Source organism: Strongylocentrotus purpuratus, unplaced genomic scaffold (genome assembly GCF_000002235.5).
Source record: "Strongylocentrotus purpuratus isolate Spur 01 unplaced genomic scaffold, Spur_5.0 spur5_contig_812, whole genome shotgun sequence".
NCBI lineage: Eukaryota > Metazoa > Echinodermata > Echinoidea > Camarodonta > Strongylocentrotidae > Strongylocentrotus > Strongylocentrotus purpuratus.
This window is the reverse complement of record NW_022145516.1, coordinates 66,191-138,279: the sequence shown is the minus strand read 5'-3', so window position 1 is coordinate 138,279 and position 72,089 is coordinate 66,191. Positions and strand designations below refer to the sequence as shown.

Genomic DNA, 72,089 nt, shown 5'->3' with positions numbered 1-72,089 from the left:
TTTCTTAACTAAAATATAGTAAAGTAAACTAAGACAACACATATTATTACGCTACATTGAAATAATTAAATAGCACTGTTTAGAAAGAGATGGGTTTTGAGAGCAACTTTGAAGTCATGGAGGGCGGTTAAGTTACGAATATTAAGTGGCAGCTTATTCCAAAGGGACGGACCAGATGAGAAAAGGCTCTGTCCCCCTAAGAACTGCGCGTCTTAGGGACACCTAATAAGGAGGATTGAGATGAACGAAGATGTCTTGTAGGCTTATACTTAACAATCGACTTGATATTGTAGGAAGGAGCAGAGTCATATAAGGAATGGAAAATTAGCAACAACAACTTTAAAATGACTCGGTCACATACCGGGAGCCAGTGAAGAGTTTTGAGGGGTAATGTGAGTTCTACAAGAAGAAAGTGTGACAATGCGTGCAGCAGTATTTTGTAGTTTCTGGAGTCGAACAAGTTGTGTGTTAGGGAGCAGATAGAGAATAGAATTACAGAAATCTAAGCGTGATGAAATAAGAGCATGTACAAGTTTCTCTGTGGTTGAACGACTTAAGTATTTCCTAATAAAACCTAGATTTCTCAGTTGATATCTGACTGACTTACAAATACTAGAAACATGAGTTGACAATGACATAGACGAGTTTAAAATGACACCAAGGTTACGACAATGCGAGGAAGGACTGATAACAAGATTTGATTTCGAACCAAATAAATTAGTTCAGTTTTACTATCATTCAGTTTGAGTGAGTTCGAGTTCATCCAAGTTTGCACATCTTTGACGCAAGCTTCGAGTAGTTTGACAGTCCGACTTGCGTCATTTTGATTGGGAAGGAACGATGCGTAGATCTGGATGTCATCTGCATAGCAGTGATACTTGACATCATGCTGTTGTAAAACTTGCTTGAGCCTAGTGGTGTACACGGAAAACAGCGATGGCCCAAAGAACTTAGAATTAATTCTTTGGAACTTCCAATGTCCGAACTAAGGCATATTAAAGTTCAATTACAAATAAATTGGTTATGTAAAACTGCAGGAAATGTATGACTAAAAGACACCCTCAAAGCCTGGACATGAATTGAACGAGAAAACTCTAGACTAATTAATTGAACTACAACATATCCAGAACAGAATCATTGGTGAAAAAATATATAATATTAGATCTATGACTTGTAGTGAGCAGAGGGCCAACGTCAGATAAGAGGAGCAGTTGCCTACCACTCCATGCACACCTCGTTTATTTGAAAGACTTTATCATAATAAACAAAATATTTCATAGGTTTAAACGAAAAAAATAATTTGTTTTTGATTGCTTTGTTCCCTTCCTCCACAAACTTTAGTCATTTGTATCACATAAAAAGGTATTAATAATAATAATAACAATCCATTGTGTTATATAGCGCTCAATACACCGATCCAACGATGTGCCTAAGCGCTTTACAGATATAGTATTACCTGGTCATCGGATTCAGGCTTACCCGCACACAATGTGTGCACATTTTCCAAAACCAAAATTTGAATGAAATATTTTATCTAAAATCTCTTGGCCTTGTTCTTGGAAGAAAAGCAGGATTAATTGTATAACCTTTCAAGTTGGAAAAGCATCTGAAAATATCCATACCCATTTAGTCCAAATTGAATTGAATTCATGGATTTTGAAGATGTCTAATGTTCTGAAAATCATAAGAGGCAACAATCTTTGTGTTATGCTCAACCCACAGTTTGTGTGTACAATATATGAGAAGCCAAGTTATGACCTTTACCGATGGACATAAATGCTTAAAATCTTTTACATACTTGTGAATAAGGTTGAAAGGACATAACATTATAATGTAAATGTGCTTTAATTTCTTTTCAGTTGATAGAGCAGGAAAGAGGAAAGAGGTCTGATGATTCAACTACAGAATTGGCTTCCCTATCCAACTTTTGTGTGCTTGAGATTTTCAATTCCATTTCCTACCTCAGATCCAAGTGTATAAGACATGACTTTTTTCTATAAGAACAGACAATGTATTTTTTGTGTCATAAGTATGATATAAAAGCTAATCAACTTCATTCAAGTAGCTGTGATAGCTATAAATTAAGAACTCAAAGACCTTGGGTAATCCACCTTTGTACGAGAAATCAGTCTGCCCCATTAAAAACCTCCCCCTTTGTTGTCACTATGTCCTGTTTAGATGACATGCTTTATAAATGCTTTTAAATCTCCCCTCAACTCATTTCAGATATTCAAGCAAGGGTTGTTCGATTACAAAGCAGCAGAATCAGAGAGAACACGCAAGGTATATATGCATTTCGGCCATTCAATCCATTGCTGCCAGTCCATGTATTTGATATCAAAAATGTTTTGTTTCTTCCTAAGTCTGAACTATGAGGCAAATTAAAACACCTCCAAACAAGAACAAACTGGATTTTGATTAGTTTTGTAATGCTTTGTTCCCTCCCTCCACAAGCTTTAGTCATTTGTATCACATTTAAGGGTATTAGGGTATGGCCAAAATTTGAATGAAATCTTTTATCTAAACTCTCTTTGCTTTGCTCATAGAAGAAAGGCAGGATTTATTGTACAACCTTTAAGGTTGGAAAAGCATCTGAAAATATCCAAACCAAATTATTGCAAAATTGAAATTGAATTCATGGATTTTGAAGATGTCTGAAGTTCTAAATATTGTAAGAGGCAATGATCTTTGAGTTATGACCTCTACCAATGGACATAATTGCTTAAAATCTTGTACATATTTGTAAAAAATTGTTTACTTTTTTAAACATGGATTCTTATGTAAATTTTACCTAAAAACAATGGTGCCGACTGAATTACAAAAAAAAAAAAATGTGCCCAAACGGCCCCAATGTGTTTTAAAGGCCAATCATTGTTTTTATGAATTTTAGAACAAATTTCAGCTGAAAATATTTGTTTGGTTTAGGAAACCAATATAAACAATAAATTGAAATATGGTAAGGGTTAAAACTCACAGAAGACCGTACAGGCCGGGAGTTGCTCCCAAAGGGCTATAAGGATCAGCTACTCACAAAAGTAGTAGACTGTTTGAAACTATTTTCTGAGGTAATGGGAACAAAGTAAATCTCTGTTTCCATATCAAAATGCAATGGTACATTGATGGATGAGGTTGCAATGGCCAAATATGTCTCAGGTACCCAGAATTTGATTGTAAAGGCCCAAATGTAACATAAAATCTTAAGAACAGCAGACTTTAGTCAGATGAATTTCTTTCTAAAGACATTTTAGAAGCGTGTTACACTAAAGATATTTGTCAAGTCAACCAATATTAAATTATTTTGGGGCACCTGAAGGCCCCCCGGGAGCCCTGAAGTTATTTATAAAATACCAATAGGAAATGTTTCTCCTAATAGAAATAGGAAATGCATTTGTGTGAAAATTCATGTATTCTACCTACTCCTATATTAAAACATACCGGGGTATGCCATATGCGATGAACCTATTGAGGAAAGTCATGGATAATAAATTGCACACGGCGGGCATCTACGCCTTACATTAACATTATTGAGGTCCTGTTCTCCATTTTGCTTTTATTTTGGTTGAAAAACGCTGTTCTAGCCCATCTGCCTTGGAATAATCCAAGAGAAAGTTGACTAAATAATGTTGATGTTATAATGTATATTCACATCAATTGCTCTTTGTAGAGTAAGAAATATCTTAGAAGACCTTTTCATGCTTTTCTATTACATTTCATAGTCGAAGGAGTTAGAAGGAGTTCTACTTCACACTCGAAGACTGAGTGTGTATGATTGGCAAACTGATCCATCTTTCATGCAGAGAAGAGAAGGTATGTGAAAAGATATCAGATAAGATTCAAAATCATGCTGTTGAAAAGCATTACATGTACCATTTATTGTTTTATGTAAAGGTCACAGTTGAACATACAAGTCAGGCACCACATGAATAAATGAAGACTCTAAGCAGGGTACGAGAATGCCTTTCAAGCCGGGGAGGAAGACCTTCCCATCCTCCAAAGAAATAAATGTACCATGTATTGCATTGTTATGGCTTTAAAATCATCTAATAAAAGTTTCTATTTCAAGCTATAAACCAAATTAATAAAAATGCATTTATCAAACAGACATACTGCATGACCATGTAGGTATTTTTCCCTTTTCGCCCAATTAGGTTTACAAAATGTTCTTAAAAAATGAAATACAAATGACAGGGATTTCTTCTTAGAACACGCGAACAATAACGTATTTTGCCTGAAAATATCTTATGTGCCTTGTCAAGAATTGTATAAAGAATTCATCCACTGAAGGAGTACATGTGAGTTAAATGTTGAATTAGTTCATGTAAAGACGGCTAAACTTAAGGATGAATGTGTACTCAAAGGTACAGGTAAGCACTAGCTAGGACATTTGGAATAAAAATACGCCAGCCTTTGTGTACCTGTAGCAATTAAAAATGTTCAATATGAGGACATACATCTGTACATGTTTGGGTGATCATCATAGTAGTGGACTAGAGATGTTGTGCTCGAATAGATATGGTTCGCATGGTTGAGGGATCAAAAATTCCTGTCGGGCAGTAATGTCCTTTGAAAAGAAATTAATCTAAAATTTGCCACTCTCCACTTGTGGTAAATGGAAACTCTACAGAAACTTATTCTTTGCTCCAGTGCTTTAAAGCCAGGGTACTGATAGGACTTTCTAGGCGCTTTGAGCATCCCCTGGCATATACGTATGTATATATGGTCATTGCTATTTTTATGATGATGATTTGTATTATTATTATTATCATTATTATTATCATTATTATTAATATTGTTATTGTTGTTATTTTTATACTTATAGTTATTAGACTGTATAACATGACTAAAGCTACCATGATGCCTGCATGCATGAAGTCACAAATTAATTTGTATTACTCCCTATGTCGCATTTACATGTACACACAAAGTACATGTAGTGTTAATCTACAACATTCAGTAATTCAGTAAAATATCTGGATAGATTTTATAAAGTCTTTTAAAATTACCACATGTGCTTGATGGAGCCATAGTTGAGATCAGTATGAAAAGAAAAATGAAAATATTTGTAGGGGTCTTTTAACTCCAGTACCGATGTAGACACCACGCACTCCCCCCCCCCCCCCCCATTTTAGATTAAATTTCTCATAGTGCTTGTTGAAAAAGTTTTTCCAAGTTACCTTTAAAAATGAAGGTTACCATTTTTAAAACATTTTATGTGGAATGAAGGGTGTTTATCAACTAAAAAGGATATGCTAGATAGAGTATATAGTTGTGTTATTAAATATTCAATTTGATATCAATACCTCACCGCAAGATTTGTATCAGTTATGATATAATGCTATCTAATGTATTTTTCTGTGAATTGGGAAGCCAAAAAATGGGTTGTGTAATTGTCTTTTTTTCAGGCGAGAAATCTGAGCAGGACACTGTTTTGAGGGGTGATGCTGGACTGGAGCTACATGTAGTCAAGTGGAAGAGCACCGACGATGAGACTCGTATTGTTCTATGGGGTGCCGATTTCCTCCGAGATGCCATCTCCATACTGGCTCCATTGTGTCCGACAGCGAAGCATATCTCCTTTGATTTCTTCATGATACATCCACATCAATTTACCCACATGAAAATGCTTATGCCTAAGCCTATGCCTATGAGATCTGTGATCACAGTTTGCTTTAAGTCCAAGCATTGTAATGAAATATTCCTTGAGATATTATTGACTCTAAGTAATTTGTTTCCAAATGCAGAGAGTCTAGATATGCAAATAGGGAGTCTTAGTTCTCCATCCAATCAAGCATACTTTCCAGAGGTCAATTCATCATCATCTTTAAGGAAGCTTACATTAAGGTGTAAGGACAGGTATTCATATCAAGTCACTACAGACAACCTGTTCATTTATATTTCTACCTGCTGTCCAAATATTGTATCACTGGTGTTATCAGGCTTTGGAAAATGTATATCGAACAAGTCCGGCAAAGACATTACATCATGGAAGATGCCACATCTGACCAACATCCATCTTGAACCGTTTGGGATGGATGATTGCTACAGATTTGAGACATTAATGAATGTATTACATGTAGGTCATTGGTCACGTTTGAGGTTTGTTGAGGCAAAGAAGGTGCAGCTAGGAGGTGCAGAACTTGCCTCTGTTAAGTGGTCCCGAACACCGTCAGGTTGTGAGCTACAACTTGAAGGTGCATCAGCAGTTGTACCCATTGCTGACCTAATACATCTTGTGTCCAATGAGCTCAAAGGAGTTACTATCCTGACATTTGACAGGTGCAAGGTTGGCTTTCACCAGAGTACCAGTCATCCGCCTCAGAGCACAGGGGAAGAGAGTTCCCTTCGAGAACTCAAGTTCTTAAATGTGAAATACCTGTTGCCTCAAACCGACATCAACAAACTTTCAGAGATGTATCCTGATGTAAAGGTTACAGTTGAACATAACAGGCAGGCACCACATGATGACTCTAAGCAGGGTACGGGGATGCCTTTCAATTCGGAGAGGAAGACCTTCCCATCCTCCCCATCCTCCCTGACTTCTTCAATAGGTGAGTTTTAATAGATTACATGTATATATCTGTACTCACGGAGCAAAAATGAATAAAGGCTTGTTCACATAAACCGGGGTACACAGCAGCAGTTTATCATATTTGTGTTCCTTTTATCTGCACTTCACAGTTTTGTGCCGGGAACACATACTATAAATCAGTTGCACAAGCTACTGTTCCATCCACACTCGCTATAATTAGTAGGATTGGGGGAGGGGGGGGGGGTAATGTTCAGATACTTAAAGGGCAATCGGATCCTTGTAATAAGTTCATTTGTATGAAAGCGGGAAAATGAAATAAACAGAATACGAAAGTTTGAAATAATTCGGACAAATAATAAGAAAATTATGAATATTAAACATATGAGGTCACTAAAGTCTATGCGAATTTCTAATTGGTAGTTCAGTCAGTGGATTGTGATGAAGGGTGAATATATGGTCTAAGGCCAAATATTAAAAAAAAAACATGTTTAGCATCCTGCTTCTTTGAAAAATAGGAAGGAGAATGCCTTTTTATTTTTTTTCAAAATGGCCGCTCAGTACATTTTTCTCTTTATTTTATAGTCAGGCTATTTTTTCAAGATGGCCGCCGGCATTAAAAAAAAAAAAATCCTAAATAGATCCATTTTAGCAGTGTTTTTCATGTTTTTTTTTCTTTATTTTATTTTTTTAAATGAGGCGGCCCCCAAAAAGGAAGCGGGCGGGGCCGCTAGACATGTTTTTTTAATGACCTAATAATCATTAAATCATTAGTAATTATAATTCTGAAATGATTATTAGACCTTATGGAAATTAGGTGGCGCGATAGCTCAGTCGATAGAGCAGTGGTCTCGTAATCCGGTGACCCGGGTTCGAATCCAAGTCGATGCGCTAGGGCCGTCGGAGAGGACCTTAAGCCGTCGGCCCTCTGGTTGCTTATTTACAAGCATTTATGCTTTCTTAGCAGTGAGGTAAAGTAACCACCATCACAGCCAAAAATGGGCACTTGACAAACTGACCTACTGGAAATTAGACTAAACTAGCAATAGACCAAATGGGTTGTAGATTTATTTGAGATTTGACCAATTGGCTATTAGCCTAGATTGTCATATTGAATGATGAGTGGACGAAATGATAACTAGACCATGTGGATAGTAGACGGGCTAGGTTGAGACCATATGGGAATAGACTTATTGGGTGCTAAACGAACTGGTTGTTGACCAAACGGCAATAAACAGTGACATAGTCGCGGATAACACTCGATTGGTGGTAATTGTCCGCCACTACATCACATAGACTTTACTGATGCACCTAATTTGAAGAGCCTTTAATTACAACTTTAACAAATTATAATTTTGTTATTTGTTGTCCGATTTCTTTCAAACTTTCACCAGTTTGCTTCTCTGATTTGTCTGCTTTCTATTAGAGTTGTTTGCTTTTAATGTTAGATTTTCCTTTAACAAAGATGAAGCTGTCGCATTTGGATTGAATTCACGAAAAGCAAGCCTTAAGTAACTCATGGGTCTGGGAATATTTGCCAATAAGAATATTGTCAACGTACGTTTTAAATGAATAATGGAATATTGTAAGAAAAAGTATTTTATTTTCTCTTTGAACATAAGAAAACAAAATCACATTACCCAAAACGGCCAAAAGTCGGTTTGGAGTTCCTGTGGGTTCGGTCTCTGTGGTGTAGCTAAGGTGTTAGCTGCAAAGTGATACAGTTATATCAAAACCCCAACTTTAATTTTTACCATGATGGTTGTCCTTGCTTTTCTCATGTGTTCTTTTGTGTTTCAAAAGTTTTTGCTTTCTGTGGCAGGCCAAATTTGTGTCTTTATCCTGACGTATTTGTTGTGTTATTCTTGATTTTCATTATTAAAGATGATACTGATAATAATGAGGGAAACTACGGCCAACTAATATCTCTCCAACATGACTCAGGGAGCAATCAGGATGATATTTCCTTCGGTGGTCTTTCGGCACCCCCCGAGATCCTGGCTCGGGGGCCGAGAGCACAACAAGCATATGTCGAAGCAGCTAAAGCTGGCACAAAGAAAGTATTCCGAACCCGCCTGATGCTTGTGGGACAAGAACGTGTTGGAAAGACAAGTCTAAAGAAAACTCTTACAGGACAAGGGTAATATCTTTATTATCCATTATCTCGTTAAATTCTTCTCTCTCTCTCGCATGCGCTGTCTTTCTCTCTCTCTCAATTTATTGTTCATTTTTTGTCTCTGTATTATGTATTTCTTCCATTTATCTGAAAATATATACAACTTTATTATCAGTCATGTTGACTTAACATTTTCCGTTTGGAAAATTTATATCTGGTTTATTCGGTCTTATCGATTATGAAAATAATTATCTTTGTGATTAATTACTTTTCCTTTTTTAAATCACATTTATCTCTTATTTTCTCTTTTGTTGGTAATAGAATCATTTCTATTCAGTGAACATGTACATTTATGTTTCACTGTGGTCGTTTATGATCAAATTGGTGAATGTGAAAAAAAAATTCTACAATAATATAATAACTATGATGTGTATACCATGTATAAAATGTTTATAATCGTGCGGTGATGTTTATATTCATATCACTTGTTAGTCATTTAAAGAAAAAGTGAGGTGACACATCAAAAAATTGCTCACGATAATTAACGGTTGGAATCTAAATGTTAAACTTTCAGTTTTCTAATTGAATAGAAATGAATTTAGTAAACATTGTTGACATATGTATCAATATTTTGTTTTAACGAGACAAGAATAAGAAAATAAAGAATAACAACTTGTAAATATTTAAAACATTTGACACATTTGTAATCTTGTATTCTACCACTCAGACTTGATAATGGATATCCATGTTAGGATTTATGTTTGTTTCTTGGAGGACATCACTCCATAATGAAAAGACGTCATAATGTTGTTTTTTCTGTTTTGAAGGAACCAAAGATTTACTTTAAAAATAAATCTTCTAAAATGTAAACAAATAATGATTTGATTTTCTAAATGATTTACATGTGTCCCTTCTGAGGGGCTATCCGATCTTCATAGCAAGTTGCTTTGAAGAGAAGGAGAACAATTGACAAACAGATTAGTGAAAGTTTTAACCGAATCCGGTAGAGATTTAGAGAGGTATATAAAGTTTTGAAAGTCTTAATATTTTGTGGTGTCGCGTACTGTAACTTCCCCATTGTGGTACAAAATAAATGTGATATAATTTGCCATTAGGACATTTCATTCAATTAAAAATTGGTTTATTAGATAACACGTTTCACGACAATAAGCTGTGTATACACATAATAAAAAATAAAAAAAATAATAAACATTAGTAAAATCTTATCTTTAATATATAGATGATAATTGTTGCTGAATACAGATGAAATACATTATCAAAGTTACAGATATAAAGGTGCATATGATTAAAATGAGTATCAATAAAATAAAGCATTATACTTGAAAAAGATCACAATAGTATAGATGTACATGTATCCTGGATAGGATCTCTCTCTCCTTCTGTTTTACTTGGATCACAACCCCATGGGACAAGGTGCTATGGATAGAACTGAAATTCGAAGAAGATAGATACATGTGTCATGCAGCTCTCGCAACCTACACTCATCTTATGAAAAGACGCGATGATCAAACCTGTGAGCGAAATACGCAGTATGAAGAATGGTGTTTTAAATGAAATTTCTGGGTCTACAAACCAAAAATCACCAATTTCAGATTGAAATAGATTTGGTGATTTTAACATCGGAACATTTATAACTTATCATTTATTTACCGGATTTTAATAGTTGTAGTCAGATTTGTCTGATTTTACCCAATTTACTTTTTTATCGATTTTACTTTTGTGGTTCAGAATATTAGTGTGTATATATCATTATCATAAATATAATTATTTTTCTTATGCCTATTAGTATTTTTACTCTAATCTCATTATTTGCTTCAGATTTGATGAAAATGAGGTAATAACGGACGGTGTAGAAACAACAAACGTATGTGAGATTAACATCGAGGTTGCAAAGGCTGGTGAGAAAATGTGGTCAATTCACAAGAAAGGAGATGGGAATGAAGATAAAAGAGGTAAATAGAACTTGAACAAAGATTTTGCCTTCATGCTACGTTTACACTATGTTCCCGGCGGCCACTGCGATCACGTTTCTGGCCACCGTGGACCAAACGGGATGGAGGTCACACAACGCGGGGGGTGGAATATGGGCTAACGTGACAGGCCGTTATTGTAGTGGATGCCGGGTCAGATTTTTAAACTGTCACAAAATTTGCCACGGCAGTCACGGTGCGGATGAGAAACCTAGTAGGCCGTAGTAAAACGGGGTGAACGCAACAAAACGTGACAGTACGTAATCGGCCGTAACAAAACTTGCAGGCGGTCCGTAGTGGGACGGTTTACGGGCCCGGCATGCTAAGGTGCGTTGCGTTCTACTACGGTCTGACTATTTACGGGCCCGCTGCGCTAATGCTACGTTTACACTATGTTCCCGGCGGCCACGGCAACCACGTTTTAGGCCACCGTAGACGAAATGGGATTGACGTGACACAACGCGGGGGACCGTATGGGCAAACGTGACAGGCCGTGATTGCCGTGGATACCGTGTCAGATTTTTAAACTGTCAAAAAATTTGCCACGGCAGTCACGGTGCGGATGAGAAACCTAGTAGGCCGTAATAAACCGGGGTGAACGTAACAAAACGTGACAGTCCGTAATAGGCCGTAACAAAACTTTGGGGTGGTCCGTAGTGGGACGGGTTAAGCGCCCGGCACGCTACGGCGCGTTGCGTTCTACTACTGTCTGACACAACGCGAGGTCTCAGAACACCATGATTGCTATTGCTTGGGAAACCTTCTTTTTATACCGCCGGCACAAACGTGCTCCAAAGCTGCCCTGCGTCCACGTTTCATCCGTACAAAGCCTTGACAGAACGTGGAAAACGTGTCAGACCTTGATCAGAACGTGGGATACGTGAGGGACCCCATCAGAACGTGACGGGCCGGGAGGGAACGTTCTGGCATCCGTGGTAGAACGTGGGCCGATCCGTAGTGCGCCTTGGAGCCTCCGGGACTCAGCATCCCCTTCCTCCAACTGCCCGTCACGGATACCGTGGTAGACCGTGGGAAAACTTGACAAGACGTAACAAAACTTGAATCCAGAGATAAAATTAGTCTAAATCCCACGGCGCACTACGTTTCGGGCAAACGGGGCTGCCATGGCCGCCGTGAACATAGTGTAAACGTAGCATTAGGCGCGTTGTGTTCTACTACAGTCTGACACGACGGGCTAGTCAGGATACAATGATTGCTATTTCTTGGGAGGCCTTTTTTATACCAAGGACACAAACGTACTTCAAAGCTGCCCGGCGTCCACGTTGCATCCTAAGAAAGCCTTAGCAAAACGTGTAAAATGTGTCAAACCTTGATCAGTACCTGAGAAAAGCCCCAGCTCTAATGTAGTGTGCCTTGGAGCCTTAGGGACAGCATCCCCTTTCCTTCCTATGCCCCATCACGGAAATCGTGATAGACCGTGAGAAAACTTGAATACAGAGAACAGCACACTACGTTTGGGGCAAACGGGGCTGATATGCCGTGGCGGCCGGGAACATAGTGTAAACGTAGCATAAATATATGATTGTATTATTTTATTATAGTGGCTCCAATTTAAACATGTCTTTTATTCTTATTTTTATTATTATTGTCATTTTTATTGTAACCAATCATCGATATTATGTTATTTTCATTATTATTATCATTGTTGTTTTTATTAATATTATTGTCATTATTATTATAATTTAGACCGTCTGAAACGTTTCCTGACATAGCAATCACTAAGTTATAGTTCTTGCAGTAGTAATATGAACTGAATTGTCCTTTTGATATGATAGCAATATCACTGTTTTTGAACTGCTATGTAAACATAAAATTGTAGAACTGAATAGACAAAGTATTTTGGAACAACTAACCATTCCTGTACCATCAGATATTTAAAAAAAAATATCCATTTCTTTTCGTAAGCATGTTAATACCAAAAGCATATCCTTTTCAGCCTTTATTTTTGAAGACAACCATATTTTAGTCAAGATGTGAATTATTACAATTGAAGGAATTGCATGGCATGACATCATATTTCTAGCTATCTGGTAATGCTTAACTTGCTATAAAGGCAGGATTGCACATCAAATTGTTCATTAAAATCATATATATATATATATATATACATGTAATCTAAATAACTCTGGAGTCATACAATCTTACATAAGTTTACTATGATTTACTTTCAAAGAGGATCAATATAGTAAAGCCCTTGCGGATGAAATAGCAAAGCGGCTGATCGTGACCCCACCACAGGTAATTTTTTTATTTTTTATCTCCATACAGGTATTGTTTTTATATGTTGAGTTCAACCAGTAAGAGAGAATGAAATGGCTATCGTACTTGTTAATCCAAATACAAATCTATATGAAAGTCAATGTAGTAGTGAGTTATGATTATGATGGAGAAGTGAAATTCAGGCAGTTTAAAAAAAAAATTACGATGATCATCCAAATAAATAAATGATATAGGAAATTGTGCTCAATCAATTTGATATTAATATACCAGAGTAGTAAATAAAGAACGATGATTATATTGTCTGTCTAAGACTCCAACACACTACATTATATTCCTTTGCATATGAATTTCATTCTTGACGATATATTTTGATTATTTTCATTAGTGCAACACAAGTTTACATTTAACCTGATATAAGCCATTCAAGTATTCATAAACCCTAGTACATGTTTTAGCTGTTTGCATCTGGAATGTCAAATATATATTCAATCATGCAATGACACAATAATTGGTCTAGATTAGTATAGAATATACAGTGTATACGAATAAGGAGTAGCATCATCTCATCAACCACATAAAAAAGTAGATCTAGTTGCTAATTGTGATGCCGCTAATGCAAGCTGACCGATGACAATCTTAATACTGGTTTATTTTGTGTACAGGATCAAGAAAGTTTAGAACCGATCAGCGATACTACTCTCATCAGAGGCCTGAGTCCTGAAGAAGCAGGTTTGTATATATTTGTTTTATTTTTTGTTAGCTTTAATGTGTTTGTGGTGTTTGTTTTTTTTCTTTTTTTTCTTAATAATCCTGGCATCATCAGACACAACTACATCAATTACAATGCGATGTCTTCGGGCCTGGAAATCTCGATCTGTCAGGATATTAAAATCCCAGAGCAATTTCACCTCAGCATTTCTAAGACCTTGTGATGTCTAGCCTATGATCATATCACTTGTCTGTAGCTTGAAGTCCATTGTTTACAATGATCAGGTGTAATATTCTGGTTGTTGTTTCGTTGGAGGTACGTAACTTGCGCTATTTTACTGCATTTGTTCTACACATTCTGCCGAGTGGACACATCTTGTTTCTCAACTGTCACCCTGAATGCATTTGTCCTCAGTGCTTAATCTTGAGCTGCAGTTATACGACCTTCTGTCCCTTTCTTCAGGTCTCCCTTCTTCATCCAGTCCCAGGACCTATCATCCTAGACCTGCTCTGTCTGTTGAGGCAACTGGCCATGCAGCGGCATAGCCTTCCAATTCTTAAGCTTCCATTGTCTCTTCCTCCTTCTTATTTGCTTAGGATCTTCCACATGCTCCTTCCTCAATACTCCTTCATGTTCAACCACATTAAGTAGTGGTTCTGTATTGTTCTGGACGTAGTAGTAGGCTAAACGAATCTCATCCTCGTGCGCACAGTCTTCCAGGCTAATCAGCCCCCGAAACCCAGATCGTCCTGGCAGATAAAGACGGCGAACATTGTGGTTGCAATATTCCGATAGATAGCCATCTGCTTCCTTCTCTTTCTGTACATGGTCTCAGGTTCAGTCTTGCTCCAGTAGAGTATCTCTCTACATTACAACTTGCACGGTGCAGCCCATTGATTTATTGCCAGTACTTTGTTTTTACCATTGAGCTTTGAATTTCATGACATTATAGGTAAATCATACTCCAGGACCCCAATATACTTGAAGCCATCTTCTTCCACTGATTTCATCTTGTGTCCATCGGGCAAGGTGATACCCTCAATCTTCTCAACCTTCCCTCTCCTAATTAGAATGAGAATACCACACATCTTGAGGTCAAACTCCATCCCAATGTCATTACTGGACACACAGACTGAAAATCCTGAAACATAGAAAGTCTGTACCTTATCTGTTTCTTTGTGTTTCTGCTGTCAATTCCTTCGTTAAATTTCACCAATTTTTCCACATTTAACAGGTGAAAACAGGGATAGTTGGCAGCCAATTTGTCGAACTGTATTTTTTCCAGCTGCTTTTCTTAACGCGCTATCATACGCGCACGCCGCGCCACAACTCTCCCGATGGCTTTGCACACCATACCGGCTGCATTGAAGAAACTTCATGCTGGGGACTTTATAGCTTGCGCGCTCCGTACTTGCTCTCCCAAAATTAAAAATTTAGATATCGATCCCAGAAATATCGGTGATCAGTGGAAAGATTGGATTCCGGAATTACTATACCACTCCAAATAGTAAATGTTCTCACCCTCTCAAAATTATAGTGAAACTATACCTTTTGCGTGCTCTGTACAATCGCAATGCAAAAAAACTATACATGAGGGATATAATAAGTGATATCGTCCTTTGGATTTTCGTAGGACTATCAACAAAGGTATCAAGTAGATGACAAATAGCAATGGTGACAAGCTGTTACCCTGGAGAAAACCTCGCCGAATTTTAATCTCTCCTAGAGTACATCTTTTACATGTCCGCTTCGTTTTCAGTTTGACATACACTCATGGATGATGCGCTGAGTGTTGGGAGCAGGGCTCAAATTAATGTTTTGTCCACGGGGGCTCTTCCCCCGAAAAAAGAGCCCCCGTGAGCCTTCTCACGGGGGCTCTTGTATTACTGACGGGGGCTCTAAATACAAATATCCATTGAATTGGTACCTATGATACTCCTCAATTATTTGCTATTTCATCATTATCATTTCAATCAGCATTTTCCCTTTTACAAATTTACAAGCTACATAGCTGTTACTGGCCTGTGTATATAATATATACGCATACAACACTGATCTTTATGATGTCTTTAACGTGACATATCTTCTTCTCCCCTTGTAAACGAAAAAGAAAACATGGTCATTAAAAGGGATTAAGCGACAAATAATGATTGTGATTCAAATTGATGCGAAATATTTGTTTGAATAAGCACTATTATTCACCCAAATCATTTTTGTAAAAACAACTTTTACAAATCTCAGCCATGCTTACTGAGTTGAGACGTTCCATTCAATTTAAAATACCCATTACATAATACACTTCTCCTAATCTCAAAGTGATCTTACAGCACAGTGGCAGAATTGCATGGCTGAGATTTGTAAAAGTCGTTTTTACAAAGAAGATTCTGGTGAAAAGCATTGCATATTCAAAAAAAATCCTTGCATCAATTTGAATCACAATGATTATTTGTCGCATGGTCCTTTTATTAAATAACCTTGTTTTCTGTTTAGTTTGCAGAGGGAGAAGAAACTATGTCACGTTAAGAAATCATAAAGATCAGTTGTATTATGCGTATATACATATGATACCAGAACAAATGTTGATTATCAGAATGTCATTTGGGAACACCTCTATACAAATACCACATTGTCTTTAGCCCGTATTAGTATTAGTATGATCCAATATAAAGCTATTATTCTTTATTTAATTCAGTATAATGCTTTTCCTCAAAAATAGTTTTGCTATTTGTTTAGGATTGAGACGCTAAGAAATGGTTTCAAATGTACATTACACGAACCCTGAACCATTGCAAAATGATGGTGGTTCTCTCTCTCTCTCTTTATTTTAATCATGCATTATCAACTACATATAAAGCAGCAACCAAAAACTTAGGGTTATCTGAGATAGGTGAAAGTAAGAGTTAAAAAGAAAGACATGTTAAACCGGCGCTTCACTCCCCCCCCCCCGCCCCCTGAACAAAGTAAAATAGATTAGTAGTCCTCCTCTCCAGAATCCCCCTCCCCCTCCCACCCCCCCCCGCTTTAATATCACACTTTCACTTGGCAGCCCAAGGGGGCCGGGGGGGGGGGGTGGGAGGAGGTTAAACCCCCTACCCCCTCCGCCGTAGATCTGCCCATGTTATCATATCATTCCACGCAGGGGCGGCGATCCCGGGGGGGGGGGGGGGGACGGGGGGACACGTCCCCCCCCCCCCCCCCCACCTGGAAATTTGAAAAAGTGCAAAACAAATTGTATAGCATATACTGAATAATGACTGCAACACACTTTTAGGCTCTGGAAGGCCCAAGAGTGCAGCGTTTAGACTAATAAAATTGCAAAAAAAATCTCGCTCGGTCGCTACGCTCCCTCGCATAACATCCTCGTAAAAAAGAAATTCGCATTTCGTCCCCCAGTCATTAACAGAAATCGCCGCCCCTGATTCCACGACATTTTGGTCTTCCTCTTCTCCTCAAAAGGGACTTTTAGATTTGCGTGGACGTGGACGTGTTATGTCCTTTTAAGGCACTGGCAATCACATGTGACGTCCTTTTAAGCACTGGCAGTGCCTTAAAAGGAGGTCACACCCTGGAGTCCACGTTCTCATCGTACAAATCTAAAAGTCCCTAATATTGATTTACTGGTCGAGGTTCATTATTTGCTGACAACGAAAAACTTCTCCAGGCCATGACCATGTTTCTGCCCTTGCCCGATCGCCTCCAGCTCCAGCAGACATGGCGCGGCAGCGTGCACACGCACCGCTACTAACGGCGCAGTAGGCCTATAACCACTGCTGACGGCGGCACTGCACTGCGAGCTGAATCGGTAATAATAGGCCTACTCATAAAACGAGAAATCTTGCACGCTAATCTTAGTTCCATTTCATTGGTTTAAGGTTTGAAAATTGAAACTCAATATTGTGTTGAAGTTATAACAGAAAAGATTATCTTTATTTTATAATTCCACCGGGGCGATTTTTAATTTTGCAATCGCCCCCGTGAGCAACCTGACGGGGGCGATTTTGTAGCTCACGGGGGCGAATCGCCCACCGCCCCCGTGTATTTTGAGCGCTGGTTGGGAGCCATTCATAAGTGTCCCAATAATCAAGGAATATTTCATTTAATTTCATTTCATTTCTTTATTGTCTTCATATAGGATAATTGTTTATATTTACATGAACAATCTTGCTTCAACATATGAAAATAGGAACAACATATAATTGACATTCATAGGGCCCTGTTTTAATATACATTTGATATAATATACACGATCATGACGAATATACATTTAAATACTCCTTCTTTTGGCACCATATCATACGCCTTGCGGTAGTCTATCCAGGCAATTGCCAATTTCTTGATAAGGAGTTGATCCTTTGTACCTCGGGAACCTTTCCGGGCTTAGCCAAGGTGGTCATATATATTTTCTGCTAACATTTCACTTAACAGTTTCCACGTAAGTGGAAGACATGTTATGGGCCTGAAGTTATCCACAGCGTTTGCCAACTCAAGGATGAATTCTTTACACACTGTATTGTTCTTCCATGATTCATCCACTCAGGCACACTACCTGTTTCAAGTATGTTCTTGAGCTGCTGTGCAATTTATCTGTGCAGATTGGGGAAGTACTTCGGCCAATATCCTCTTAGTTGATCCTTGTTTTCTTAAATTCTTCTTTACCAAAGAGGCTCTTTCCTCTACTTTAGGTTCTTTTGTGAAATACCCATGTTACGGAAGGCAACCACTGCTGCAGCTCGTTTAAGCATATTGGTTTTGGTGATATAAGTTGTCTCAATATGCCACAGGAATTCATTCATCTCCTTAGCAGTCTCATGTAGCCTCTTCCCGTCAACCTGCTTTAGTGATCTTAGCTGGTGCTTGTCAATTTCTTCTAGAACTTTTTATAATAATTTGCAAGAAGGCTTTTTGCCTCTCTGCCAGCCTTTCAGTATCTTGGAAGTTGATTTCATGACCGCCATTGCCCTGCCTTTCCTAATGGGGAGCAACGCTGTCTTTGCTCATCTGTACGGCATTAGTGCCATAATAACCTTGGGTTGCCTCTTCTGCAGCAGGATCATACCTATCATTTCTTCCTTCCACAATTCCACCTCTCTGTTTACTTTCCGTTTAATTTCTTCTAATTCAATTTCTGAGAGCCACTGTTTGGTTGTAATTGCCCAACCCTGTTCTGTCAGGTTCTGCTCTGTTACCCTGAACATTCCTCTCTCTTGCCAGCTATTCAACATTCTCCTTGTATATCCCCTGGTCCCTGGTTTACTCTCGAGGTAATGCTCCATTACCACTCAAAGGCTTGGTTCCATTTTCGTGGTCAGTCACTTGATGAAGATCCTGAGGTACCTGCCTGTGAACACATATAGTGCCGGACAAGAGCTTGTAACGATCAAGACTAGGCCTGCCATGTGCGTTCTCCTTTAAGTCGTTATCTTCATTTTTGTTTATGTGTATTGTTATTATTATTGTCACTGTTATTGTTATCATCATCATCATCATCATCATCATCATCATTATTCCTGTCTAAAAAGATTATTGACATAGCAATCAATAAGTTATAGTTCTTGCAGCGGTAATATAGATATAAGAAGTGAACTGAATTGTCCTTTTGATGTCATATCAATATCACTGCTATGTCAATGTCAAATTAGCGATTTGGTTACTAGACTGCAGAGTATTTTGGAACAATTTATAATTTGCTGTACCATTAGACATTTTTTTTTAAATTAATTTTTTTCACAACCTTCCTTTCCCATCAAAATCTTTTTATTTTTAATCATGGATAGCATGCTGTTAAAAGTCACCAAAAGCCTATCCTTTTTAGCCTCAAGTTTTGAAGAAAATCGTATTTTAGTCAAGATGGGTATTGGAACAATTGAAGGAGTTGCATGACATCACATCATATGTGTAGCTATCAGGTAATGTTTAATTTCCTATAAAGGCAGGATTGGACATCAAATTATTAATTACAATCATATACATGTAATATAAATGTCACTGGAGTCATACAATCTTATTTTACAATGTTTTATATGATTTCACAGTATTATGTCATATGGTGATTTAATTTCACAGAGGATGAATACAGAAAAGCTCTTGTGGATGAACAAACAGAGAGGCTGACGGTGACTCCAACACATGTAACCATTATCTCAATACAGGTATTGTTTTTTCTGATTTAAGGTAAAGCAGTAAGAAAGAATGAAATGGCTCCTTTACTTGTTAATACAAATAAAAATCTCTATAAAAGTAAATAAATAGTAGTGAGTTATGATTTTGATTGAGAAGTGAAATTCAGCCACAACAAATTATTTATATATGTATATAATATACACACACATATATATATATATATGCGTATATATATATATATATATAATGTATTTATGATGACAATCCAAACAAATGTCCGAAATTGTGCTCAATGAATTTGAAAGCAATATATAATGATAATTACATGGGCTGTCTGAGACTACAATGCAAAAATAGAGCAGCATTTTTAAACTGTAATGCCGGGTACTCCGGAATGCAGCAAGAGATATTAGTTTATATTTGTTTGTATACATTATGAAATATACGTCACTGTTGTGAGAACAAAATACTAGAAACTGTTATGTATGGAAAAAACGTTTTCGAGTCAAGATACCCTTTTTCCTCCCTCGCTTCACTCGCTCTTAATATTTAGAAACAGTGTGATTTTAGACAGTAAAGTGCCGGAATAGCTAAATTATTAGTCAATGAGGTGCCAGAATATCTCTTTTGACAGCGAGGTTGCATTTGTACCACAATTGTTCGCTTCACTCGCCCAGAACATTTTTAAAAAAAATGGATGATTCTGGACAACCAGATGCCCGAATATCCTTATATTCGTGCTCAGAGGGAACCAAATATATGACTTTGGATTCATGTATTGGACAGTGAGGTGCAAGCATACATGATACCATAGTTTATGTTGTGTTTTTCGTTTACAAAATAAAGATATTACCACACTAAAAATGACATTGTTTTTGTTCGCTCACTTCGCTCACTCCAAAATCTTAGACCCTAAATGTGTCAGTAAATGTGTATATGGCACTTGACATGTACCAGAGTGATGGAAAATTAAACTTCTATTTGGATTTGAAATTAGGAAATTTGGAATTAGGGCGACACAAAACTTGTTAGTTCTAAACAAATGTGCAGCGACTATCAAAAGCTTGACAAAAACGCTGCATTACAGTATGTCGAGGTCGCTGTTTCCTTTCCATTTGCATTTCTTTCATGATATTACATTTTTGTATACAAGTCTAACATCTGCAAAGTATGTACACCTTGTGAGAAAGCGGATTCTTACTATCATGCTGTTTTGACATATGATTTCAGTACTGCAACACAAGTTTACAGTTAGGGAGTGTATTAACCATTCAAGTATTCATGAGCCCTTGTACATGTATTAGATGTTTGCCTTTGGAACGTCAAGTTCTTAGTCACTCATGCAATAACAAAATAAAAAATACTCTAGACCAGTCATGAATGGCAGTGCAAACGAATAAAGAGTAGCATCATCTCACCAACCACTTAAACAGAAGCTGTAGTTGCTAATTGGGATGCGGTTAGTGCAAACTGCTAGATGACAATCTTAATACTGGTTTATTTTGTGTACAGGATCAAGAAAGTTTAGAAACACACGGTGATACTACTTCCGGCAAATGCCTGGATCCTGTAGAAGCAGGTTTGTGTTTGTTTGTTTTGTTTTTTAACACTCGACCAATCCTTAAATCTGCGTCCGTAATATATAAAGTATCAATAAAAGTTGATTTCAAATGAGTATTTACTTGTTAAAATTTCTTTTAAATTGTTATTATTGACAAAATTGTATAACCCGGTGATCAATTTAAACTGCAATCAATTCTGAATTATCAAACGTCATTTACATGAAATATTCTCATGACAATAATGATTATAATAACAAAATAGTCACATTTGAAAGCCTTTTCAGGTGGTAGTATGATATTGCATGTGCCCCACTCCCCTATATATCCTTCTTGGTACCCATTTAACACCTGGGTGGAGAGTGGCAGATGTAGATTAATTATGAATCTATATATCATACAAACACCTATATGTACTTCTTCTTTATTACAGACGAATCTGTCTTGGATAATGTGGAGTTGCCCGAGGCTAAAGAGGATGACAATATTCCATATCAAATATCAAGTCTGGTGGAGAAAAGACTCAAGGTTGAATTCAGTATTGAACCTTGTATCTTTTAGGATATATACAAGATTTTCTACAATCCTTTGTTTTATCCTACAATCTCCCACTTCTCTGTTCCATGTTTTTCAAAGGACCTATACAATGGCATGCATAATATATCCACATGTTACAAAAGGAGACCCAGAAATAACAAAATATTGTACCTAGAATACAAAATTATTGGAAAGAGTAACCCTAAGCAGAATATTATGAGTATTTTCCTTCAAAAGTAAAACAAAACATACTTTTTGCGCAGCTGATTGAAAATACCAGGTTCACTAGATTACTTTCTGGAAAGTGAGCGTTGTGTAACATGACCTTTAACATCAATTTTCACATAAATGTTTTTACAGAGCTGTGTCTGCCAGCATACACAGATATATCCACCTCTACCGATTGGTATAATAATCTGTTACAGTTAATGGTATCATCGGATCATGGTGTGCTTCCACAGTCTGGAGTGCATCACCGCAGATAATCCATTACACCCAGAATAATGGAGAGATGGAAAGTAACAGTATTTCAAAATCAAAGAAAACACACATATTACCATACCAGCTGATCTCAATCTTGTTTGGTGCCAGGAGTGGGTTGAAAAATCTATGTTAAACTCTGAGGCACATGAGAGTGAGAATAATTTATCGAGGGAAAAACATGTTGCAATTATTGGAACAGGTTCCATTGAGAAAACAACTTGTAAAGGGAAAAGAGAGATATTTGCTGCTCCTTTAGATACATGTTGGCCTTGTACATTCTTGTTTGCTGCATTGGAGTGAATGTATATCCCGGCCCCCGGACCCCATGCGTGTTACCAAAATGTCCTTTTCGTAACAAAAGAAAAAGGTCGACCCGTATTGACTTTACACACCGGACTTTTGCTGAAAGGGGGGGGGGGGCGGGTCGCTTGCAACACGCATATGCGTACCCTAAATAACACTGAGTGTGGGGGGGGGCGGGATGTATATGCAGGATACAAATTGTATTTGCTAACTGGAAGTTTTTGCTTTTACTCTGCTAAAAATAATGCTACAGTACATGATTTCTCCATGATACATAATTGGAAGAAGTTGTTGTTGTGGTTGTCTTCAGGATCAGTACTGATGTTCCCATTATTTTATACAATTTTATTTTTTGATAATTGTTCATATAATTGTGTATTCATTTTCTTCATTCCTCAGGAGAAAGGAACATACAGGACTGATAGCGGTAGGGTAGAAGGAGTCTCCCTAAGTATATGGGACTTTGCTGGACAAGACATATACTACACAACCCATCAGGTTAATGAACATTTTAAGAACATTGGATTTCTTGTAAATTCTACTGTGGTGCCATAAAAGCAAATTTGTAAAGTATTGTAAGATTCTGGTATTTGAAAAATTGAATAAATGTTATTGACTGCAGACTCCTAAACATCCATCATTGCATTCATGTCCTAAATATTTGATATTTCTCCTTTGATTTTTTGTTTCTGGTTAGTTTCACTGTACATATCTCATTCTCAAAAAAGTTAGAAATGGAGCCTATTATTCTATTGTCTCAATATAATGCTTCAGTTTAGGGTACATGTACTTTTAACATGCACAGCTGTTGGCCTACATATTGGTTTTGTCATACGTTTTATACATGTGCAAAAATATGTGGTCCAGTCCGTAGATGCAAAGCCATGCCCGGGTCTAAATTAGTGCTTCTTTTATTCATTTGATCTTCCATTGTGGGATAACAGAATTTGCATTAGTTTTAAATTGTTGGCTAATAAAGTGAATAAAAGAGCTGAAATTTGCAACAACTCTAGAACTACGTCTAAATTTTGTAATATCTTTTTTTCTTTTTCAACAGAAGGCTCTGATTTATTTGACCTGTCATTCTCACAGTTATCTAGGAATTGATAATATGTATGCAATTGGTTGGTTTATCATTATGTATCTTAGCTTGGATACCCACAAATAGATAACGGCTATATATATATATAGAGAGAGAGAGAGAGAGAGAGTCAGGGGATCTACATCAGTCGATTTTTGTCTAAAGAACTAGATACATTTTTGGAAACTAATGCACTGTCTTGATTTTGAACAGAGACATTGCCATAATAGAGACCTCTTTCCCTTACTGATGAATAATACACTCAATATTAACAAAGTTAACCACTATACTATACATACTCTTATCAAGTTTTGAATTTGTTTAAATATGTCAAAAATGATTTTTGTTTTTCTTTCTTTTTCCAGGTTCATGTTTCTTGAGAATGTGACATATTGATGCTTATATCTAAGAGTATTTAACAAGGGCCCTAATTCAACCAGTCCACCTTGTATTCATGATTTCCAATTTACAAGGAATATCAATGATTTAATTATTATCGCATATAAACATTGCCTGAGGTTCCTTATTATTCTAGAAATAATAAAGCATGTTATAGAAACAACATAGCATGGTAGTTATTCAATACTTATGCATATTTTTAAAAATTATTTTCTCCTGTAGGTGTTTCTGACGTGGCGAGCCATTTATGTCATTGTCTTTGATCTCAGAAGTTTGTGTCCTGACGTTCCCCCTGACGAAATGGTATTTCTTTATTTCATTTCATACTGCTTTGGTAAAAACTAAATTATGCTTTACACGGAGATGGATAAATGATAGATCGCGCTGTGTGTTCTTTGCCAAGCATTAGTTATTTGCCAAATGTTAGTTTGTAAAGGTTTACATATTATCATCTTTTATTACTCGTGTAAAATGTATTTTTAAAGTATATATATTATACGACTAACTTTTGTTCATACAGATTCAACCTCCTGTTTCCTTCTGGATTAATAGATGTGTACATTGTTGGTACAATTAAATCAGTAATGTATTAGCCTTTTTTATTTTGAGAGCAGCGTGGGAGATTAAATAGTTGACATTTCAACATTCTTTTATAGTCCATCTTTGCTTGGAGAAAAACACGTTGGCCTACAGGGTCATCCTGACAATTACTTCCACAAATGGGCATTTACCAATTACCAATTGTAGTAGCTGGTTTACGTTTTACTAATTAAAATCAACGAGTACTGCTATTTCTCTTGATGATTCATTTGCCATTTTCTCCTGTTATCTGCTCCTACATCTCATTTCACCCCCATCCTTTTATGATTCGTATTTCTGTTAATAGTATAGCAGAAAGTATTAATTATGCAATATTCCTTTTGGGTATACAGTAATTATGAAGTTTTATAAAGGATTGCCATGCTTCAAGCTTAAGTTAAGTTGCAATCCTTCTTTATGATTATGTTATGATAAAATTACAATGTAAGTACATAATTGCGATATCTTTATCATACGATTAGATTATCATGCTGTAATTAGTTTGTTACTTTGGAAGATAATAAAGGTAAATCAATCTATCAATCAAATAAAAAAAAAATAAAAAAAATGTTGGATGTCAGGAGTTGGTATGTATGCATGATTCCTGTTAGAACGATTACAAAGCATGATGAGTCGTTGTATTTTTATCATTGACCATATCATACATATTTCTTTACGATTCAAAAACAGGCTAAAGGAGGTGCCAAATCAGAACTGAAATGTCTAGAGTTCATCAATTTCTGGTTGTGTTCCATCTTCGCCCATGCTGTGGCGCCTTCTTCAGTCATCAACAAGAAAACGTCTAAAACCGCTGAGATATCTCCACCAATATTCATTGTTGGAACGCATCGAGGAAGTGTGAAAGGAGATGTAAAAGTACAATAGTGCTCTCCCCGTTATTGTATAAAATTGCACAACAAATATATATATATACTTTGACTTACGATAGCCCGCTTATTTTGCTCCTGAATTAAATTTTAATTCAACAAACACTTTCGTCCACAGGATTCGTTGTCAGGTTGACAAAAGTCAGTTCTATTAAAAAATCCCCCCTACCAGATGGTTATTTCTGTTTTCCCCTGAATGGCCATAACACTGATCATTTGGATTCAGTTAGCAGTCAGTTTGGCAGTAGGATTGGGCTATAACTCTGAAACATTTGGATTTTCACTTTCTTGTGAATGGACATTTTTTGAAGGAAAAGTTCACCCTGATATTATTTTGGTTTCGATAGGATCAGAAAATTAAAAAAATGGATCAGTGAAAATTTAAGCAGTATCTCATTAAAAAGTAATACATTTAAACAAATATTTATTTTATCTGAGCAAAATGTTCAGTCATACCTGCACCCTAGATATAATCATTACAAACATGTTTTTACAAAACCCCATTCCATCATTAGTGAGTAAGAAAATGAAAATTCATATCATTTGCACTACGAAGCAAATGGGAAAGGACCTCTAAAGATCAGTCACAAAGTTTCCAATTTGTTTTGCATTGATTACAACTTTCTAGGTTTCACGACTTTTTCATGATATTTTTAGACAGAGTTTGCTCAATTCTACACTGATCTGTTTCATTTTCTTTAACCAATGTTTTCTACACAAATCACAAAAATTTTCTTGCGTTAAAAAAATATCGCGAAAAATGTCGAGGGGGGGGGGGGGGGGCTTTTAAAGCCCCCCCCCCCCAGGCTAAATAGGGTTAAGCACTTGATTAAATACAAAGGTCGTGGGTCACAGCATTAATCAACATTTGTCATTCCACGCCCATGAGAAAAATAGCGATCAGGTAGGATGACAAAATCCTTTGTGTTAGAAATTGCCATATACTATCAGAGTGACCATATGGTAGGAATACTCCCAAGGAAGTGGAGATGGTGCACATTGTGCGTGAATGAATCCGATGACCGGGGTAATATCTGTTAAGCTCTTAGAGAGGGTATTTCGTTTAAGCGCAATTATTATTATGTTTAACATTACGACTAAGATGTGCATACTCTAATCATTTCAATCTTTTTGTCTTCAAGATTGCCTTTGAGAAGATCCGTAAATCTATCATGAAGAAGCCGTTTGAATGCCATGTGATCCCCAAGTATTATGCCATTGAAAACAGCTTAGAGGACAACGATGAACAGGTACATCACAAATGATCATTAACTATCATAATTGTATCCCTCGGCAGTATGCTGGAGGATACTCTGGATTTAGCAGCGTTACTTGACAGATTTCTTTCAAATTGTGTATGGAAGTGAATGTTGGTGTTAAAAATCTTTTTTTTTATGGTAAAGCTTTTTTTTTTTTACTTTATTCAGATTTTCATATACATAATTATAAAGAAGAGCATAATCTTTCTTACAGTATAAACAAAGTACATGTTCTCATACATTATAAACACAGACATATTTTAAAAATATAAAAATATCCAACATAATATAGTATATATTCAATCGAGTATCGAATTTTAATAAAATTCTACAATTTGGGAGAGAAAAAAAAAAAAGAATTTTTAGATAAAGAAAAAAGTAAAAGGATACAGTAATACTTCATATTAATATTTTCGGATACAACATTAAAAAAGGAACATTTTTTACAGAATAAACATATCTCTTATGCAAATAAATTAGTTCAAAATAAATAAAGCAATCTAAATAAAGATTTTCTTATATAAACACAAAGTGAAAGGTGAGGTGCTGCTCATAACCCATAATAAACCAATTTGTTACATTTACATAGAATGACATGTAATGGTGTATCTTTATCTCCGAAATTCTATTTTTATTATATGAGAGTCTTGTACCAGCTGAGTTCTGTAACTATACTGTTGTAATTATTTTTAAAAACCATTAAAAAACAAAACAAGCAGTCAGCGATAATATATAAGTGTCAGGATCAATGAGAAAGTGAGGGAGTGAGCAGGAAAAAAATGTAAATAAAAGCAATATATATATATATATATACATATACATTAGATAGCTTAGACATATACCGAGATGTGATTGGTCCAGAGCTCATCACGTGATATCAATTGCGAGGATCCAGATCTTTATATTTTCCTGGCTGCGCGCTTTGGGAAAATATAACCACTTGGGAAATATAACTCCCTTCAGCAGTCCAAATAATGTTATTTTACACCCCCTGCCAGTCAATAACTGTATAGTATATATAATCAGCCCCACTGCCTTAAAGGGGATGCAGCCTGACAAGACTATGTCTTTCCCGTGGCCTGACTCAGGGCCAATCGGGTATAATACGACTACGGACGACGCGACAGCAGCGTTAACCAGTATTTGCCAAGCTACACAGCCTGTACAGGTACTATGTTCCATTTGCAGGCCAACAAAATGAAAAGGTTAAATGCCAGCAGCATTTGAAAGATAATACCTGTACTAATTTAGGTATTCTCTCAAAATGAAAGGGCTGGGAAATTTCTTGTTGTGGGGGAAATAACGACCGTTAGATGTCGAATCAAATTGAGAGATTGCAATCCTTTTAGTAAATAGTCTGATTTCCATTACCTTGTACCGAATGGTGTACGTTTAAAGCTGCGCAAAGTTTCAATCAGTTTAATTTTGGCTGTTACAAGAAGTGGGTTATTTATGTAAACAAATGCTCGTATATCCTTTACAGCTCATTGTATCAGGCAATAGCCTGAATTCAGGCCCTGGTGAGTTATTTTCATACCATAGTTTAGGCTTTTTTGTGTACTAACTAGCTTATTCTAGGTGATTTTCAGGCCCTCTGATCAATTCTAACTGGCATCTCTGTTGTATGTATGTTATTACCAAAGAAAAAAAAGAAATCAATCAGCCACTCAATATTGTCTGACAGTGAAGTATAAAAAGTAAACGGGATTTGTTGCATAATTTGCATACGTTTAATTTCACAGATAGGAGATATTCATGATTCCTGCGAAGTTCTACAGAATTTGATGATGGCTGCAAATAAGAAAAAGTACCTTAAATATTTCACTTTTTGCAGACATAATCAAAGCTGCTGACTTTAGGACGTCATGTTTGTTCTTGTTGACATAAAATCTCAATGTTTTGAAATAGTAACCCTAACATAGTTCCTCACTTACAGAATCATATGTTTGTATAGTAATTCCAAAAACACTTTCGATTTCATGTTAGTTCCCCAGTAGTTATTAAAAATGATGCATATCCTTTATTCGAATCTGCTGCGCATGGACTTAAATTAAAATATATAGGTGGTTATACTGACATTGTTTTTTTTACAACTCACTCCCAGATCCTAATCAAATGATTGGTCATGCGCGGTCACGTGTGATTCATTTACTGAGCCTATTGCAGTCGTTTTCATGAAAAGGAGTGCAATATTTTCCAGTACTATTGAACTTGTTTTCAGAGGGTAGTAGTGCGCGTAGAGGTTAGAGCGCTTAATACTGCGTGAGCATGAGACTATTCTTGCGCAGCACTATGTGTAAATGGATATAGAGGTAATTAGTGCGCTTGCTATATCTATAGCTATGTGTGCGCACTAAATTAAGCCTTATTAAACTTGAGATTTATTTGTCAGCTATGTACTGTCATGAAACAATCTTGAATGAATTCTTTATACATCAAATAGCAAGGGTCTAGGAGTTTCGTTGTATAAAACAAATGATGAATGTTTTCATTCGTTCATTATACGATCTTTATACGATTGTTGATGCTGTGTGTATCTATCGCACTCAGCCTGACGGCTCAGCCTAACGGCTTCGTGCGATAGATACACACGTACAGCCTCAACTCGAGTGCGGGTAGATCGTAAACTGAACTCATGCGCATGCATCATTTGTATATTATCCACTGTGCTTGACGAAAATCAAATATAGGTATTTACTACCGAAAATCAACTGGCATTAATTTAGATAGTAGTTATTCTTCTTCCTAGAAAACTTGACACAAGCTCACTGCTTAATGAAGTATTGTAATAATTCAAATGAGTGGATATGTTTATATGCCTCGTGGTAGTACGTCTATTTATTTTACATTGCAGCTGATCGCCTTGAGGAGAGATATTAAGAAGGTAGCGATGAATGAGCCTTATATGGGAGAAGAGATTCCACTCCGATGGCTATATTTTGAGGAAAATCTAGCTGCAGAAGAAAATTACATGTCATTAGATCAGGTAGGACTGCAACTATTATTCTTGCCATTTTTAAATATTTTGTATTTATTTAGGTATTTTACTGGAAGAACTATTACACATACATACATTTTATATTTGAGCTTCACCTTTTACTAGCCAAATTGGGTTCCATTCATTTTCAAGTTTGCAATTGTTATGTACTGAATTTTGTTTACATATTGATTTTCATGTTTGTCCTTTCCAAGCAGAATCCTTATATCATTTTTTTTCATAGCTACTTTCATTTCTCCGGGGGGATGTTTCATAAAGAATTTATGTCTAGACATGAACCCCAATGTCTCTCTTAAGTGTCCTAACTACGGGAGACTTTAGTTCCGATAGATAAGTCTGTTTCATAAAGCAAAGTCTACACATACAAGTCTCTCTTAAGTTAAACGTCTCTCGTAAAGTTACGAGAGACCTAGACCTCTCGTAAGTATGCAAAGTCTCTGGTATCTTTTACATATTATCTATTACGACTTACATTTCAATACAAAAACTTTACACTAAAGTATTTTGTAAGCACACTAGTAATTCTATTTTATGTAATAGATATATTTCAGATTTGTATAGCATATTAACGCACTTAATATTAATACTCAACTGAGAATAATTTACATTGGTATTGAAGTTAACAATAGTGTAATTTACAAATGTTACAATGACATATCTTATTACATAATTTAAATAACTGAATAAGAAGAATAAATAAATATATAATATTGAAGCAAACATGATGATGATGATGATGAACAGCATTTGTATGGCGCCACATATCTGTCTAAAAAAACATTCAAAGGGGTAAGCTCCTCTGATAAAATTTCATTTTAAATGTCTGAAGGAAGATGTGAGTTTTGAGTGAAGCTTTGAAGTGGTCCAGGTTGTCAATTTCGCGATTTAATTATGGGAGGGAATTCCACAGGCGAGAAGCAATAGAGGAAAACGCCCGGTCTCCATTTCCCTTGAGATGAGTAATGGGCATCTGGAGAGTAAGGCCAGATGAGCGAAGACCAGGGTGAAGATGACGCCGCTCGATTAAAGATGACACATATCCTGGGATATGACCATGAATTGCATTAAATGTGAGCAGTAGGACCTTGAACTCAATTCTGCTCTTGACAGGAAGCCAATGTAGCTCAGCCAGGACAGGAGAGATGTGATCATGCTCTCCTCTGCCCAGTAAGCAAACGTGCTGCTGCATTCTGTACTGCTTGAAGTCTGTTCAAGGTTGTAGAAGGAAGGAAGACTGTTACATAAATGAAGTCTAGAGGAAATGAGTGAATGGATAAGGTTTTCTGCTGCCATCCTCGTAAGCAACGATCTAATGGCTGCAATGTTATGAAGCTGGAAGTAAGCAGTCTGACATACCTGTGAAATATGCCTGCCCATTTACATGGACTGATCAATGTAGACCCAAGGTGACGGGCGCTTACCATAGGAGAGACAGACACATTGCCAACTTGGAGGTCCATGGAGCTGATCTTGTTAAAGAAGCCTTATTTGCTGTAAAAATCCAATTCACAACTTGTGCAGCGTATCTTCTCCCTCTCCTCCTCCTTCTCCTCTAGATTCTCTTCTGCCTCTTTTTCATCCACGGCCTCTTCCTCTTCCTCTCCAACGATGGCCTCCGGCATGCTGGTAACAGCGTTATCCTCCTCAATGTCCTTCAAATTAAAAGATATTATAAAAAAGAGAGTTATCATGTAACAAACTTTGCTGCTATAAAATCAATTCTTTAAACAATCTTAGTAAATTGGGCATGTAAAACAAATTCGTTAATGCAGATCGATATTTTAAAGATTCTTAACAAGCAACTTCACGTTAGCTCAGGTGTAAGCGCTTGGGTGTGAGCGGGAATCTACCACCTCCGCCCTGAAAGTGTCTGACACTGCATCCATCCTTTCTCTTTCTTTCAATTTGTAGGTCATGCTATAATGACAGGCACTAAATCTCATAGTAATTACCACAAACAGTTACATGAACAAGATGCAAAATGGTTGTTTCTGTATGTCCCTATACATATAATAGTCCTTCACGGCAAAAATGAGTTAAAATGGATTTGATTTGACATGATGAACTTATGCTACGTTGCCATTGATTCATGTTTACTCAAATGAGAAAATGTGATGGACATTTCAGCTGCCTGCAAAAATATGTGACACAAGAAAAGTAAACAGAGATAAAAACTTATTTTTTTTTAAACCAAGGAGACTTTTCAGCTTTAGTGCTACAATTAAACTGATTAATAATCATGTTATGGATTATCTTATAAACATACATTACAAATCTGAAAAAGACTAAATACTAACAATTCATTTTTTCCCCATAACTATTAAAGTATTCTGCTTGTCATTCCTTTGTATGGCTATTTATGTATGATCCACTCATATCGCAAATGTCACAGTGACCTCCCAGAATTTCCAGCCTATTAAACTAACTAGAAAACTGGCAATACACAAAAAATAAAAAATAATGTTTAACTTTAAAACTAAATATTCATGCTTAAAAATCCAGCCTCCGTCTGTGAGCTCTGGATGCCGTCCACCACCTCTGGATCCAGCATCTCTAGAACTAGGGAGTCAATGAAAGACATTGGTGTTGCTGGTCTACCTCCTTCAGATATATGGAGGAAAATCAAAACATTCAGGAAATACTGCATATACACAAATGAATAGCTAGGTTAATTTAGTTTTTGCTGTTTTGCTTATTAAAAGGGCACAAACGAGTTTGAAATCAATGATGTTTGAATAGAGAGATGAACTAACAACCAGAAAACATAATGCTGCACACCTTTCAGATCGGAGGCATAAAGATAAAGATGCTTTTGGGCACTGATGGAATATGGGAGGAAGTTCTCATCCTATCTCTGAAATCAACTTTAACGATCTGACATTATCATGGTTACAATATTATTTTGGCATATTCAAATTGACCTGTGACTTTATACCCCTACATCCCGAAGAAGTAGTAATCAGGTAATCTTGACATGGTCATACATACACATGCCAAGATTCTTTGCAGGAAATCACTACTTTGCTCATTCCACTGCACTTTATCAATTACCATTGACTTTTTGTTTCATGTTACTATTCATCTCAAAACATAAATATCGCAAATGGATTGCAATTTTATAATACGACATGCCATTTGCGCTTACAGTAAGTAAAGAACATAAATGTTAAAATAATAATTGAAAATTATTTTTTTAATTATGGTCTTTAAATCTGACTCAAGGCCAGGCTCAGCTCATATCTATCTAAAGTAGAGTTATATTGCATAATAGAATTTGACTGGTCAATATGCTTGACTAGTTCAGTTCAGCTCAGCTCAGCCAGCTCAGCTCAGGCGCCCGTTTAGTTTGCAGAACCACCAAGCCCACTCCAGCAAAGCATAAAGTCAATGCTAATGCATATTGACATCTAGCGCTGTATACGTGCTGTTGAGGCAGCAATTGCACACAATTCACACATTGCATACAATTGCACACTAATGCACACAAATAATACGAAGTGGCTGATCGGCAATTTTGACAGTAGACTCACGGTATGAATTTTAAAAGTGTTCTTTCTAACATCGGTAAGTTGAAAAGAATGTACATGTATTTACTGCTATTTGGGTGTCATCAATTGTCACTAAAGTACCTATTTTGAGTGAACTCAGTTGAGTTTTGTACAGTGGTGTTTAAAATGTTGAGGATCAATAGATGTCGTCTAAATAGCTTTTAATACACAACAAGTATGCTAATGCACCTTTGTGTGCCCAGGTCCACTTTACCGCACGCATAGCTGCATTACTATCATGGTATTATTGGGATATGTAAAAATGCATTAATGAAACCCTTTCAATTTTTGTCAATGAACCAGTTTATGCCTGTCTTTATTAGGATGCAGTGCCTTTGAAAATCTTGGCACAAAATTTAAACTTCCTGTTGCTTTCTGTGTTAAAGATATTAATTTTGTTTGATAGATACTATTTGTGATGTTTTTCACAAATCAAAAGATGATTTTGAAGCCATTTGTTGTATTCTCCCAGACCAAGGAACTGATGCAGCAAGTCAGTATCACATCTGAGAGTGAACTTCTCACAATGCTTACCTTCTACCACGACCTGGGTTACATAGTCTATTACGGAGGCATTGAAGAACAGAAGTCTCTCCTACGGGACATGGTGATCCTGAATCCTCAGTGGCTAATTGATGTCTTCAAGCAGGTCATTACCATCATGGATCATGCAGACAGGGTGAGAAACCTCCACCTCCTTTACAACCTCATTCATGTATGGTGTGGTAAGCCGCAGAATTTTTTTTTAAAAATGCGAAATGAATAGGAAGTGGGCATTAAAAAAAGTAGTTGCGTACCACAAAGGTCCTTTGCAGTTTTTCCTACAAAATATCGTAAGATTTGGCTAATTGATGTCTTCTAGCAGGTCATTACCATCCTGGATTCCGCAGAAAGGGTGAGACACCTTCGCCTCCATTTATAACAATATTCTTTGTTTAAATAAAGTATAATACATCAACATGGTCTGTAAGAGATTTACATACTATATGTATAATTTTCCCCATCATCAGATTCAGACACAATTATGCACATTCTCCACTCCCTGGAGCAGGAGGGATGAGAAACTTATTAAACCTTTTTCACGTATGCCGTGGAAAACTGTTATTGTCCTGTATGAATGGCAAGTGAATATTCAAAACTTAGTTGCATACAACAAAGGTCAAATGCATACTCACTTATCTATGTTTTAAAATATAGAAGATTTGAAGCACAGTACCCTAATGCCTAGTTCACACCGACGCCGAATGTCGCGCTTTAAATCGGCGATCAATTCGGCGTCATTTTTTCAAAAAATCTCACGATCTCCTGAGATATGTTATGCTAAGTTCATACCGACGCCGAATTGATGGCGAATGAAATCGGCGAGCAAAGCGGCGGCAAAGCGTAACAAAGCTTAATTAAAGCGTAAAGACCGTAATAGAGCGTGAGAAAGCTTTGAGCAATTCGGGACATTCGGCAAGAGCGCCAAAAATTTAAACTCTGTTAAGCTTTCCTACGCTTTGAGCAAAACTTTGATAAGCTTTGTGACGCTTTGATAAGCTTTACTACGCTCTTCCCGCTTTACGCAATTCGTGACATATCGCCTCAATTTTTTAAACAGTTTAAACAAATTTGGCGCTCTTAACAAATGTCCCGAATTGCTCAAAGCTTTCTCACGCTCTATTACGGTCTTTACGCTTTAATTAAGCTTTGTTACGCTTTTTCCGCCGCTTTGCTCGCCGATTTAATGCGCCATCAATTCGGCGTCGGTGTGAACTTAGCATAAACAAATCTTGTGGTATTATGACCCATGTGAACAAGGCTGTAAAGAAGTCTCTTGAGAGTATTGGGTATTGATAAAAATGATAGGACATATTTGATATGTTATTGATGTAACTGAGCTGTCACTTCACCATGTAGTATTTTTTACAATCTATACTCATATGTCCAGGTTTTCCAACTGCCATTAAGTTGACACTGTGTTTTAATTCCAGGACTGTCTGCACAGGATCGTGAATGATGCCTGGTCTACTCTTGAGAAGGATGGTATCTTAGAGGATAGATTGATTCAGCATATGTGGCAAGGCTTCTCGGATCAGAAGGACACCTTAGTCCAGCTCATGGCCAAGTTTGATCTCATCTGTGATGCTCCTGTAGAACGAATCCAGGAAAAGCCACAGTATGGAGTAGACACTGAGGTAAATATCCAGCTAAATGGTGCTTTGACCTCCTCCCACAGCAATTCCCCTGGTTCTCTTCATTGTAATTAACAAAAGTATACTGCTTGGAGACAAAGATAGTCAGGAATCAGGAATGAATATATGTATTAAAATAATGGCATTTCAATTTTCTTCTGAATACATTAACATTAACAGACCTTTTAATCACAGAGCTTGGGACCTGTGTATATGAAGTTACTTTAAGCAAAGCGTGTTCTCGTTTTAGGAAGGTGACATGAAAACACCTGTCGAGTAGGATATTCATGTACTTGATCTTTTTTCTTAAACAAATCTGAAGGTGCCTGGGCAGCCTACTTGTTAATTAAAAATATCCTGAACTCTCATTACTTTAGTATCAAAGAATAGAGGGCTCGAGTGAGTACGAATAGGTTCATTGCAAATTGTACGTATTGCTCTTTTTTTACAACCAGGATTTTGTCCAGTTTGAGTTTCAATGAATTACCCCAGGCAAGAATAGCGTAGGTCAAGTAGGGCAATATTGACATGGAGTAAAACATTTGCAATACATATGACGGAAACAATGATTTCAGTTTGTATAGATCACCAGCATTTCTTAAGAGTAATAAACACAAATAATTAGTATGTATTTTCCAGGTCATTCCTTCATCAATAAACAGGCGAAGACACTTGGTTGATTGTACTTCCTCAATTTTGACATTGTTGAAAGAGATAGCTTATCAATAATATCATCATAACCTGGAGTCTTTTTAAATTTTAAACTTTCACAATGTCAGTAATTTCTTGTTCATTGGTTGGCACCATGAATAGTGTAGAGGGGTTATGATTATCTTTAAAAAAAAATCAAATGATTTTGCCGACTTTGGTATAGATAGAGCCAAATCTGGTGCAATATTGGTTATTCAAGTTATCAAATGTTTTGGCAATAGTTTGTTTGTTGTCAGTTGCGGTTCTATGATTCTTAATTTGAGAGATATTTAGTGAATTTTGGTGAATTATTAAGTACATTCTTCATGGTTCTACATGTTGCTTTAATGTCTCTATTACAGGAGGTTAACTGATTACAAAATTTACCTTTTTTTTTTGCATTCTGAAGCAGGTTTGTCAATGTATTTTTATAATTTGTGTACTTCAAAAGATTGTTACTCATTGGGTTACATATTTTGTAGAGCAGCCTATTTTACGTGTTAATTGATTTCAAACGAGTAGAATTGACCCAAGGTATTTCAATGATTTTTTTTTTAACTTGAGTGTTTGAGAATCTGTATCAGAAAAGCTTTCTTGTACAGTTGAATAAAGATATTCAACAAACTCATAATATATATTTACGTCTCCTTTACGTAATACCATGGTCCAATCAACATTTCCAAGTTTATCTTTTAAAATATTCACTTTTTGTTGGGTAATTTTATGCAGGGTCTTCTTTTGGTGTGGACCGATTCTTGTTTCTGTGTCAGAGAACAAAAAGCAAATATAGGCTGGTGGTCTGAAATATCTGATTGAATAACTCCTACAACTCCTACATCTCCGAAATCGCTGGGGCTCTACAGCCTGCTCAACTTCTCCAAAAAATCGTTAGGCGATGCCTAAATTCCAGCGGCGACCGAGCATGCTACTAATCGGTCGGTCGCTGCTCTGATGTGTGACCTATAGCTTAAAGATGAACTTGAGTTCTGGTCATGCGATTTCATTGTGAAGGAAACGGTGTGGAATCGATCAGAGAAGGTTGATCATCTAGCATATAAGAATTTGTGTGTATTGCAAGGTTCTGGAATCATCAAAATGATAAGAAATTGGCCAAGTCTTGGTAAAGTTACAAACACTGTACACAGAAAGATGTATATGGGACTATACGAACACGTGGCGTAAAAAACCTACCCCCGAGTTTTACGATGTACATGACATATTTAGAATATGAAGGCATTTGAAGAGCCATGCTTTTCAGGGAACATTGTCTTATCTGATGTTCTTCCACACTTACATAATAAGAATGATAACGCTCACAAGTTATTTTTCACCTCTTCCCAGAACTCAACTTTCTCTTTAAGACAAGTGTATGTGTATTAGTGGAAAGATTGGAAGACCGAGAATCAACTGGGAAGATAATATGTCAAGAACTGGAGTGGACTAAAACTGTAATAGTGCACAAGAATGGTAGAAGATAGCGTGAAACGGAGAGATGTTGCAATCAACCTCCGAACCAGGAGAGGATACTTAGAAATCCAAGCTTTAATTCAGGTGTTTAACTTGGAAATGTGCCTATTTTGATATATAACATGCTTTTTTCAAAGAAATCCAAAAATTGTGCACAAAGGGTAGATTTTATGCAACCTTTGGCTCTATTTAGACACAGCAACCCATACTCGCAAAAATATATTTATAGCGGAGCGTGAGCTCATATGATCATGACGCCAAAAGATGGCGTCACAAGAGGACTAGAAGAAGCAAAAATCAGCGCAGTACAGGGAGGCTGCCCGCTGTTCCCTCGTGGCATGTTGGTCACATCTAGCTGCTGCATTCAGCCGTATCTGCTACTGAGTGCTAGTGCTTTTACTGCTAGGTCTCAGTGCTACCGCAAGTGAATTACAACCTTTGTTATATTCACTTGGGTATTAAGTCATTGTCAAAACAATTCCAACTCACCAGTCATTGTTCCCGAGTCTTCTTTCAATGTCATCTTCTTCATCACAAACAACATCATTGTCGTCATCGTCAGCAATTTGCTCAGCCGAAGGCTCAAATCTATTACATTGTACCCCTAGCTATCACTGGCTGCTGACGCACATCTGGAAGTTCATCTTCAGGATCTGTCAATTCAAAACTCGATTTTGACTCCGATCCTGATACTTTGTCAAATGCATGCTCACTGTTGGAATCAGATGAATCTGAGCGTGGATCCTTTACGATATAAACTTCAACAAATGTCTGCAAATATTGAAAATGTCGAAATACTATCTCTCTATCAACGTGAAGCGATACATTTAGCGTGTACGTATATGGCAATAGAGTACTAAGATTTATTGCAATTATTGTCTTGTGACGTCACAAAGATGACGTCAATTTCTCTTGGCTCAGACTCAATTTTTTGAGAGGCGTTCCAAAAGTCATTTTCCAAGTGAAAAACGATTGACATATTCGAAATTTTCATGAAAATGTCTGAAATGCCACTTTAAGTTGATTTTCTTGTCGCCTGACCTTTAAAGTGACTTGGTAATAGTGTTGAAGGTTGATTAAAACAATGTGTAATTTTGGTATGAAATGTATACTGTATTTCTTCTACTGTATTTACCCTCTGACAGGCAGAAAACGTGAGAAAATTCTCAAACCACAAAGATATTTATGGTTTTCTTTGAAGGTTTCACTGTGCAACCCCCTCTAACAGGGATTAACTGTAATCTCCCAACCATTTTTGAATTTCCAAACCGTTTTTTCTTAAAAATATAACATAAGACAGGTTTTTAAAAGTCTGTCAACACTTAAATGTCTGGAATGGTATAAAAGGCCATTTTATTGCATTGTGACGATTTACATTCACCTAAAATGTAATTAAATTGTAATATAGTTGGGAATATTAAGCAATCGATCAGATTTCTCTTGGCTAATTGTTTAATTGTACATCTAGCATTAAAGTCACTACCTTAGCACCATTTTCTCTCATCTGAACAATGTTACCAAGTCCCTTTATGTAGGGTTTTCAAAGCTTTTACAAATGGTACCAAAATGTCTATTTCTGAAATTTGAAATAAAAATTGCTCAATGAATGAAATATTAATTGCTTTTTATTTTTCATTAGATTTTTCGAATTTATTTGTGATGGATATTGGTATATCTTTTTTTGTATTTATGGTTTAAGTGTTTGGATATGTTTTTATATTTTAGGTATCAAATAAACCAGAGAAGGTGGTAAAGAAGCGCTACTATGTTCCTTGCAGAATGACGACCCATTGTCCGCCAGAAGAGAAAGCACAGATCAAATCTTCTACAGTTTTTTATGTGGACTTCAAGGGCTTCTTACCAGGTGAGGATGAATTCATCATCTGTCTTGAGCCAGAAGGGTGCTTACCCGTTGACTAAATTATCATAGGATTTATACAGGGTAGGCGGTTCCTCTAGACAATGGATCAATTCGTGTAATGTATCGTAGAGATAATGCACTTCTTGCTCCAAAGAGACTTGCAATGTAAAGGTTTGTGTAAATTTAAACCTATCTAGAATGGCCATGTATTTTGTCTCTCTTGAGAAAGAAATGTGTATCTAGAAAGACCACCTTTTCTATAGTGGTCACTTGCTTAATTAAGTTTCCTTAATTGGCCTTGATAGACAAGTTGAATGACCTGTATAGGTTCTTGCCAAAAATGACGTATGCATGCAAAGTAAACAAGAGGTTTACTATGTCCAACTCACATATTGATTTTTTTTTTAATAGGGTTGGCTTCAAACTCGAGTAGAAAGACGGTTAGCTACAAACTATTTATGACTCTTTTTGTACCAGATTAGTCTAAATATTTTTCTTATTTGCTCTAATGTTAATATCAATATTGGATAATTTCAGAGTGCACATATCCAATATGCAAGGTGCTCTAATATAACCCCAGCTCAGCTGGGCTACTGATTGTAGGTTGCTCCCAGCAAGTCTAGGCATTGTCCCCTGCCGGTACCCACTAAACACCTGGGTGGAGAATGGCAAATGTAAATTAATGTCTTGCCCAAAGTCGTGTCAGGGCGGTCGGGTGTACAAACCACTAGACATATATCATGCCTTCTTGCTTCGGGGCTGCGCCTCTTAGCAAATAGTACTATTGGGGACACCTCTTGCGCATCATTTTAACCAGAACCTCTCAAGACAGTGTATATATGTGTATACTATGTTGAAAGGGTCGGAGTTTAGTCTATCTTGTTAGAAACTCGTGTTTTGTTTCTCAGAAATATTTGATCGTCTTCAAGCATTATTGCGGGTGATAAACCTTTTGAGCTGGCTTTCAAAATATCACTAGCCATAATGTGTTGGTCATCTCTCTTGTTTGACATTCCCACAGATGGGCTGTTTCATCGGTTGATGGCGAGAGCAGTGAGATGGATGGGTGAAAGAGTCGATCTTTTCTATCGTCACATCAGTCTAATGGTTGATGATGAGCATCATGTCAGACTAGAGATGTTACCTCCCAATGAAGCAATTATCAAGGTCTGAGTCAAGTGTCAGCGATACTTTTTTTCATGGTGGAGATACTGAATTGTAGGTAAAGTTTTTGAGGCCGCGCATCGGATCCCTCAATAGGCAATAAATAGCCTCCGCCAGGCAATGTTATAATCATTTTCCTGAAGACGATCATATCATACTGTTCAAACGTAGAGAACCAAGAGCTCCTCAGGGTGCTTATTTCTTTGAAAGAAATACATTGTCTAACGCTTAAAATTTTACCTTTAATTCAGTATCAAGGTCTGGTAATCAGTGCTTTAATCTGAAAAGCGGATCCCCATAATATCTCACCTTTGCTTTGTTTATATTTTTTTAGATACAAATACATTCTACGCGGATAAGTGTATTTAAGATCTGATCACAAACCCAATAATTGTTTCTATTTCAATCTATCGTTTTATTCTTGTTTTGTGTTGCAATGTATTGTAATATTGTGTATTCCTTTAAGTGTTTCGTTTTACATTATATTACCGGTATATAATACAGTTCTCTCTTGTAAATCAGTTTGTATATACTGAAGAGCATACTCCATGAAACAAACGAATAAATAAATTAAAAATTCAAGGGAAATAACTGACTATATTAGATAGCTTAGACAGATACCGAGATGTGATTGGTCCAGAGCTCGTCACGTGATATCAATTGCGAGGATCCAAATTGTTATATTTTCCTGGCCGGTCACTTTTCAGTGTTATATTTTACCGGCTGGTGAAATGAATATATTTTTAATCAATGCATGTCGCCCTCTTGAGAACTGTATGTCACCAACTACATACATTACACCATTATCGAGGGCCTTTTTATTTTTTCAATATTTTTTTTTCATGAATTTTTTTTTTTCCCCAAGAAATTTTTTTTTCCACATTTTTTTTTTCCCCAAAAAATGCTTTTTTGGGTAAATTTTTTTTTTTAATAATTTTTTTTTGTTTCCCAAAAAATGCTGTTTTTTTTGCTAATGCTAATTTTTTTTTTTTTTTTTTTTTTAACCCCAATTTTTTTTTTTTTTTTTTAAAGGTGATCTCGACAAATTATTTTTCCGTAATTTTGATTGTCTCCGAAAAAAAAAGAAAAAAAAAATTCGGGCTAAAAAAAATATGGACCCCCCCCCCCCACAAAAAAAAAACACCCAAGGATATCTAATATAACAGTTATTGACTGGCAGGGGTGTATATAACATTCTTTGGACCTGAAGGGAGTTATATTTTCCCTCGTGACCATATTTTCCCTCAGCGCTGCGCGCTTCGGGAAAATATAACCACTTGGGAAATATAACTCCCTTCAGCGGTCCAAATAATGTTATATTACACCCCCTGCCAGTCAATAACTGTATAGTAACTTTTTTGACTACTTTAATTTGGGCATTCGTTTGCTGTACATTGTACATTCTCTCTGTTGATTTTTTGTTTGCCCTTTTAAATAGATTGAAATTATATATATTAAAAAAAAAACTTTGTTTGACCTCTTAAATTTCTCCTATAATCATGTTAAAGAAAACATAACGAATCTTTACTTTTCTGACATTGTCATTTCCTTAATAACATAATGTACTTTGTAAAGTTGTTTATAAAGTAAATGTATTTAAATTTATTAATGATTCCTTACCCCCGCTATTATCGTTTGCACTACAAATTTCAAAATGCAAATATTGCATAAATAATTTGTTGCTCTTCAGGGGTGAAGGTTTTACATTAATGAAATATATTTGTCAACTGCTATATTTTAGTAATTTCAAATAAATGAGTTACAATCGGTTCACTGTTTTTTTAATATTTTTCATTAAATGAAGTACATTGTTTACACTCTCTGCTATGATTTTCCCTCATTGAAAGGTAACGTTTTCGTTACTGAATTAAAATGTCTTTCCTACTAGAGCTTGGTGCATGATACGTACAAGTTCACATTTTGCTTTACATTATGCCCAGAATCTTTTCATTTTACATGTATCTGTTGTAAATTTTCATAAGGAATATTGTACATCAATAGATCTGATCTTTCAGCATACTTACTCTTATTCTTTGGAGTTAGCGTTTTCTTTGATACTTCAAAATACAAAACACTTTATGCCAGTGATTTGGTTAACTTTTTCTGTTCCTGGCATTCCAGTGGTAGCTTAATTTATATTTTTGAAATCCTGTTCAGTGATTAGTTAACATAGCATCATGTGACCAAACATAACATTGCTATGATGTAACCGTGACGTCATCCATGGTATAGTGCACTATACTATTGTCTCTGTCATGGTACTGTCGTCTGCGCTGCTCTCACTGCACTCTACACTACTTAAGTGACAGTTAACATAATTATTATTATAATTATTATTTTTATGAAGGTTGATTTGAAAAATATAAAACAAATAGGCCTATATCATGCACTATTTCAAGCCACTAGTTAAAGTTATGGATTCTTCGGCGACAGAAATGGCACTATTTTCTTCGGGGTTACGCCCTTAAGAAAAAAAAAGTGCTATTCCTGCCACCTCGATCCATAATTCTAACTAGAGCCTCTCAGTGCATGGTATATTTGTTTGATATTACATATTGATGTTTTTTTTCTGATTTGTAATGCATCTCTTTTCCCGAACAAAATACAATTGTATTGATATAGCACAAATCGTTTATTTATCAACTGTACACAATTACACGCCATCATATTATTAACTTCTTAATCCTTTTCACTTGCCTTGTGATGGTGAACACATCAGGTCACTGTCTTCCAAGGAGCGGTTGCTAACTTTGATCATGATGGGGATGGTCATAAACCTCCAGTCCCAAGTGCTGTCAAAATGGTAGGTAATAGCTCAACAGGATGGTTTCAATTACGACACAATATAAAATGAACAGAGACGGATGCGCATACCAATTTTCTGACAATCAGCGTGTTCTTATTAGAAGCCATTATCCCGTTAATGGGCGATAAGGGATAAATTTTGCGCAAACTTGATCATCTAACCACATTTACTTTCGCATTCTATCGGGTACCCATCTTACACCTGGGTGGAGACTGGCAAATGTAGATTAATTTCTTGCCAAAGGACTGATTAGTGCAGCGGCGGGACTCGAGCCGCGGACCTTGTGTGATCGACAGTCCGACGACGTATCCACTCAACCACGATTTGCAAAAATTGGTAACTTGCTTAATACACCCTTCACATACACAGATTTTTCTTGCGAGTCGTTACGGATCGCCAACTCGTAGTCAATCACAAGCATCCGCAAATAACTTGCTGGTATCCGTAAATAACTCGTCACAACTCACAGACATTCTTAACGATCCGTGAAAGGAGAGGCAAATTGTTTGACATGTCAAAAATCTTCTTACGATTGTCCACGAATTGATTTCCCTGTAAAAAGCTCGCAACAGTATCATAAACTACTCGTAAATCACTCGCAACAACACGTAACCCTCCGTAAACTGCTCGCAAGAATCCGTAAATGACTTGTAACAATTTTTTGTTAACGTCGTGGCGTGCGCCTGTAATCCAGCTAAAAAGTGGAAGTTACAAACTGATTCAGCCGAGGACGCAGGTTCGAAACTGAGTCACGTCTTTCGGATGGTGACGTTTAAAGGTCGGTCCCAGACGTAAATAATCATATCTGATTGATACACGTCTGTAAAAACCGAATACACACACACACACACACACACTGTTAACGATATGTTATGGTTAGTTTAGGATTTGTTTACGGAATATTACGAGTGCTTACGTGTTGTTTACGATTTAATTTGGTCGTGGAACGATGGCTTTACGGACTGTTACGAGTTATTCTGAGCACTCTAAGAGTAATTACGAGTTATGTACGAATATATACGTATAATTTACGTATTCTTGCGTATTAATTGTTAACGATTTTGGGGAAAGGCATAAAAGCTGCAAAATTGTAAGGGCTCGTAGATATTCGGAACTAGCTCGTAACTTTTTGTAACAACACGTGAACAGGTCGTAAAACGCCCGTAAGTTGCCCGTAGTTATCCGTGCCAACTCTAAACAAATCGTGAAATTTTGCCGTAAATGCATCGTAACAACTCATAAAAACTCGTAACAACTCTTAAATCAGTCGTAAAAGTGGCCAAATCATAAGGATGCGTGAAAGATCCATGAACTTGTGCGATCCGTAACGATTCGTGAGAAAAATCCGTGTATGTGAAGGGGGTATAAATTAGTCCGCCATTACACATATGAAAAAGACCTCTGAACCAGAGAATTGAAACTTACACTGGTAAAGAGTTTTGTGCATGTGTCATATAACATATTTCTAATAAAAAGAAGTAAGTATAGGTTATAAACTCCTCTGCTTATTAGTCGATTTCGGTAGTGACCGCCAACAAAAAAAGAGTTTGACTTAAGAGTTGAAATAACACATAATATAACTAATATAATATAACTGTAGTTGATTTCAAAGTAAGGGCCCATGTTCTGAGGTATGGTGGACTTTTTAGTTCAGATAGAGTAGACGATACTAAGGTTAGACCAAAGGCACTCAAAATTTACTTAGAAATTAACTAGTACTGTGTTGGTGATCGAAATCATGACTTTTACATCTCAAGACTAGTGTTTAAACCACTGAACTACGACTCCTTTATCCTAATGACATTTTTATCTAAGATATGTGTATAATCAGATGTGAACTTGAATCCAAATTAGTTTAGCTTAAAGCAAGAAGTTACTTGCTTAAAGTAGCCAAATGCAAAATGAAATGAAATATCTATCTTGGTGTTGTTTGTGTGTTTATGGTAGGTAATGGACTTTGTAGAGAGAAACCTTGATGACCTTATCAAGCGCTGGGCTAGGAAGATCGAGTATGATGTCTGCTTTCTGTGCCCAACGTGCAGTAAGAAGACACTGCTTAAACACAGCTTCAAGTGGAAGTCACTCAAATGTGGAGAACATACGATCCGTACAGCTGCAGTTAAGTCAAGGTTTGGTAGGTCTATATCTATTTCTCAGTTTGAATTTAGGATGTCTTTGCAATAAGTTCACAAAATGTCTTACCATTCTATATCAGTCAATATAGAATATTATGTCTTGTTTCGATCAAGAGATGGCTAACTTTTATTTTACTGGGTGTCAGGAATGGATAAGAAACACAAAAATTGTACATTAAACGCTTATGGACAAATAATTAATTTCTTGATCTTCTAAACATCATTAGACTGGTGTAAAGACACTACAAAAAACTCACAAACCACAATAAATCAATGTATCTACCTATTATCTGCTAGTTTCCCGAAACTACACAGCGTGGAGAACTAAAAACGTCACATCCGCGCATGCCCCAGCCCAGTACATCGCCTTCCCAAGGTCACGTGTGCAAACGCACGCCCACCATCACCCTCTTCTTTTTTTGCACGCCGAGAGAGTCTAATTCTAGAATTTTCTCCGTTTTGGCGCGTTTTTGATCTGTTCTTAGCTATTCCGTCCTCCTTATAATTGTGTTTATTTTGGTGATACGGTTTCCTGTCACATTTCTTTTACCAGACAGAAATAGATTATCGCCTCTTTACTGTGCACTCTGACATGGCTAAGCGCCTGTTTGTACGCGTCGGGGTTTTTCTTTTTAGCTAGGCAGATTATTTATTCCTTCGCCTCCCCCACCACCTGTAAAGCATAGCTCTCACCGCTTCGATGGGCACAGCTTGCGGCGCAGTTATTGTATGTTTGCGTTTGGGTTTTTTAGTTTTTTGTGCGTGCCTTTGGGAGTGTATTTTCTTTCACGATTTTTCAAGATTGTTTATGTCTTTTTTGGTGGCAATGCACACTAGCTTTTGCCACACTAGGTATGAGTGTGAACCTGACGCCTCGCTAGGGGATTACCTTCCCCAGCATGTCGGCAATGGGTAAGTTAAAAACCCGCTGCAGATAGCAGCTCTCGGACTGCTACCATGTTGTTTGCTGTCCCTGCGCCTGCCGGGCTCGGCATTACAACCACAATCACAGTTTACCGATACCGAACGCCAGCACTGGGGGGGGGGGGGGGGGGGGAGGGGGGAGGGGGGAGGGGGGAGGGGGGAGGGGGAGGGGGAGGGGGGAGGGGGAGGGGGGAGGTGGGAGGGGGGAGGGTTGTCAGACTACCAACTCAGTGCACTCAAGTACGATAGCCGGATATCACCTTCCGGTACCCGATCCTGGAACCCGGTCATGTTCGATCCCGGCAGGCTCAGAGTGGCCTGGCCAGAGCTGCCCCTACTAACCCGGCGGTGCTTGGAGCCACTCCCGGCTAGGACGCTGCCAGCTCGTGGTTGCACCCACTCCCATTTGGCCAGGGTCCCCACCTAGCATATTTTGAGGATCAGGGTGGTGACTTGGTTTCGGATGCAGCCCCCTGAACCTCTCGTGGTTTGGCAGCTGACGGGCATGGTGTATTGGACAAGTACGTGGCTGAGACCTTCACTCCGGCTCAGCCGCATGCGGCCCAGGCTTCCCTGCTCTTCAGACAAGGGGCTCCATCCACGGGCATACACCTGAAGGGCATAGCTGAATAGTCGTCTACATCAAGGGCTGCTAAGAAGCATCTCTTCGCGAAAGAGTACGCCTTCCAACCCCAGGACTCGCTTAGTTTTTTCCAACTGAAGTCATTCTCGTAGAAAGCCTACAAGGCCAAGGATAACCGGATGCGTGACTTTGGGACCCACACCAGATCTGGCATGCAGCTCACCGCCTTTCTGGGGTCACTTAATATGAGCCTCAGGATCAGGTCTCAGGAACTTGAGATTTTCGAGTCTAACGGTCCGGTGTTAGATGAGACCTTTATCAAAGGCACGGGCACCTCCCGCCGCACACAGATAGCCTCCTACATTCCCGGCCAGGACAACCTTATGGCAGACTTTCTCTCTCAGGGCAAGTGCTTTCCCTTGTTCACTAGATGCCTTCTCCCTCCTTCGGGGACACTTTCGGGGTACGCCTTACCCCCCCCCCCCCCCCCTCACTCCGGGAACGGATGGAACGTAGTCATGTTCCCAAAATCTTCAGTAAAGGGTTACTTTTCACACAAACAAAGTCTGGCTCGTAATACACAAAAAATCGGCCCATATTGGCTTAACCCTAATGAGGCCGGGGGGCCTTATTAGGGTTAATTGCTCGGGAATGCATATGGATGGCACCCCGCCGCTCGCTGACTTTTTTTCTTTCGAGTCTTGCGCAACTTTTAAAAGAATTTTTTTTTTAATCGAACCTACGGTTACAAGGTCACGTGACCTTTTGTCTTTGCATGTCAGCCCGAAAATCGCTCATTTTCGTGATTTGTGTACAAAACATATGGAAAAGTCATTTTTCCTAAAAACAGACCAAACATGGGTTATTGGGTCTTGTTAAAAGTTTAGGTGGTTGTTTTGGGAGTCAAAATAGTTGAATTGTAGTAAGAAATGAAATAAAACAACAAAAACAATGAAATACATCAGTTAAAAAAACAATGAAATACATAGGAAATTATCAAAACAAGGGATATCATTAGGAATAAGCTAACTCTTCCAAAAAAAATTGTTGTATTATTATTATTCAGAATGGTCTAATGAATATATGTAGTGAAAAACAATGCTTAAATATGAATAATATATGATTTATGGGTAAAAATGTGATTTGTATGACTTTATTTGCATAAATTACCATAAATATGCAAATGAGTGAATTTTTCAAAAAATTTAAATTATCATATTATTCTATACACTTCACTTGACATGCGTGCAAATTTTCGCCGCCATCCTAAGGGGGGGGGGGGCATAATGCCCCCCCCCCCCCGGCCATACTAAGACCTCAAATAGCCCGGCCTTATTAGGGTTAACACACAGTACTTAGGGGGGTGTTTTCAAAAGGAGGAAACGTGCATACGCGTACCCTTAATAACACCGAGTGGTGGTGGGGGGGGGGGGGGCCTTACCCCCTTTCCTCTGTTCCGTCAGGTCCTGACAAAGACCAAGGAGGATCAAGCGTGGGTCTTACTGGTAGCCCCGCGCTGGCCGATTTGAAGGTCAAGACCCTGTTCCTTATCGCTTTTTCGTCCGGGCAGATGAGGAGTACTCTCCCTGTCCTGAGTACCTCCCCCGGCCATATTCATTGGGAGAGACAGGGCGTTAGACGTATACCCAGGCCCTCCTTTATTGCGAAGAACCAGTCGGTTCCTTCCGGGACCGGTTGAGGTTTTCCTCAGCCCTCTCTCTGACTTTTCCTCTTTCAAGGAGGACAAAGTCTTGTGCCCAGTTAGGGCTTTAATATGGTACATGGACAGGACGAAGAGGTGTCGTAATAAGGATGGCCAGCTCTTCCTCATTACCCGAGAACTTTTCTTTTCTAAGGTATTGGTCCCAATTCTTTCACTTCCTTTTATTTCAGGGATGTTCCTTCTCGGGAGGTATGTCTGTTCGCGACTTTGTCCCTAAAAGCGGCATCGTCCGCCATAAATCTCCATTAATCTCCTTCCACTTTGAACATGCTACCCGGTCTTGTCTGTGCTGGTTTACCAAATAATAGGTAGATATATTGATTTATTGTAGTAAATCAGAACAATCATACCTGATATTATTATTTACTATAGATCTCTGTATCTACCCATATTCCTCCCTCCATCCCCTCTCCCTGCCCAGTAATATGTCTTAAGTGTTGTCTCAGGCGGCTCGTTAAAGTGGATGATGGCGGGCGAGCGTTTGCGCACGTGACCCTGGGAAAGCGATGTACTGGGGTGGGTCGTGCACGGATGTGACTTATTTAGTTATCAATGGATGTGTAGTTTAGGGAAACTAGTAAGTAATAGGTACATACATAGATTTATCTAGTAAATAATAAAGTCAGATATGATTTTTCTGATTTATGTCTTGCCAGTGGGTAGTATTGCTGTGGCAGAGATTTGAACCAAATACTTTGTGATCCACAGCCCTCTGATTTATCCACTAGACCTCAACTCTTTTCAATCTGAGGTGATTTCTTGATGTATTTTGATGCAGGTATGAGTGAGGAAGGAGTGGAAACAGGAAACAAGAGTCCAATGATGCCTAAAAGATCAAGTAAGTATTCAGTCAGTTCATCCTCTCAATTCCATTTTTGGGGTCTAGAATCATTTTGAAGGGAGTAGGATTTATTTTTCTTAGTTTGAATCTTGGGTGTGTTTTCAATAAGCTCACAAGAATCTTAACATTCGATATCAGTTAGTATAGAATATCACGTCTATTTGTCAATCAAGAGGGAGTTACTGTTATTCTATTTGGTAAACGAGTGGGATTAAATACACACTGACAATAAATATATAATCATCTGTATGCAGAATTGTGCTGTCATGTTATTTCAGAGACACCATACTTGTGTTCAATTGCTCCAAGTGTGTAGCAGTGAGTTGAGTTGCAAAATGAAATTGGAAGGCAAGGAAATGAATCCTGTCGGCTGTCACTCTTTCGTGTGAACCAGAGCCCTGTTTTTATGAAACAAATTATCAGTAACAAATGCAAAATTGTCCTAGCCAAGCAAATATGCCACAATTCCAATAGCTTATAACAGTTATTGTTACTAAATATTGATAACAATCTTTATGGAATAGGAATAAGATTCTAAAAAAATTGCATCCAGGGGTAGATCCAGGATCCTCTTTTTTAAAGAGGAGCAGTCTACTCCAAAAAAGTTCTAACATGCAAAAGAAAGGGTCATCAGATTTTCATTAGTGGCAGTTGTTGTTGATGCTTTTTTTAGTTTTCAATGAAATATCATTAAATAACGATGGCGCCGCCTTTCTATTAAAAAATTTCACTGACAAAAAAAAGCAAACAAAATTGTCTCAAAAGTGTAAACAGTCAGACCGCAGCCGGTGCGAAAACCCTCTATTTTATTCAGCACGTATGCAAGAATTTATGTGTCTTGCATACGTAATGAGTAGTGCAAACGGTCTTTCCGATCGGCAGTTTTTGCCTTTATAATTGTTCATTTTTCATGAAATTGGTCTTATTTTACAGATAAGACGTTGCACTTTATGTATACTTATATAACAATCATGTTAAATATATTTTTGGATCAGATATTTCGCCTAGAAAATGGGGTTTTTTGACGATAAATCTATCTTAAAACTATAGGGCTGATTTTCACATAGAAATCATTCTTGCGTCACAAAGATGTTATAATCAGCATAAAGCATAGATACTTTTCACGCGAATGTTTATGAATAATTAATAGTTGTAGTCAATTTTGCCGATGTGATAATATAGAGTTCTGATTGGTCAAATACGTCAACTACGTCATATATGTTCTGTTTTGGTTTATTAACATTCTGAATACCAAACTTTAGTAACCATGCCTTGTGGTGTGCGCCAGTAGTGCACGTGCGCGTAAGCAGTCATGGCAACGATCTAAAGACTCTGGATCAAATACGTCACCTGCCCAAATGGATGATTCTTTTCTACAATATTTCTATTTTAATCATTTTTCTTATTTGTTACGGCCAGTCGGTGGCGCGGCGGAGCTCCCTGGTGTTTAATAATCAGTTATGCATTGCAATTGCTCAGACGGCGAGCGTGCACGAGTATGAAATCACACAATTTCGCGCCATCATAGAAAGAACAAATTGATAATTTCCGGGTTTTTAGGGTCTTAATTACTATGATTATAAAGAGAACAAGATTTTGCGTCAATTAGGTTTTGACATTATTTTGATCAGTGACTTTTCATCTTTCCAACGAATCTTAAAGTAAACAAATTAATTATGTACCAAAGTCAGGAACCAAAAGCGAAATTTCGGGTATAAAATAGCTGTTGAAATGTTACAAAAATAACGACAATAAAAGTGGTGAAAAAGGATTGTTTCAAAATTGTGAAATATGGCAAGTTTCATATCAAACTGAAGCTGAGAATCTCGAGAGTAATTACAAGTGCGTGCTGCCATGTTGACAGAAGTTATCGACCACAAAAGCAGCTGCATGTACACCCTTACAAATCTCACGGAAAATCTCGTGAATTTCAGCACACGTGAATGTACGAGATAACCAAAGAGACGCTGAATAAAAATCAGCGTATAGCCTCATTATCGCGCACGCTGCGGTCTGACTGTAAGGATACATGTATATCTCATAAGCCTAAAGGATAATACGGTAGGGCTACCTTGTGGTGATATGTCAAGAATGCACAACAACATATGCTACAGTTGGGAATCTCATGTGCTGATAAGTATGTTTCAACTAATAAAGTTTCTTTTGAGCTTCTAGCTAGATGTCAAGCATACATATTATAAAGGGTTTTTGCAGCATAAGGTATCCCTATTTGGGTACAAAACAGGTTAGATGCGTCCTCCCCCAATCTGCTGGCGGTAGTAAATGTATCTCATATTAATAGTGTACATCTTGATTCTAACCTGGAACTGTACAGTCCTGTACAAACATGCGATTTCAGCTGTAGCTATTTCTCATTAATATTGCCAGGCTTTATATATAGCACATAATATGTTGGCATCTCTATGCACTCACAAATAGCAAAATAACAACCTTACATCTTATACAACATTTGGAATAGCTACAGTTACCCATTACACCAGTTATGAAAGTATGGCAATACATGAAGATTCCAAATACAATTTTTAACTGAAAAGACAAACAAAAATTAAATTAATTAAAGAAAAAAGTATATTATCGTGTTAAAATATTATCTAAACTAATAACATAATTTCAATTGCTGTTCAGTTTTTTGGCTGCTTGAAATTATTGATGGAGGGTGCATAGCGGAGTTAGGAAGGAAGTGCATTCCATATTGTTGAGGGTACCAGGGTGAAATCAATACCTCATGTATGATTACATCATCGTCTCTTAAATCTCTTCACTTGAATGAAGAAGAACAACATTATATTGAACGTGATGTCACTGGTGAGAAATGCAAAGCGATGTACAGCCATCAAATACATGTGTAGGAATTATGTATTCTATACTTTTGATCTCTCTTTGACTGTACATCTATACCATGGTTCATAATCGCAAGGAGTGTCAAATCTGGCAGACATGAGCGTCATACAAGAACCCACTATTATTATTATTATTACATGTATTATCTAGATTTTTCACACTAACGGAGTATCGCCTATCTTTATTATTCATATTATATTCATATTCATATTTATTTCATTTCCAACAAAAAAATTTAAACAAAGATATTACATTTTTTTAAATACATCATTCATTTTTTCAGGAAACTACACAAATAAATGTTGCACATAATCAAATTATTACAAGAAATTCTTAATTTCTGAGGAAATGGGGGGATCCACTAAAAAGCAGTGCTTGTAGTTTGTGGATCCCCCAGGAAAAAATACAAATAAAAATATTTCAAATTTTGCCTACAAAGACTTAGAAAACACAAGACCATATTACCAAAAAACATACAATGTACAACCACGAAACGAACAAAGAGAAGTAAAACAGGTTAGAAGGAAAAGGGGAAGAAGAAGCAGGAAAAATCATGACCGAAAAAAGGTAGTTATAATGTTAATTTTGGAAAGGTAAGATCATAAGACCAAATAAATTTTAAATTAATCGAGCAGATGATGAAGACCTAAATGAAAAATTAAGATGATTACCAACTGTTAACAGATTATTCTTGTATATTAATATAAAATTTGAGCAAAAATGTTTTTAGATTTTTCTTGAAAAAATTTAGGGATGGACTATTTTTAATACCTTCACTTAGAGAATTCCAAAATCTAGGACCATCATACATAAAAGACTTCTTCGCTAATAAAGTTCTAAAGAGTGATAGGTGCAACTCGTTTGACCGTCTAGTTGGGTAATCATGAAATGACCGAAATAGGGGGAATATGTCATCAAATATATGTGGAAGGGTCTTTTTTGAATACTTATACATGAATTGTCCTAAGTGAAGTAGATACAGGTCATTTGTTTGTAATAGTCTGCCATTAACAAATAACGGGTCTGTGTGTGAGAGTGGAGCAGAATGGTAGATAATACGGAGAGACTTCTTTTGTAAAAATAAGTTTATTTAGTAGAGTTTGCTGCGTGTTGCCCCAAGCAAGTATCCCATAAATCGGATATGGTAAACTTAAAGATGAATAAAGCATGAATAGGGATGATGTCGGAAAGTGAAATCCAAGTTTATGTATTATCTATATGGTATTTCCACGAAAGTTTGTTATCAACAGTTATGCCTAAAAATGTAATCAATGAAACAACTTTCAAGGGGGTATCGTCAAAATGATATTCTTGGGCAGTGTCATTTGTCAAAGGAATTAATAAATAACATATATTTGGTTTTTTGGAGGTTAAGGGATAGTTTGTTTGCTTTTATCCATTGGGTGACTTTTTCAAGTTCTGAATTTACAACATTGACTAGAGAATTTGGGTTTCTATGGGAATAAAATAAATTAGAATCGTCTGCAAAAAGTATAAATGAAAGGACATCGGATGATTTACAATAGTCATTTATATAAATAACAAACAACAAAGGGCCCAACAAACATACTTGTATGTCCATATCTGAACCCAAACAATTAAACATTTGTCCTGAACTGGTATCTGGACCCTCTTGCTGTTCACACAAGCAATTTTTCTTTAAATTAGTTATTGTTAGTATAAACTTCATGGGTCACTATTGATTTATTATCCTTATATTACACCTTGCTAGGACAAGAAGGTACTGTGCGACCATTACTTAAGTGATCTTGCACAGCAGATAGGGTCTGAGCTGATAATATTAAATTTCATAGTTCACCACTAATTCGAAATCCTTATCTTACAGCTTCCAAGGAAAGCACATTAGTATGCGACCAGTAATCTTGCAGAGCAGATTGGATCTGGGCAGCTTATCACAATCAATGTAAAGCGCTTAGAAACTTGGACATTCCCGACATATCAAGCGCTATATAAGCAATAATATTATTTTATTATTATTGATATTATCACAGTTTAGTGATGATATGTTATCCATATCATACAGCCTGCAAACAGCTAGTAAACAGCTGTCAAATGTATAGATACAAAAGTGAGCAAAGTTTGATTGACAAAGGTATAAAGATCGTCATTTAAGAGCAAGTTGAAGTTATTTGGCAATTTACTTGAAAATTGCAAATTTGGAAGGCAATTCTCACAAAGTCGGTCAGTGATAGCTAGGCATATATGTTTTTTATTTGGGTGGAAAGGGCATATCTTGAAGTACCTAAATCCCAAAAAGGATAAGGGCTTGGCAAGACTTGATGGCCAAGCGCGTAGCCAGGATTTTATTTTAGGGGGGCGGTAGTGAGCAAGCGAAGTGTGCGAATCACTTACAGAGCGTGCGAAGGGGGGTGGGGCAGGGAGGGGGAGTTTTCCCCCTTGAGCGGAAGCTTTGACGTTTCATTCAATTATTAGTAAAAGAAGACGATTCGTTGTACCGTTCTCGACTCTTAACCTTGTTTGAATCAAGTTCCCCTTCCTCCGCGCGTACCACGGAAGCTCTGACGTTTCATTCCATTATTAAAGAAAGAAGTTGATTCGTTGTACCATTCTCAACTATAAATCCTTGTCTGAATTCAGTTCCCCCACCCAACCGCGAAGCACGGAAGGTTTGACGTTTCATTAAATTATTAGAGAGAGAAGACGATTCTGTGTACCGCTCTCGACTCTAAATCCTTTTCATCCCCTCGCCGACGAATTTGGTTTCCGAGCAATAACTTCAGTAATGTGTTACAGATTTGAGTGAAATTCGATATGAAGGTACATGATATAAAAATATAGGCTAAGTTCAATTTCCGAGTACATAGGGCAAAGGTTAAAGGTCATAGCTCATTAAATATGCGAAAAACACACATCTGGTTTCCGATCGATAACTTTAGTAATGTTTGACGGATTTTTAATGAAATTTGATATGAAGGTACATGGTATCAACACATAGCCTAAGTTCAATTTTTGAGTATGTAGGTCAAAAGGTCATAGCTCATTAAATATGCGAATCTGTTCTCCGATCAATAACTTCAGTATTGTTTGACGGATTTTAATGAAATTTGATATGAAGGTACATGGTATCAAAATACATGTACAGCCTAAGTTCGATTTCGGATTATGTAGGTCAAAGGTGAAAGGTCATAGATCATTAAATATGCAAAAAAACACCTTATTATATATGTGAAAGTGTGGTTAACTTCCTTGCCTAGTAATATAATAGTATAGTCCCATGGAGGTAACTTGTTCTGATGTATATAGGCCATCTGTACCCGGCAAGGAGATGCTACGCTCTGCGTTGACTTGTTATGCACTTGTCATTTGTAAGACGCACCTCTTGACCCCCGGGAATGGTGCGTCATTGAACCGATGACGCAACCATGACGCACCATTCCCGGGGGTCAAGAGGTGCGTCTTACAAATGACAAGTGCATTATAATGGTGATATTTCAGTGACAATTGCGTGATTTAATTAGTGTATATGTTTTATAAGTGACCTAGTGCAAAAAACGTGTTAACACAATCACGTAAATGTCAAATGTTTGAAGAACGTAAATCTGTTCAAGTCGATACCTTGATATTGACGTGATTTTTACGTGAATTTGTTTATTGAGATAGCTGTAAAAGGGGAGGCCGAAGAAAACAACTTCTTAACGACAAAACTTGTGTTAGAGGAATCAATCACGATAACTTATTTGTTATTAATACCAATACCAACAGATATATGGGTCTTGTTTAAAGATATGTTTGTGGAATGCTCACTCTGTATGTAATAAGACCTTCCTACTCCATGATTACATTTCTGAACATGATATTGATATAATGATTATAACTGAGACGTGGCTTAGAGCAGAAGATCTAGTCTTCATCGCCGAATGCTCTCCACCTGGGTACACGTTTATGAATGTTCCAAGGCCGACCGATCATCATGGAGGCACTCATATAGCTAAGTTTAGTCTCATTTGACAACGCCCCCTATCGGCAGAGTCCAGCAGCCTAACATGTACGTTAGCCTATGGACTTTTACAAAAAAATTGTTAAAAATTCATTTTTGGTTTAAACGAAAAGCATATCCACCCCAACGTACGTTATCACTAGCTCTTTCATTGGAACCCTCATTTCCCATTGACTTGTGAAAGTTCACCCACCTTAATTTAATCAAAATAGGTCGCAAGCTCGTCATTGCCTATATAACACATGTGCCACAAGTCGAACTTTGGACTCAATTTCCCACGCGATTGTAAGGTTATAGGTCAAGCACACGAAGGATAACAAGCATGAACTATCATAGATCAGTTCTGATTGGTTCTTTATGTCCATTTCAGCCAACCCCCACCGTAATTTTTCCATTTAGTATAGGCAAGCATTTTGCCCAGGTAACCAAATACATGAATATTCAGAAACGCCATGGACTATTCGATTATTTACAGAGGGGTGCAATTGTGCACCACATCAAACTCCTCTACTTTCAGTCAAGTATTTCATTGTATTATGTAGTTTGGTAGGTTTATTTTACTAACTGTTTGATTATCAGGTATCAATGATAGTTTAAAGATATGGAATAGGTTCTTGTATTTTATATTTAGCAAAGCAATCTCACATACAAAATCACTTTCAAGTGTCGTCTGATCCGCCGATTGCCGTCTGCTATACGTTCAAGGCACATTTATCTGTGGACTGTGATTTACACAGTTCACTCGTCATTGTAGATCTATGATTAGCCATCTGTCATGTATTAGTCTTAATTGTTGACACGCATACAATTACCACACACATAAACACTCTCACTTCCCTTCCCAAACACATCATTTCCGCACACCCGGTTCACACATCACACCCAATGGCATATACACCCTGCAACATATAGTGGAACATTCTAGTTTGGTAGTGACGGCGAACTAGCTATGTTTGTGCTGGCAATTAATGGTCCAGCGAGCGAAAATGAGACAACCGGAGCAATATGGCAGTTATTTTCAAGTCTAAACTTCAACTACATATGAAGTTTGTGAATCTGTCACTTTCTCCACCTTTGAACTCGTACACGTTGTTAGTAATGCAGGTTCGATTCATTTCCTGGTAGTTTATCGACCCCCACCTTCTTCACGAAATCGGTTTCGTACAGACTTTCTTCAAGAACTTGATGATCTTACCGCTGAGATATCACGGCTATCTGGACGAATTCTTCTCCTGGGAGACTTTAACATCCACGTTGATATGCGTTGAAAGTCTGAGGTAGCCCAGTTCCTTTCCATCATAGAATCAGCAAACTTGTCTCAACTCGTTCATGATGCTACCCAAACATGGGTCACACTTTGGACCTTGTCATGACCAGGAATGAGGGTAATCTACAGGGACAATTCTCTACAGACATTAATTCTATCCATGACCGCGTCATAGAGGACATTGTCATACACCGCAACCGAATGTCTGATTGTCACTGTATACGCTTTGTACTGAAGTGTCCCAAGCGAGTGATGTGCAAAGTACAGCAGATTTTTCGGAACTTCAAAGAGATGGACGTTGAAGGCTTCAAAGAAGCACTGGTTGTTAGAGTCAACGACCCGCTTTCTATGACTGAAGATGTCAATTCACTTCTTGCTGCCTATACCACAAACGTGGCAACCTGTGTCGACGAGTAATTGTCCCGCACAAATCATTTCTTTGCTCCACTAGGGTCCGTAATCCTTGGTTCAATGAGGAGATCCTTGTTACACGCCGTGTAAGAAGACAGGCTGAGCGGAAATGGATCAAAAGCTTTCTGAGACAGATCATACAGCTTTTAAGTTAGCTAACAGGCATGTTAATCATATAATTGTTAAGACCAAGCAAAATTACATAATGGAATTACTCTGTAAAGCTAGTGTCAAAACTGTTTTTCAAACGGTTAATAATCTGCTCCACAAGAATGTCAAACTTCTCCATATATGTATGACAATCCTACTGATTTAGCAAACGGTTTTGCTTTGTTCTTTGTCAATAAAATAAGTGATATTCACAACAATGTCACAGGCACACCTTCAGAAAGTAGTGAAGGCTGTAAGATGTGCAATACTGTTCATGAGAATGATTGGAATGAGTTTGAAAATGTCAGCGAAGATAATATCAAATGCATTGTAATTAATATGTCTAATGCTACTTCTATGTTAGATGCTCAACCTACTTGACTTTTGAAGAAACTTATCAATTGTAATGTTCCTGCCTTGACTTGTATTGTAAACAGTTCTTTAGCATCTGGTATCTTCCCAGAAACTGCTCACGAGGCTGTAGTTGTACCTATCACCAAGAAACTCAACTTAGAAAAGGATACTTTACGTAACTACAGGCCTGTTAGTAATCTTTCACATATTGCCAAACTGATAGAAAAGGTAGTAGCTATTCAACTCACAGACCACTTAAATGATAACAACTTATATGATCCAGCAATGCAATCAGCTTACAGGTCCAATTTCAGCACTGAAACAGCTTATTTGAAGCTACAGAATGACGTTCTAACATTTTTTAATCAACGGAGGTCAGTTTTCTTAGTCTTATTAGACCTTAGTGCAGCTTTTGTTACGGTCGATCATGTGATATTACTGAATCGTTTAGAGTCTCGTTTTCATATATCCGGTGTAGTTCTTAGGTGGATGAAGTCTTACCTAACTGGTTGGTCATCCAGGGTAAATATAGCTGGGGAATTATCTGAGCCATGGGTATCTGACTTTGGAGTTCCTGAAGGGTCAGTTCTCGGACCGATCCTTTTCAGTGTATATATCACCCCCATATCTGATATTATTAATACACGTGGTTTACAGTGTATTTGCTATGCTGATGATATTCAGTTGTTTACTTCTTTTGATCCACGCTCTTCTGGAAAACATTAACGAAACACTTCACCAAATCTCACTGTGTATTGCAGAGATTAGCACTTGGATGTCATCGAACTATCTCCAACTGAATAATAACAAAACTGAATTCATGGCCTTTTGTTCTTCTGCTCGCCATCTACAATACATATCAGATGTACGGCTTAAAGTAAATGGTTAATTCATTCCCCTCTCCCCTAAAATTACAGATCTTTGTGTATGCATCGATACTATGTTTGAATTGACCTCTCATGTAAACCACGTAGTCCGTAATTGTAATTATCATCTCCGCAATTTATGGAGGATTCGTATATTTATTGATTTAAAGACATGTCACCATGCTGTCCGAGCTCTAATTCCCTCTTAGATTATTGCAATAGTCTTTATACTGTTTCATCTGCTTAAGATAGAAGGAAACATGAAACTGTTCAGAATCGTGCCGCTAGATTAATCCTTGGCCTTGGGTCAAGAACTCATACTTCACCTTTACTTAAGGAGCTCCACTGGTTACCTCTCCCAACGAGTTCTGTTTAATTTATGTTTGCACTCAATCATAGTCATACTTATTGTTTTTAGTGCTCCTAAATATTCGATATTATTATTGTTATTTATTTTGTAGCTTTGTTTTGAGATGAAACGTTCATTTAAGTGCAAGAAATCACATATTTCCTACATTTGTGTGAGATTCAACATTATAATTATTATCATTATAATCATTGATGAATTCTCCATGCCTTAATTCACTACAAACAAAAGTCACTGTAAATGGGAACGATTCCCCCTGTGAATGCTTCCAAAACACCTTATTAATTTTAACCTGATAAAACATTTCAAGTTGGCGTATTGTTATATCCCAGAAAGGAAAGCTATTTCAGATGTCCTTTACAAATATTCTTCCGGTTATACAAAAGTTATGTTCCCTAAAGATTCCGTGATTTCTGGTAATATAATATCAAACTATTCTTTATTCTGAGAATTCAGAGGATGTAATATCAACACAAATTAACTCTCTATCCCGTGAATTGTGAAATGCTAAATTATTGAACCTAGGAGAGGTTTTAAATAAAACGATTGGTCTTGATACCAAATATGTAGTGGAATATTCAGTTTACTTTATTCAGCACTCAGAATTATTGGATAATGAGTAATACATGTAGTTTTACGTTACTCTTTTCTGGTTATTGAAATTTCAGAACAACTGCAAGATGCATCAAGTTCACAGACAGTGCAGACATCACATCCAAGTACAGGTGAAACTCTGGAGTAAGTTAAGATCATAGTTAGTAACTTGGTAGATTCAGACTGAGATCACAGCGTGTGCAGGTATAAACCTGAAATCATTAGAGCCTTTGGAGGAGAGATATTTTACCCTGTTTTCTGTAAATTAGTTAATTAGAAACGTATAAACATTTTATAAATCATTTATTTAAGTAAAATTTCAGGTACACAGGAAGACTTTGACAAAATACTGACATTTATTGCTCATAGCGGTGTCAAGCCTGAAAATATAAGTGATCTTGGGACGGCTCTCGGCTTAAAACAAGAAAATATCCAACGTTATATCGACATAAACATGAATAATGCAGAAATATCACACTGATACACACTATTAATGCTCCGAGACTGGGATGAGAGAATGTAAAGGGCCACAAAGTTTGAAGCCCTGAACGATGTGCTAAAGAAAATTGGTCAAATATTTCTCCCTGAAGACTTATGTGGTACTTCGTGAGGTGCGAATTATGCTTCGGTATTAAGGACTGCATTGATTCAATGATAAGCTATATGTATATATATATATATATCAGAGTAAATGGAAATGGTGTCAAACTCACCGCAATAAAGTACCGAAGCTGTGACATATAAATCAATTTATGGAATTTCTTAATTTTGTATTCATTTTCCGAAAGAGCATCATAAATAATGTCCAAATGTCGAAAACCAATTGAATATGTTAAGTATCAGCTGAGAAATGACCATCTGAATAAATAGATTTCCAATAGGTTCTCAGTGGCGATCTGGAGCAAGAGCATACACTCGAGAAAGGGTGCATGAAGTTTAGATCGTTGATTTTGTCAACCACTTCCAATGTGGTAGGCCTATTAACTGATTGCTTGATCTATATGAATGCCTTTATTTAAAACCAAATTACCCCGATTGTGCTATCGCCTCCCCTAAGAATCATCCAGAATCCCGACCCTACCAAATCTGACATCGTTTCCTGTGCAAACAAATCTTGCAAAATTCCAGGATTCAGTAAAGCTGAGGGCGGTTGCGCATCCTCATCCTACAATAGACCATGGTTACTATTACCATGCCTTAAAGCTCTCGCTCTAAATGGATTTTAAAAATACAACTTTTCAAATTACACTAGCTGTTGCTATGTCAGACTTATTAAAGCAAATGATTCTCACAGCGTTATCAAAAGTGTCTGTTTGGGACCAGAAGGGTGTTAAGAAGGCGCGCCTGAAGCAGTTTGGGATTGGGAGGGGGGGGCAAACATTCCAGGGGGCTCACCTTTCAGGGGGGCAGAAGAAAAATCTGCATCACCACCACTCTTACAGGTTACATGTAGGCCCGCCGGAACTTGTTTTTAAAGTGGAGTATTAACGATCAGGTACAGCGCAAATTCTCTCCCTCTTTCTATTTTTCTTCTCTGTAACATACTTTTTTTCAAAAAGTGAGGGGGGCTCGAGCCCCCGAGCACAGCCGTTCTGCAAGCCCTGACATGAAGGCTTCTAAATAAACATATTTTTCGCCCGACTGTAAATGTGGGAGTTTCTAATTTTCCAACAAACGCATACAAAGGTATGGCTTACAAAAAATTGAGAAAATACCGGAAAATCATGTAATTTCAGCGACATTTGTAAATCACTGAAATCGAATAAGAAATAACCGCCCCCTTACTACTACGCCAGCGTTCACGGGCTTACCCCTATCTCCTCACCCTTATAACAAAAACACACTCGCTTTCCCATCCTCTCACAATGTTTCCACGATATGCGCGTATCGCTATTTTAAAAACCTCCATTGATAAATATAGGCCTAAGTGGCATGCGGAATGTTTAGGAAATTGAATTGCTGTTAACTTTCCTTTTCTTTGAATGGAATCTTGTATGTGATTTGATTCAGGTTTTTATTGATGTTATGTTCTTTTGGGTTAAAAATACAAACCATATTTACTCCTTTACTCCTTTCTTTTTGTGGAGGGGGTTGTTGTTGTTGTTTGTTTGTTTGTTTTTTTTTTTTGGGGGGGGGGGGGGAGGGGGGAATGTGTTTTGCACCCCCACGCCCCCCCCCCCCTACTTCCGGCGCCTATGGTGTTAACTGTGTGTTTAAGTATTTTAGCGCACACCCTTCTTGTTCTAAAAACAAATTATGTTATAATGAAAACATATCCATTAATGTTAAAGATCATGGTGTTTTTCTACTATTTTTCTTCTTCAAATATATGTATTCTTTTCTTGCGTTAGCACTTCGCAACTTTTGATGAAGGAGATTTTGACTGACATATTTTTGCTGACATTGTCACAGAAGATTAATCTTGTGAATGTCCCCGCAGTGAACTTTAGCCTATACCTTGGATTCAGCGCAGCCGATGGCACTGCCGCAGCGGTGGCGGCCAATGTCGCCCTGAATCCACAGAGCGCATTCAATACTCTCTTGTCCAAGTTTGTTATGACGAATGGACGGAAGAGTAATAGTGCTCTGAATCTGAGGAAGAGATTTCTAGACAATGAAATGAAGGACTGTGCTGATGTCATCAAAGCAGGTTCGTAGATTACTCTTTAGTATGTTAATTTATAACGGAAAACCACATAGTGTTGACACAAAATTAGTGAGCTAAAAAACAAAGCCCATCATGCATTTCAAATATCATCAATAGTCAACACACTAGCCAAGATGTGACAGAACTCTTGAGAAAAAAAACCCGAATCAACATTCAGCCTCCAATATGAGTTATAAAACTGGGTAATTGTGCGTGAATGAATCCGATGACCGGAGTAATAATATATTGTAAAGCGCTTACAGATGGTATTTCGTATTGAACGCTAAACAAATCTTTTTTTAATAATTATTATCAATAAGGTATTTTCCTTTTCAATTTCGTGCTTCAAGTATTTGTATGCATAATGCGTATTTGGAGGCTTTGATGTAGAATCACTGTAAAGTATTATATAAAGGGAAACAGGGGCAACACCAATTTGCAAAATTATTTTCCTAAACATAAATCGAAATAGAGTAGAGATAGTCATTATCCTGCAAACATTTTTCTGACAAGAATCACCAAAGTGCATAATTTGAAAAATGTGTGTCAGTTAGAAATAAATAGATCATAAACATGGGAGAAAAAAAATTAAATTTTGAATTGCAAACAAAATAATGTTCAAAAAAAGTTCCTTTACAAATAAAAGTATGAATAATTATTTGCCCATCAAAAGTTTAAAGTTGTTGCCAAAGTATAATATATCCAGCTGCTTTTAGTGAAACGATGCTGAAAAGTGAGAAAAACAGCTGAATAATAAAATCTAGTGGCGGTTATTTTACCTGACAGCTAAGAAAGCATAGTAAGCATGCAACCAGAGGACAGACGGCGTTAAGTCCTCTCCGAGGGTCCTGGTAATAAGGATAAATGCCGTACCAAAGGGCACTATAGCGCATCGCCTTGGTTTCGAACCCGGGTGTTCGGATTACGAGACCACGATTCAGGCATTATGGCGCCCGAATATAACCTTATCTATTGAATTGTATTCATCTAAATGAAATTTATACCACAACAAAGTGCCCCCAAAGCCTCCTCCGTTTCCCTTCTTGCAAAATTTATGAAACAGGATGATTCCTAGCAACAACAGGACTGAATATATTGTTACATTTTATCTGGTGTGTACAACATATAATCTTTGCCATATAATTAAATTGCCATCGTTTGCTCGCTCGCGTGCAATATTTGGGATCTGGATTGTAAGTTCTTTGGCAAGACGTCCTCATGGCCCTCACTCAAAATGTGTTCGTACGTCTCTGTGTACGAGGAAAAGAAAACAACTGAATCGAGGTACCCGAATATCTTAATATCATAATAGGGATATTCATGGAGGAAAACGACACTTTACTATCTCTGATGTTTTTTCCTCATCAAAATATCAAAAGTTATAAATATTTGGGGATCTAACGGTCTGTAATACTTTGCTTTCATGTTGACGTTATTCCAAAATACACCTTAAATACAAAAAAAATATATAAACAAATCATTTTGTAGCACCGCAGGATATCGCAGCACCCCGGTTGAAAAACGCTGTGCTAGACGGTTAACATAGAGGGGACATATTGACTAGGCCGGGAGGGGATTTACCCCCTTGTCCTTTTAGAGTTGACGAATTTCGCATTTAAAATCTGATCCACATAGTCTTAATATCTTTGTGTCATTTCCCGTATATAGTTATTTTCTCTGCTTAAGCAAAATCAGTATTTTGATCTTAAACCTGTTTAACTATTCTTTCTTTATCTCTCTAGAATTAGAGGGGTTTGGAATTCTTGTCCCTTCAGGCGAAGAAACACTCGTGGATACACCTGTATTCATCCCGTCCTCTACTGGGGGCACACCAGGTAATCATATTCACGACTTATTTCTCACATAATCTGTTTTCCTTCGCGAGCTCAATCTGGACTCGCAATGGTACAACAAAATAAGACGCCAAACGGGCATTCTAATTCGATTATCACGCCATCTTCGGCTGGCAGCAAGTAAGTGGGGGGGGGGGGGGGGGTGGGGGGAGGGGTCGCATTGGCAAGACAGGTAACGTCACTTGCGCTTATAAGCCGGCCCCGAGTCCACTTTGGTGTCACACCTACTGATTGCGGGATTGAGTCCGGACTCGGGCCGGCCTCGAACCACATCCAGAGCAGGACTGAGTCCACCTGGCCTCAGTCCGGCTTTTAAAAAATAGAAGATGTTACACATACTTCGAGCCGCCTCCGGGGCCGGCCTCAGTCCACTTTCAGACGTATGTGTAACAGGGGTCTTAATAGAGAAAGTTACCGGATCCCTTTAAATGAATAATGAAATATTGAAAGAAAAAGTGTTTGAGTTATTGTTTGTACATTATCTGTCAAGATCACCCACCTGTCTTATAAGAAAAAATAATTTTTAATAAATGCATCAGTAGCCTCAATGACAAAGATCAATATTCTGAGTCTGTTATTGACTGATTGTATCTTTTAGATGGGATTCTTTGAGCCACTCCAACGTCATGAAGAATAGCCATAGACCCAGACACTGAGGAAGAGGGAAAGGAGGAGAAAGAAGAGGATGAATAAGAAGATTACATTGCCCCGAGAAGCCTGCCCCACGAATCAGGTTAATGTTGTGCTTTGAACAATATAAGCAGAAATCAATTTGGAGAATAAGGAAAGGAAAATTAATTTCTTCCTGGAGCTATCTAGTGTTTCATGTCCATTTCATTTACAAGCATGCCATGGCAGAGACACGAAACATAGAATAATGTATTTTTAAAGGATTGGGTATCTTTGTTTCAGATTCTGAAACAAAATCATGAATTTAGCTCATGATGCAATGATAAACACAGAACTTAAGGTCAGTCAGGAACCCCATGACTGATTATCCAGATATTTATGATTGGAAATCGAAATTTCGAAAACCGTCATCCTAACGGTTAAAAAAACACAAAAAATACAGTCTATTGGGGTAAAAGAGTATGGTAAAATCGGTCACTCAAAGATTTTATTCTTTGGAGGCACTTCATGATAATTTCGAAGCATGATAATTATAAAACTTTGGGTCAGTCAGGAACCCCGTAACTTTTACAAGCTGATCGCCTGACTGATTATCAAGATATTTATAATTTGAAATCGAAACACTACAGTCTAAGGGAGGAAATGAGTATGGTAAAACTGGTCACTCAAAGATTTTATGTTAGCCAACGCGCACTCTCCTGGCATGTGACACATGACGTCATATGTAAACAACACTGTCTAAAAGCTCTCGTATAGTAAATATAGCAGTCATTACATTTTAAACAGCGAATTTTTAACAGAATTACTTTCGTTTCGAGCAACATTGTTTACAATTTGTTCAACTGTTGTTTAAGATAGTGTACAACTGTAAGTGAACATGACTTTTTTAAGCAGCGTTTTTAATGTGTAACAATTACAATTGTTTGTCAGATAAATAAATAGCTTCATATAATCCAAAATATATCTTTATTTAATCAAAAATGTCACTTGTAAAAAGTGTAAAGAGTAGTCCCTAAGCGTTCACAAAACATTCGTTACTATGAAGAGTAGTTTGGTAGTATTGTGTTTGGTCTTGGTTCATGTTCATTGTAGTATGTGAAGAGGAGTTTTGAAGTCGTATTTATCTTGATCATTATCATTCTGGTATCTGAGGAGTAGTTTTGTAGTCATGTTTGTTTTGTTTATTTTCATTTTGGTATGTGAAAAGTAGTTTGGTAGTCTTGTTTATTTGCTTTCATTTTCATTCAAATATTTGAAGAGTAGTTTGGTAGTCATGTTTATTTTTGTTAATTTTCTGCTAACCCCGTTGGAAATTCGTGGAGCCCTAGCTTTTCATGATTTACTTACTTAATTGGTCGTGTTTTCAATTCCATGCCGTAAGTTTTAAATGTACCAATCACCAAAACATTCCGTGCTGTTGATTTAAGGTGTTTCACATGGCTATATAGTATATTCAAATAAGAGCTTCAGGTATTACTTAGACAAAGATATATTGCAATTCGAGTACATTCCAAGTGAATACTAAAAGGTCTTTGGTAGACGAGTTAACGACACCCCGAATTGTGCCCCTTTTCCTTTGTAATAAGTGTCTTTTTTCCGTTCTAGTGGCTTTCTTTATCTCTGGTGTGTGTCACTCATCAGGTGAGAGAAGTCCGCCTTTTTCACCTCTGATAATGTTCCCTTTTGATTTGACATGTGCTATTTTTCTTTTCTATATTGTGCTTTAGAATGTGTGCTCCTTTTTACTTTCAACATAAAATGTGCTCCTTTTTAAAGCTCGAACGATGAATTTGAAATTGACATAATTATGATTCATATAAAGATCCTTTCAGCCTCTCATGATTGTTTTTCCACTTGATATGTCATTGTTTGCTTTTTTTTTGGGGGGGGGGAACTGCGACCTTTTGCTCACTCGCTTCGTTGGCTCACAAATAAGTATTCAGACCATGATCGCACCCAACTGCAAAACATGATGCTTAAGCAGTATCTTGGACCATGTAAAGAGAGCAGAAAAAACATTGAAATCATCTCGGATAATGTTATCAATATGTAGGGGTATATACCAATGTCTAACAATTGATTGTTTTCGTATTGACATTTTCCTTTGTACGTGCCTTTTTTATTCTTCAAGAAAGTGCCCATTTTGTTGGTGCCCTCCCACCCCTTTCTTCCACACTTTGAAAGACGCTCCTGGTCTTTGTAAAATAATTGTCAATTGTCTACTTGATTCAAATCCAGATTCAGAAGTCCCCAGGTAATAGAAAGCATTATTCTTCCGTAATTTCCTAAATGAACATGATTGAGAGACCTGCCACTCCATTCATTCAATATTTGTCCACCGTGTATGGTTCCAATATGTTTGTAGATTGCCCTTTGAAGGAGGAATCGTTACAAAGGCAGAATGGTTTTATTATATTATTTAAAAGTCACATGACATTCATATGAAGCGAGTGTACATAAGTTTCTGATTATATAGATTTCATTAATTTGACGAGCACACTAGCTATAGGTAGATTATTTCCTATAAAGAAAACCCGTGAACATGGAAACACTGGAGAAAAAAAAATGTATCTCAGGGGTGGTGGATCATTTTAAAAGGGAAGGGAGCACCTGTCAGTATAAAAGGACACTTCTATATAACAGGACCCCTTCCCCCACAAAATGTGAACATAAAGCAGGAACAACTAAATGTTGAGACATTGACCCCCCCCCCCATCTAGTTTAATAATACGTTAACAATGATCATCTTCGTCATTGTTTATATCTGTAAATAAATCTGGATGTAGGTACTGCTTCCACATCATATATTTGTGGTTGTGTGTAATGTTATGACGATTCATTTCATGTCGGGCAACCCTCTGGCGAGCTTTTCAGTCATCAAAAGAACCTATTGTTTACAATAGTATGCATACAATTTGTTAACACGTCCATTGAAAAGCAAGATCATTAGCATCCCATGACTAATGCTAACAGTTCGTGTAGGCCTTATCGTCATTAGACTTGTTATCAATTACAAGTGCCAAACAAATTTGTTTACAGCCAATTGACAAATGCAAGGATTTCAGTATCATATAGTATTATCATGTATTGTACTTTGTCACTGATAAGACTTTGTATGAAACAGCGACCCAACGGAAGACTGCACCTGCTGCTATTCACATATATATTATTTTATTAACAGAGTGCAACGGTGCCTTTTAGTTGCATTATATGCATGCATATCATGTGATTTGCTTTTGAAAGTGTAGAGGCCCATCACTGCCAAATGCGCAGTAGATTGAAGTTGGACTATATGCAACTTCGCGTCATCTTGATTGCGTCTGAAGTACAAATTAGGAATAGATATTGATGAATTGTTCTTCCTCCGACAAAGTTTTCATTATCGAAGGAATCTCTACGTTGTCAACGTTCTTTTGGAATTTATATAACGAAGCTTAGAATAGCAGCTGACGTCTAGCTTGGGTAATAATATACTGTGCCGCTTTGATGGAAGATGACAAATTTAGGATGTTAAACACGGAAGTGAGATAAAATGTAAAAAGAGAAGAAACGAGCATATGTGTGTAGACTATGTAGTCTGGGGTGTATTACTAAGTTTGTGAGAGTAAGTGTTTGAGGCAAACAGGAGGAGAAAAGAAGGTAATATAATTGTCTGATGTGAATGAAGCGAAATGATGCAGTATATTTCTCCTTCTATTAATTCTATATAAACTGCGGCTTTAAAGGTGAGTATGAAGTGGATTCTCTCTTCCCTCCCCCCTCTGCTTTACATCTCTTTTTGTTTTTCTCTTTCCCCCTCGTGTGCATTCATGTAATTCTGATTATCTAGATTTCAATGTTTCTACATATTAATGACAAAGCAACATTTCTTTTTGTAGTCATTGAATTTATTTCTCAAAACACCAATTCCGTTTTGTACATAACATAGAACCAAAGCATTTCCCAAAGTCCTAGTTTATCCAAACGGAAACATAATTATAAAAAAGGTTTTTTTAATCATTTGAGAAACGAACATTATGACAACATAATTCATTTTTAATAATTATACAATGTATATGACTATTAAAAGTAAATCACAATTACATAACAAGAAAATATTACAGTACTACAAAGTTATTTCATCCCAAAAACTAAAACAAGCATCATCTCTCTGTTTCAAATCAAAAAGACCGTCAACATGGAACTCTCTTCCTCATTATGTAGAGGTGTCGTGGTCGAGAGGATATGTCACCGGACTGTGGATCACAAGGTCCGCGGTTCAAATCCCGCCGCGGCACTAATGTCCTTTGGCAAGACATTGATCTACATTTGCCACTCTCCACCCAGGTGTTAAAATGGGTACCCGGTAGGATGCGAAAGTTAATGTGGTTTGATTAGCAATGGCGCTTGTAAAATGGCGACTGGCTGGAATGCTCCCCAGGGAGTGGAGAATGTGCATACCTTGTATGCGGGTAAGCCTGAATCCGATGACCGGGGTAATAATATGTTCTGCGCCTAGAAACGTAGTATTAGGCGCATTATAAATGTGAGCTATTATTATTATTATTATGTTAAAACAATTTCGTTTCTTAATTCTTTTTATAAATCAAAACTTTAATAAGGTTTTGTATTCACATACTCTACAACATAATTAATCCATCCCAACTTTTATAACTATTATAACTTTTCTTCTTTTTATGGGCCATAATGTCACCATGCTTTTCTAATTCTTTATTAGTAAAAATGTAAGTATTTTGATAGGCTGGGGATCGCCTCGACAGAACCTTTACTTGGTTCTTTTGTAATTTCCCATTTCATGTTCATTATCTATTGTTTTTAAATTTCTTACTCTTGTCTTTACTTCTCTTTTTAATTGTGTGTTTAAAGTTTTGTAGTCTTCCAATGTATACTGTGTATCCTACATATAATTATGTTCTCAATGCATAATGTTTTTCAATGTACATTTCAGATCGACTTGAATGAATCAAATTGAATTGAAATTGAAAGAAAAAAAGTGTTTGTTTTTTTCAGAATAAAACAGAAGACCTACAAAGAAATTTTGTTTCATATTTGTTAACATATTATTGTACATAATAATTAAAGTTTTGAGTTTTTCCTTTATTAAAAAACACAATCTACCCCTGAAAATGAAATAAAATGAAAAATGTAATAAGACCTTAGTTGAATATATACGATGTGTGCACCTGTAAGGTTCCCCCAAAACAGCTCTGTTCAAGTATAAGGATTAAGTGGCTATTTCAGTTTGTTTTTCTTAGTTAATTAGAAGCATGAATTAATACGAAGATTGCTAAAAGTGTTGATTTGTTATATTCTTTGATATATATATAATTTGTTAACTGAATTGTATGAGTCTCCGGACTTTATATTCAGCATGTTTTTTAAACAATAAACCAGAATTGAATATATTACTTGGATAAACTATAAAAGCAAGCGAGCGTAGCCAGATAATTTTTGGGGGCAATTTGAGAAAAAATTGCTCTCAGTCGCTTTACTTAGGGGCCCTATTAGGAAGACTTGAAAATGTTATCACAACTCTTTAGCTGTCTTTCCTCAGACTGCATTAGGTGTTTCAATATTTTGTGTCTATAATTGCCATAATTGTCATCTAACATTATACATGTACTATATCGTATCTTTGGACAGCATTCATATCATTCAAGTAAAATCATGTACACGATATTTGTTGTCAATCCTGAATTTGCATGGCGAGTAATTCAATGCCTAGCGACAACACTGTCCTATTACGTAATCAAACCTTTTATTGTCAATCATGCCATTGTAATGTTGTACATTTCTCATGGAATGAGAACTTGCTCATGTGTGTAAACTGCTATTCTCACCTGTTCCCTTTTCATCATATAGACGATATGGAATCAATTATATCAGATCGGCACGCTCCCTTCGAAGATACCAATTTAAATCTCAGATTTAATCCAATTGTACTTGAAAGTGAGAGGCACAATAACAATGCAGATATCGACCCTGACAAAAATTATTTTGCAAACTACGTTACGTCCACTTCTAATAACTATGAGGTGGTAGATTTTGTGAACAAATTTGCGATAACCAAAAATATTGCAACCTTTTCGAATATACATTTCAACGTTAGGAGTATTTTAAAAAATTGTGATTCCTTAAAAAATGTCTTGAGTATTTTAAATTTCCAGTTTGGCATCTCGGAGACCTGGTTAAGAGACGCTAGTCTTTCAATAAATATCGATGAATATACTTTTATCTGTAAGAACAGAAACCATGGTCGTGGCGGGGGTGTTGGAATGTATATAGCGGTCTCGCATAATTATTTCATCAGAGATGACCTGACGCTTGATTCAGAAATTTGTGACTCCATGTTTATAGAAATAGTTCAAGAAAAGAGAAAGAATATTATAGTTGGTGTGGTATACA

At 37.1% G+C, this 72,089-nt stretch overlaps 2 protein-coding genes and 1 long non-coding RNA gene across 3 annotated transcripts; all 3 read left to right on the top strand.

Moving 5' to 3' along the window:
* The first annotated feature begins 22,988 nt into the window (after positions 1 to 22,988).
* On the top strand, positions 22,989 to 25,533 carry LOC115921097. Its single transcript, XR_004062740.1, has 3 exons — positions 22,989 to 23,083; positions 24,288 to 24,368; positions 25,335 to 25,533. It is a non-coding gene; the product is annotated as an uncharacterized LOC115921097 (long non-coding RNA).
* A 482-nt stretch (positions 25,534 to 26,015) lies between these two features.
* On the top strand, positions 26,016 to 36,574 carry LOC115918433. Its single transcript, XM_030978241.1, has 6 exons — positions 26,016 to 26,045; positions 26,674 to 26,781; positions 29,645 to 29,776; positions 33,809 to 34,015; positions 35,310 to 35,513; positions 36,563 to 36,574. Exons 1-6 carry the CDS (start codon positions 26,016 to 26,018, stop codon positions 36,572 to 36,574), a joined length of 693 nt encoding a protein of 230 aa, XP_030834101.1.
* Positions 36,575 to 43,442: 6,868 nt separating this feature from the next.
* On the top strand, positions 43,443 to 65,666 carry LOC100888214. The gene is made up of 7 exons (XM_030978232.1): positions 43,443 to 43,495; positions 45,446 to 45,632; positions 49,642 to 49,701; positions 60,629 to 60,698; positions 62,906 to 63,204; positions 64,944 to 65,036; positions 65,653 to 65,666. Exons 1-7 carry the CDS (start codon positions 43,493 to 43,495, stop codon positions 65,664 to 65,666), a joined length of 726 nt encoding a protein of 241 aa, XP_030834092.1. The 5' UTR covers positions 43,443 to 43,492.
* The last annotated feature ends 6,423 nt before the right edge of the window (positions 65,667 to 72,089 follow it).

Coding starts and splice junctions, on each gene's coding strand:
- LOC115918433 (XM_030978241.1), top strand. CDS start 26,016: ATGTTTTTACAAAACCCCATTCCATCATTA. Junction 26,046..26,673: donor AAAACCCCATTCCATCATTA/GTGAGTAAGAAA, acceptor TTTGTCTTCAAG/ATTGCCTTTGAGAAGATCCG. Junction 26,782..29,644: donor TAGAGGACAACGATGAACAG/GTACATCACAAA, acceptor TTTACATTGCAG/CTGATCGCCTTGAGGAGAGA.
- LOC100888214 (XM_030978232.1), top strand. Junction 45,633..49,641: donor TGCAGTTAAGTCAAGGTTTG/GTAGGTCTATAT, acceptor ATTTTGATGCAG/GTATGAGTGAGGAAGGAGTG. Junction 60,699..62,905: donor AGTACAGGTGAAACTCTGGA/GTAAGTTAAGAT, acceptor TTCTTGCGTTAG/CACTTCGCAACTTTTGATGA.